Source organism: Arctopsyche grandis, chromosome 9 (assembly GCF_051622035.1).
Source record: "Arctopsyche grandis isolate Sample6627 chromosome 9, ASM5162203v2, whole genome shotgun sequence".
NCBI lineage: Eukaryota > Metazoa > Arthropoda > Insecta > Trichoptera > Hydropsychidae > Arctopsyche > Arctopsyche grandis.
Window position 1 is genome coordinate 6835565 of NC_135363.1, and position 72089 is coordinate 6907653.

Below are 72089 nucleotides of genomic sequence, written 5' to 3' on the forward strand. Positions count from 1 at the left end.
ATAATATTTTCTAAAATCACACTATTCCTTAATTTAGGGGGGCGCGTGCCCCCCTATGCCCCCCCCCCAAATTACGTCCCTGAAAACAATGCATAATATTTTCAATTAATGTTAATCGAAAATCTGGATTTTGGGAAGGGGGCCCCTATCGTATATTTTTTTATACATGGATGTGTCTACATAGATTAGGAATAGATTTTATATTCGGAAACTGTTTAAAATTGTGTATTTAAATCTTACTATATCGTCGAAGTATAATCAAATGTTACTTTGAAAGTATGAAGTAAATTTAAATCGAAGGTTGATGATGAATCGTTCTATCAAAATTGTTTCAAGCAATTCAGTTTATATTATTCGCGGAAATTTGTTTATTCCCATTTTTATTTCAGTAGGTAGTTGTTACATAGGTATTGGTATATACATTCTTACATTTCGAGCCTAATAAAAAAAGTTAGCCGATCCTTGGTCTGTTAAAGCATGTATTAGTTGTTTGTGTATATCGTAAGAAATTTGTTTTGTTGAAATACCCAAACTTTAGGTCCCAAAGTGCAATATCCTATAAATTTTTACATACGTGAAATAGTTAAAAAGTTATTTAATTTTACTGAGGGCCCATATTTTCCAACAGATAGTGGGGCCCACATGCCATTGAGCATGTTCGCTTATATGGCCAGTCCGCCACTGTAAATATACCTTAGTTCGTTAAAAAGAATACAAATCTCTCCAGTCTCATTTTACTCTACCGTTTATGTCTCCTGACAATTGATCCTACAATACTTCAGGTCAAGCGAACGTGGCAATGGATTTTGAAAGTACATAACTTTAGTATGTCCCCTTTCAAATTAAACCATATAAGAAGACATTAGAGCCGACACTATAGATAAGACTTCGGCTGTAGCTTCAGCTAAAATTCCAGCAATTCGAATCCTAGGACCTAAATCCACAATCCCACACATTGCATGCTCCAGATCAATTTAAACCCACCTCTCAGCTAAATTCGATGACTACACGCAAGCCTGCCGAAGATTAATGACAAACGTTACAACTGACCCACGCAGATAAGACACGTGCCTTACGTCGCTTTCCTTACATGTAACACGTAAGTGCATTATCAATAATAATATTACTATTTCTAAACAGGAGAACGTACATATGTACACCAGTGGAATATAGATAATAATCAAAACATTACCACACGTACATATTTGTGATGTAAAATAGCATGTGTAGCACTTAATAACAGTCCTGCATGTGCAAACACCAAAAAAAAAACTCTGACACAGATTTTATCTTATCTTTCTGCTGCTTTTTAGAGCTTCTACTGCTTTTATGAGCTTTTAGATAGTACCGAGACCACCTCTCACTTCCTCGCTCGGAGGATGACCTCCCGTCGAGAATCGTTTATTATCTTTCCCAAGTGCACAATCATCGATAGACAAGCGTAGTGAATTTTGTAATGATTTGATTCTGCCATGATTGCAATTTACGCAACTGGTGTTAATACATATTTAGCTTTCAACTAGCCCGCATGACATGTGCTATGTACTATACATATCATATATATAATATCGCTATTCTGTGTGTCGTGTGTATGTGTATCTGTTTGTCTGTGTAAAATAACGCTCTCCGTATAATAGTCGTTTTGATTCGACATATGAATGTACGTCATAGTTAAAACACTGTCAACAAAACGTACGAATATAATACGAACATAATAACAGATCAACTAAAAACTTCTATATATAATGTTTGCTGCCAATATTTCCACTAGGAAAATTTGTCTCTGAGCATTTAGCGCCATCTATTTAAAATTTATTAAATAAATTTTTCTATTGGTGTTTTATATTGTCTATATTTATGTAGGTAGGTAGGTAGTTTTTACCATTGTTTTCATACTTAACAATTAAATATAAATATGAAATTAAATATATTTAAGAGTTATTTGAAAAAAATTCGACCGCGTGCGGATCGAACAGGACTGACACATTTATTTTATTTATTTTTATTTGATAACTTAATATGCCAACACCCATGCGATGGTATTCTATCGGGCATAACACCAGCGTAATATAAAATGCATAAAAATGAAAATTGCCTGAAAATTTTAAATATGCACAAACTACAAAGTATAATTATAATTATGATATATAGAGATATAAATATATTACATGCGTCGTAGACATCATTTGATGGTTTTACGTGCTGCCCGCACAGTTTTTTATCGGATGGCTCATGTTCCGAGAGCTATCCGACTGAATGCAATTTGCGCCCATGTGTACATAATTATATATTTTTTATTTTCAATAAGTAATCAGAACTAAAATATTATCCTTAATCAATATGTTCATTTAAAATAGAAAAAAAAATATAATGTTTAAGAAAGCCCGGGGGAAGAATATGAGCTCAATGGGCCACTGTTCGAAGAAGAGTATCTTCAAAAGTTGTCATGCACATATGTATATTTATTATAGGTATACATAATAGATTGACATATTTGTGTGTGATGAGTCAGGGTTTCTAAAATTAATCATTACTGATTTACTTGACACATTCACTAAATTCAAGTTTTCTCATCAGAGAGACGTACAAGACTGAATAATTTTTAAATTTGCCAAAGGGTACGGAAATATTGGTTTTCTTACGAGAGGGAGCGCTACATTACTGGATTTCACGAAAGGGAGCGGCATTCCCATTCTTTCCCGTACATTTTAAGCCCTGACTAGCAGTTAATATTCGATGATTTTTTTTTTGGAAGCCCGTTGTTGTGAAAAATTAATGACACTACTGCTCCAATCGAAATTTTTATTTTATTTTATTTCATAGAACGTGAAGACTCGGCTTTACAGATCGCTCCAAAGATATAATGCAATCAATCAATATACAAAAGCATTTTATACAATGCGAATTCATACAAACATCCACAGTGACATATGTATGTATATGAAGAAATTTTTGCAGCATTTTATAATCAAATTGGCGAGCCTCCAGACGCTGAATAACTTTAAATTATCAAGAGAGATAAGAAAGAGATGCCAATTTTACAGGAATCGTTTCAATGAAAATCAGAAAAATTGGCAAACTCTGATAAGAAAGATCAACCTAAAGTCAAAAACCAAGGTCTGGTCAGCAGCGGGACTCTAGTGCAGTGCTACTCAAACTTTTTCAGCTGGCGGACCAGTATATATTTTTCATAAATTCTCACAGACCAGCATCATATTTTAAAATAAAAAGGTTATATATGTACGTACATACATATATGGTTGAAAACTTGTAAACAAATAAAAATAAAATAAAATCTTAGTAGTAAAATTTATTTTATTGAATTCAAAGAAGTACAATATGTATATACTTAGTCAAATATAAAAAATGAAAAAAAACTAATGAGACATATGAGCTTGTTTGTTAGATAACTTATCCAGTCGTGGTTTAATCGAAGACAATGCCACACGCAATGATTCATAAATATCTACACTATTACGATGTTTTGTTTTAATTATACTCATGGTTGAGAAGCCAGTCTCGCAAAGGTAAGTTGATGCAAATGTTAAAGGAGTTTTCACTGCAAGTTCATAAATATATGGAAATTCTACTTTTAATTTGATCGAAAAGCCTGCAAGTGAAGTTGTGGTTTCAAAACATTTTTTTTAATTCTTGATTTGCAGTCAGATCGATTAGTTTATCTTCCAAACTAGATGATATATCATAATTCCATGGCAAAAATGGATTTCGTATCCATCCTTTCGTGGATCGTCATCTGGTGGAAAATATAAATCGAATCGCTCTGATAAATTTGTCAAATGACAGCTGATTATATCGCGCAAAGACGTGATATTAAGAGGGCTGTACACCTGAAACCTTAATTTTGTTACCGTTCCTTTCTTCGATATATATATTGAGTGTATATATATATTGAGTGAATGTGACAATATATATCAATATATATATTGAGTGAATGCGACAGTTGCGCTTCGACCAGATAAAACGTGTTTAAAATTGACAAAATCGAGGTTTCGTATTCTACTATTTTATCCTCCAAAACTTGACCAATTTTTAAAAAAATTTCATCATCGGTATGAGAAATATATTTTCTGTGCATCTATCGGCGTATTTTTTTTTAAATCGACCGTTAAATAAGCACGCTAGACTCTTTTCGTGGGTGTAAAAAAGAGGCGATTTTATAGATGTTTGGCGGCTTCTAGCTCCTATAAAAAATAATTAATCAAAAAAATAAAACGATAGATGCACCCCAATGGTGGATATCCATAGCATATTAAAAAATAATTTCTCTAGTACCATAATTGAGGTAGGGAGAAGTATAGTACGTTTGTATGGACGAGGCGCTGCTGTCCAGCCCTCTTAAGCTCCTCTCCTCCTTCGTAAATAATATCAGCCAAATTGTGAAACTTGTCATAGCAATCTTTTGAAACACGAATCTTCCATGTTTTTAGTTTTCGTTTCAACCCATCCGTATTGTCTGCCATTGTAAAACAAGATGACATTCTTCCTTGCAAGGATAAGTTAAGGTCATTCAAAATGCAAAAAATATCTGTAAAATAAGCTTGCTTGGCTATCCAGTCTATATTTTGAAATTTGAAGAATTTTGAAGAATTGATGCAGATCGACACTGACTGATTAATGAGGGTGTGCTAAAGGTGCGGTGCGGTGCGTGGTGGCGACATTATCACAATTTTTGCGAAGAGTGGGGTTGGATAAGATAATGCAACGTTGTCATAAGCTATGTTTTTATTTTTTTAATTACGTCTTTCTCCGTGGACCGGCAGTAGCCGCTGGTTTATACAAATGTATCTATGTTTATAAAAAATTCGAATAGGAACAAATGACAAGGTGTCATGAAAAGGAAAGACCGAGGCTAATCACCGCTGATCGCGTAATACAATGACAATTTGGTGATTCATAGCATGTCGACTATGACACGCGAATATAAATGCTAATATCTACGTGTGACGTACACGTACAAGGTGCACTTTCGTCTGAACTATGTACGGATGTATCATATTACATCCGGTCTGGATTATGCAATGCACTTTTGGCTGGAGACGTCATTTTCTCGGATCGTCTCGTTTCGTCGCATATATTGTAATATAATATGTATACGATGATAATAATGATGGTGGTCGGAGAAGAACCGACCGTAAAATATGCTACCACTTGACCAGATCGAACTTTTACTTTCACCTGCGTGTATGAAGAGTGGGTTTGTGGTTTTGCGAGTGTATTATGTTCGACATGTTTAGTATTATCATACCTTTCGATCTGAATTGCAAACGTGGTATAATAATGGTCGTCAAAAGTCACAGACTTTTCGGTGTTGCATCATCAGTGCAAAAGCAATAAACGTGATCGGGGGGGACATTTTAGTACCCCACACCTTTGGAAGGCACGTATTAAAACGTTTACGGCGTAATAACTGACTGCTGTTAAAACTGCATTGCAGATGAGTGCACTTATAAACTTGCATTCGCTCATTTTGCGTTTTAATTCCGAGGAAGAATTATGCCTATCTATGGACAAAATTGCCAAAGAAAAGTTGCCATTTCACTTCTCCGTAAAACTCTCAAACATCATTCCTTTCTGCATTTAAATTACTCAACTGTCTACAATTTTACAATCAATTATTTTTATAGACCCGAATTTTGAATTTCAAGTCGTGATGCACTCATAAATAGTCACGAATCCATTTGGATCACTGTTTTATTACACTTGTGTTTCATTCTCTGAGCTTCGAGGAACATGAGTCAGAGCAAAAGTTACGTTTCGTATAATATAATATAGTATATGAATGTGTTCGTTTCTTTTAAATGAAAAGTTCTGGATCATTTAGAAGATTTTCTTGATAGTCTTGAGTATTGTCAATAATCTATATTTAATTCCTGGCAATCACTACACTTTTTTCTAAGAGGACTGCCAGTAAATCGGGATCCAAATTACTGAGGTGAATTAGGAATTGAGATACTAATCTAGAATCGATCTCAAAAGAATCATGAAGAGAGCCCAATGATAACCTATCAATGAGAAATTTGGGGAAATATATCATTGATTCAATTTGTTCTCCAGCTCCTAAGTATTAAATTGTCATACCAGTCGTTGCTGGAATTATTGTACATCATTATTTTATGGTTGTTCCTGTTTCCCGCACAGTTCTTTATTGGATGGCTCCTATTCTAAGAACCATCCGTTGGCTTAATGACATCACTGACACACCAAGATGCGACTTTTTTGCCTCGGTGAATCAGTGATTAATTTTAGTTATTTTCTTATTCATAGTTAATACCGCATACCATAAGGGCGAAAACACACTGAGTGGAACGTGGTAGGTGTTTTTTTTTAGATACTTTTAAACATGTGAAAAACGCAGCACCAGCCTATGTACATGGTACACAGTCCCAAAAATCACCCCCTGGAGTGTTTTCGTGATATTTTATCCTTGTATTTATCCTTGCTTGACAGTGATAGAAATTATCTTGAGAGTGATCGAAATTATTTTGACAGTGATCGACAGTATCTTGTTGCCAATTAGGGCTAGAACAAACGTGCTCATGAAATCCCCCCTCTCGAGAGCTGTTCGACTCCTTAACTTACTGGCACATTCCTTGGATCTATTCAATGCCAGTTATGTTGAGTTGATCGAACACATCCTACTGACATAGCATATATATAATTATCATTATTATTTATTTGTTTTTTACTATACATTTTTCTTACGGGTCTACCTAACGGGACCGAAAGTGAAATGATCGAAAAAGCAAATATCGTAGATCAAAAAAAAAAAAGGGTGCATGGTAAACGGTACTATGTATATATATAATATATATATATATCAGTGGCATGCGGTGAAATTATCTCTCTTTTTTTTTGTCATATAGCCTTGTTTAATGTGCACGCGCAGGATACGGGAGGAAAAGCCTGTTCCTCTTGTTCCTGTTGTATCCTGCTCGCGCAAATGAAGTGAGGATGTACGACGAGGGGAGAGAGACTTTTACCGCACTGATATATGTATTACTATATATAAACTAACCGTTTTTCATATGTATGCATGATAAACGAATATTTTCGACTTTTTCACTTCGAGTTTTTCACGGTCACCCCATACATACATACCATAATCAATATTTCTAACAAAATGAGATAATGACTTTTCCAAAAGAAGTATAATGTATTAGAATAGCAATAGTTTGCTCACGTATTCTTGATATATATGTAAGTAATACCACGATTTTTAATGAAGTTATCGCTAAATTGATTCTGCAATGGAAATTCTATTTTTTTTCAACTATCATCGATTATTGTATGAACTTCTTCAAAAAATCTTTTTACAATGAAATTCCAATTTAAATGTTTTCTTCCTTCAAAAAGCAATTTTGCACCTTGTCATGAAGCTATGCATCCTTTACTTTAGAATAAATAGTCCTTTTTGAAATTTAGCTCAACGTACTATGTATGGACATATGAACATGAATGGCTTCGAGGCATTGAATTTATTCTTCTGTACTTCTTTTTCGAAGTTTTTATATGCAGAAGGTGAGCTTCCAAAAATCAAAAAACACAACCGAAAAGCGTCGATACAGTGACCTCGACGGTCACCGTCAGGGAAAGTTCACCGGTTTTGCATGGCAGCAAAAAGAAGCTCTGCAGAAACAGCTTCAAAAGAAGTATCGCCTTCGGTGAATGTGCACAGGTGAACTCGACAAGAGCAACCTTCACTTTTCACAGTCGAAATTATTATTACGGCCGAGCAATTTTCAACTCACTATCGTGTCCATCGAGGTGTACCATTTGTACAGGACAGGCCACAACCAATGCAGCAGATTGTTTCGTAGATGACTTCTAAACATCTAAACTAGTTACAAAGTTTGCTGAAGAAATAGTTTGCGTCAATCTTAGAAACGATTTATTCTAAATTTGTATGGAACTCGTCCAACACTGTTGAATAGTGCACCCAATACTTTTGGCTCACTCTGTAGGAAGTTGCGTTTGAAGTACGCATTCGAATAAAATTATGCAAATTGCACTTCTAGCTGTTCATTATGTACGAATTCTTCTCAGGAAGCGATACGATCAAAAAGTCTAAAAAGCAACTTGAGATTATCTTTCATGTTGGTCGGTTGTCAATGTGTCTGTTCCATCTTGTCGGTCAACGGTTTCGCCAATGGTGAAAGTTGGTCTATTGACGACGACGGTCGTATCTGTCATCGGAATATTGATGTACTGTGACTCTTCCGACATTGTCCGTGAGTCGAATGGAAAAGAAGTGCTCGCTTCTTTCTTCAAAAGTTGTAGAAGTACGTATACCATGGATTGCGCAACGCGACATGAGCAAATCGACTACTAAATATGTATAATAATCTGCATAGGCGTGCGATGTCATTTATGGACTTTCGCTTCCGTTCGGTTTTAATATGTGATATAATTTCTTCCACTATAACGTGCGCTTTACGTGCCCGATACGATCTGCCAGTGTGCGTGAATATAATTTGGAATATTTATTGTTACATTGCATTGAGAATCGTTCAAATTATCACACCTGGTTCATTCGTAATTGAAAGTAAATATTGTACCGTGTAGATTGGATGAGCAGCACTCGTCGACCAATCAGCGATCAGGACTTAACGGCCTATGAACTAGCGGCGCTCAACAGCCAATGAGGTCTCGCGACTAATCGACCAATAGATCGCACTAAATTGTATATGTTTACTATAAAAGTTACTCCATCGTTTCATTCCAAGATGGCTGTCCGATATGTGAACAACAAACTGATTCTTCATTGCGTCTTTCACTCCGAAAACTTTAAGCGTGCAAATTTTTAAGGTGCGCATATGTTGGTACGCGACGTGGTTTTTTAAAGTTAGTTTTGCACGTGCAGAAAAAACACAAAGGTCAAATCTATACCATCACGTCCTTTCGCAAACCTCAACCCCTGGAGTATTTTCGGTGATATTTTATCCTCGTATTGACATAGGTTTGTCAGTGATCAATGTAAGAGAAACTTGTCGAAATAACAAGACATGAAGATACGCCCAACACAACTGGAAACTACAAGTGCGTCCTGTGCCGCGCTTTTAAGTGTATTCTTGCCATATGATTGTACTAGTGTTAAGTGTTGCTAACATGCAGAATATATCGTCATACAAGTAAGTGTCAAAGTGCATTTTTCGTGAAAATGCACTGAATAACTATGTGACATCTTCTAGGTAAAAAAAGTTCCATAAAGCAGATAGTCATTTTGACTAGGGCTGTGGAGTCAGACCAAAATTTACCGACTCCGACTTTATTTTTTATGATTCGACTCCAACTCCGACTCCAACCTGAACGATTTTAGTAAGATCGTCTTTTCTTGCCAACGTACAAAATTTTCAAAATATAAAATTTTTTAAAATTAACACGATTTATTGAATTATTGATAATGAAATAGTTTCTTAATAAATAAAAATGAAGTACATTAATGTGTGCATATGTATATGAATTTTATACACAAATAATGATACGAAAAATAATTAAAAATAAAAGAATAAGATGGAGGAAACAAATCTGTTTTGGCCAAAAAACATAAAAATACCTGCAATTCAACTATTTTTTAAAATATAATGTAATTTAAAACCATGATTTTATAAATAAATTATTAAATATAAATTTATCAGTGGATTTACTTCAATAAAATTGGAGACTATATTTGAAACATACGGTAATACTCTTAATTAAAGAATATAATAAAAAGGAGTCAGTTGGTTGATTTTTAAAGACTCTTGACTCCTCCTGAAATGCTCCGACTCCACAGCCCTGATTTTGACAAACTCAGGTCAGTACGTTTCCAGACTGAAAATCAACTGGAATTTTTTTTTCAGCAACAGCAACTTCATTAGGATGACAGATTGTTCATTTTTACACGTATGACGACTATAAAACGATAAGATATAAAATTTAGCAAGAATAACAATTCAGAAAATGTTATCTAAAATAATAATGAAAAAGTGACGTTTGAATTAATGTATTGAAAAGTAAATGCCAATTGGACTCGCTTTATAGCAATGGGTTGGGAAGGTGTCTAGAAGAATTGTTACGTCATCTGAGAAGAAACACTACTTCTTTTTGGAGTCAAATCATTGGCAGTCGTTTCACGCGCACTTCAATGCCCATCGGTCCATTGAAACGGACAGTAAAGAAGACAACTTCAGAAAAGCTCTGTGAACCAACTATGGTGTTGCATTTCGTAATACAGGTGTTACATCGCCAACTGTCGAAAACCACAGACGTACAAAAGTAAAGAAAACACACCATTTATTCCTAATTTTCATCATCGTTGTCAACAATGGGAAATGCATTGCGTTACTGATGCGTGAGCGTTTGCTTCTCTTGAGCTCAGAATTGAGTACAGCTCTTGAAAAAGGAGGTATGTAAAAATGGCAAACGTTTGCCTTCCTTCCATAAACTGCATCACAGATTCACATGTAATGTTTTATAATAAGACTTCAGCAACGAATACGAACAAAAAAAATACATATAAATATCCTCAAAACCACTTCACACATGTTTACAAAACATTGCTAGTAATAGTGAATGGTATTTAAAAATGCTACAAAATATTCAGTACATGCTGACTAGAAGTAGATTCAGTACAACTAGTACCCAGAAGATAGTAGAAGAAAGCAAATCAAAAGTTTTGGATCATAATGTATAAATTAGCCTGGTGAGAAATCCTCGATTTATTTTAATGTTTCCAGCCAGCCAACTTAGATACATACATACATGCATTGAGTTAGTAAACCTTTCCAGAGTGCGTTGGTGCCTAAAATTCTTTATGAATCTCTAGTATGTAGCATTCTAGAATTTTCTTCCATTATATGGAGTCCTACCCCATATGACTCATTCATTGAAGATTGAGAGAATCCAAAAACGGTTTCTCAGATATCTTTATATGAAATTGCATGGTTATTATCCTCGGCTATATCCTAATGCATTCCTATTGGGGGAGTAAGGCTTCAACTCATTGGAGTCTCGTTTTGTTATGTTTCTGGGATGGCACTTTTTTAAGCTATTAAATGGAATAATACACAATCCTCAGGTTCATAATGAATTTAGGTGTTATGCACCTAATAGATTCAGGGACCTGAGGAATCGTGCTTTATTTATTCCTCCTGTGGCTCGCACAAATATGTTGGCAACATCTCCTATATCTAGGGCGATATATCTGCTCAACCGGGTTGCTGGTGAAATTGACTTCTTCAATATAAACTATGCTAATCTGGTTGAGCGGTTGTTGAGGAACGCCAGTAGTTGTTCTTACCAATTATAAATGTGATGATGTTATGTTATATAATATATTATTATTATATTGCCATATTTGAACGCGTTGGAGCTCTCTGTAATATCACTGTAGTGTGTAATATGTTAAATAAATAAAAAAAAAGGGCCAAAGTTTGTTCTCTAATAGTGTTGCACGTACCAACATGATGGTATTCATATGTACATATATTAGTTACAATCTAATACATCATCTTCATATACACCCATTCACCATCCACCATAACCATCAACACACCTCCCTGACTAAAGATCCAAAGCAGAATAGACTAGCGGTTAGCATATAATGCTTTGAAAAAAGTGGTCACGGGTTCAAATCCCACTGGTTTCTGCTAGCCAGACCTTGGATTTATGTGAATGTGTCAAATTATCTTAATAATCGAGTTTTCAGCAATTCGCTGAATCGTATAAAATGCTATAAATTTACAAATTTGACCATAAATGTCTCTGTGGATGTTAATTGATAAGCATTTACATTGTACAATACTATTAATACTTGTATCAAACTTACAATGTTTCTGGCCAGGAAGGCGCATTGGGGTTACCTGTTAGGCCTTCCTGGTATAAATTAAAAAAAATAGATCAGGAATATCTATCGTTGATTTCTTTTTCGGTTAATTATACTTCAACCAGTGTTTAAGGAAAACTCTCATCTTCTCATACCACACAGCGAGTAACCGGCTATAATTAAATGAAATTCGAAACAATGCCATTGCCATGGGTTCGGAATGAAGTTGAAAGTAAATTACGGCCATTATTGCATATCAAAAACAGTGTCGGCTTCTGGTTTCAGATGTATCTGCACCGAAACAACAGTTGACAGCGCCATTGTCTTCCGACGAAACGTGAGAAACGACACGAGAGGAAAAGTGGAATTTTGCACAATTAGAACCTGCGAAAAAAAATCGAGAGAAGAAAGAACGAAAAAACATTCACGATCACAGATATAATCATTTGTTATTATCAATTCGATTTATTACCCAAGCGGTGCCGAGTTGCTCTCTTCATTCGAAGATGTTAAAGCGCAATAACCGCGTCCAAATTGGGTATCGATCACGAATCCATTCATCGGATTGATTATAGTATATGTGTATATAAGAAGTCATCGTGTTGCAACCGAGTGCTCCACATCTCTGTCGATCTGTAATGAGACGTTAACAAATTACCCGGCCCAAACACGGCCGAGGCACATCCGTCTACAAAAATACAATTTGCTAATTTTGCAAGACCACGAAACATTTACAAATAATGCACAATTATGTTGTCAGTGCTTGACAAACGAATGCGTGTTTTTTTTTTTTTTATCAATTACGTTTCGTTCGCCCTAAGTTGACAGACACTAATAACATTTCATAATCTAAAAACCGTATATCAATCATTTAGAACTGTTATTTCATAATGAAATTGAAAAGCATTAATATAATTGTACTCCAGTAAGTACTTTCTTATAAAATAACCAATCTCACCATTATTCATAGAAATACATGTTTAATCGACAAAATAAAAGTATATTTTACATATATATAAGGGATAATTTGTAAAGGAAATAATAGATATAAAATAAATACGCAAAAGTTAACCCCAAGTAATGCGTATATTTATTTAAAAGCTTTCACATTCTCGCCTATCGTGAATGTTTAAACAATATATATTATATATATGTACATGTTTGTTATGATGATTATTTATGACAACGAAACCAAGACGCTTATTACAAAAAAAAAAACGAACTTGAATCGTAACTGATAGACAATATATACATAAATAATGACCATTTAAAAATGATTCTCAACCCACAATTTGAACAACACAAAACGAAGCATTTAAAATAATTAATTTAAAAATGATAATGATAATGAGCAATAAATTCAATGTGGGTGCAAGCAATCAAAAGCTACGAATATATAAAAGATATATGCGTAATATACAAATTATCAGAATATTTAAGTAATTCGAAAATGGCATATATGTATGTACGTATAGTATAACATATTCTACAATATGTTATTCAAATGATGGAAAAGTGATGAAAAACTTCCAAGAAATCACTCTTTCAACTGCTACAACTATTTGTGTGAGTTGAGAAATATTAAACTAATTAATAATCGATAGTTTATATTAAAATTGTAACAAAAACTAATGACAACAATATAAAAACGCATGTATTGATAAAACTATCAATAAACAAAAGTGATGATGCTAACAAATTTATTTAAGCTAAAACATAAATATTAATAAAAATTGTATCTAGCTAAATGTAATTGAATTCAATTGAAAAAACAATATCCTACACATTAGCACTTTTCAAAATAAATAGATAGGTATTTAGATGTATGCAAGGATAGAATGTTCACAATTGCAAACTATGAAGTTAAAAATACAAAACAAATGTTTTACATCTAATGTAATTTAAGATAAAATGATGAATATATACTTTATTGTAATATACACGAGTTATATAATAGTAATGATTTATATATGAATATGAATGCATTTTAATTGTACAGCACAAGAATAATGAAAACATAAAGAAAATTATTAAGGACGAAATTTTCTTTTCACATAAAATCATCGTATTCATTGTCAAAGTCGTTTTCAAAGCCGTATTTGGTCATTTGTGACTAAAACAGAAGAAAAAAAATCAAAACATATCCTGAAATTTTGAATGATAAAAATTCAACAAAAATGTATGGAACTCACAATATTGCTTTCTACAGTCAGTTTGGCTTTGCCTTTCCCTTTTCCTGGTTTCTTTGCCTTATCTCCTTTCTCTAGCTTCTGTTTTTCCATATACAAATTTTCAACGTTTCCTTTCAACGTTTTTAGTACATATGAATTTACTGAAAAAATCAATTGTGATATTTTTATAAATAAACTATACATATATTATAAATGTGCTTCAACAAATTTTAAGACCACTAACAATGCAGGCAGATGTTTTTGACTAGACCAGAAACAAAGTCCGGAAATTCTTCTTTATCTCTAAACGCAGAAATTTTTTCGATAAGAGCAATTTGAAAATCATCAAATTCTTGTTTAGTAGATGGATTGAAAGAATCCAAACTAATTGCAGTATCTGTAACGCCTGTGAATAGGAAAAAAAAAGCAATTAGAAACGATAAAATTAATATACGCTAATTTAAACAATATAGTTACATTCAGTAGCACCTAACGTTTCTAAGGCGACTTTCAAATCTGTTTCCTCCTGCAGTTTTCTTCTTCTGAGGATTTCTTCCTTAGTTAATCCTACTCCATCTAAAATATCATGTTCCGATTCAAGCAAAGAAGCTTTCTGAAAAATAAATCAACATGTTAAATGAAAGAAAAAAAAATACTGGACTATTCAGTATTTAAAGTAAATATTAAACTCACTTCTTTTTCAGCCAATTTTTCGGCTAATCTTTTATTTTTAGATTTGGGAGCGTTAGGGGGTGGTGCTACTTTCTCTTCTTTTTTCTCCTCATCCTTCTTTTCTTCCTCTTCATCATCCCAACATTCCTATAAAAGTGAATACGAAATCATTACCAGTTTAAAATTTAGACATATATGAGAATATGGAATCAACATAAGACTGATACTGATCAGCCATCTTGACCTAGTTTTAAAAAGTGAAAGCAAATATAGTATCGACGATAAACCTGAATCGAAAAAAAAAGGATTGAAACTTCATTTCTATTCATAGCGTATAAAAATACAACAAAAAAAAATGCAACATTACATCGCTATAAATACAGTATAGACATTTAATTTGACTTTGACAATGTCAAAGAGCTAGATTTTTGGCAACGAACATTGCTTTATGAAAATTAAACGATGCCAATCCCAGACTGATATTGACTATATAAGAGTCATCTTTAAACTCAACAGACTAATGACTAAAATTGATCGGCAATATAAATTCAACCCCAACACATTGTGCTTCAAACAATGTCGTATATGCAAGGCCAACGTTCATTAAGGGGGAAAACACACTGAGTGGTACGTGTTTTTGTTTAGATACTTTAAAACGTGCGAAAAAAAGGCAGCACCTTGGGGCATATACATGGTACAGTCCCGAAAATCACCCCCTGGAGTGTTTTCGGTGATATTTTATCCTTGCTCGACTGATTAATAATGGTGAATTCCATATTTGAAGAAATACAGGAGAAACACATGCACTCTGCACGTGCAACTACACCCAATTTCGGTTTGAGGATTACCCGCTATCACAGCGTCATACCACTCAGTGTGTTTTCGCCCTTATACATAAATGGGTTTGGTGCAAACGATCGAAAAGCGCCAGACAGATAGAACCACAGATTAACTGGATGGCTGCTTTAAACGCAATTCTCGACTTCACAAATGAAAAATTGCACATCAGATGACGAGTAACCTTTCGATGTGCACAGATGCAATTATTTAAATGGTAATTATTAAAATTGAGTTGGATCTTTCTGGCTAGTTTTTAATAATTTAATAAGGAAAAATTCGGAACTAAAGTATCAGAAGCACAGAACGTATACAGGGTAGGTATGTCGGGACTTTGGGTAGATTTAGCTTAGTGTAAGTGCGAGCAGTGCGCACGCATAAGGTACATGTGTCGTTAATCTGTGCTTCAGTCTGTATGGCGCTTTTCGATCGTTTGCACCGCATCGACATAAATGTATGTACATATGTAGTTTGGGTGCTACTTTAGTATGCGATCTATCTTTGAATCGCAGTCGACTATTTTTTTTTATTTGCATCGTAGTAATGAAATGTTTTGTTTGTTCCTGCCGCCCCATAATGTTGTCGAAGCATTTCTATCAAAATATCGTCAGCCGATACATATCTCTTAACCAAATCTTAAATTAATAGGACCAACCTTAACTTAACCTAACCTATCCTGACCCTTAAATAAATACATCTTTTTTTTTGTGGAAATATTGATGAAATAAAACTTAGCAGCCAACACCTATTTATTTCAGGGTCAGGATAGGTTAGGTCAGGTTAAGTTAAGGTTGGTCCTATTCATTTAAGATTAGGTTGTTAGGGTCAGTATTATTCAGTCTTAGTGTCACACGCGAAAACTGAGACCGCATATTAAAGTAAAATCGTGAAGGTAGATCACATACTAAAGTAGATATGTGAAGGTAGATTGTATACTAAAGTAGCACCGTAGGATGTATATTATTAATATTTATTACAAAATTTTGCAAACATATGCTAGTTGAAAAATTTGAAAAAAATCCAATATGGCTACAAAATGTTATTAGTAGAATTTACAAGACGGAAGGAGTGTTTTGCTGAAAAACATATAATTCCATTATTTTGATAAATACTCCGAAGTGAATTGTTAAGAATACAACGAGTCAATAGTAGAAACAATCTCATATATGTTGAGAAATTTGAAGCCATTTTTCATACGTGTCAACATTTCTAGGTTATGTGCAAAAAACAATCGAATAAAAGTTTCAAAATAAATTAATAAAAAAAATTCAAAACCAATCAGAAGCGAGCTTTAAAGCTTTCGGTCCGCCATTTTGTTAAAAACAAAATACATACTAAAAATTTGAAGTTTCCAAGTATCAGAGACGAGGTCGACACTCATCGCTCAAAATTCCATTAAATGGGCAAAAAAGCGACGAGAGAAGAATGAATGGGTATAAATGGGTACGACGACATTGACCCAATTGAGGGATGAGCGGGGGTGCTACATATATATATATAAATACACGTGATGACGCAGCGCACATAACCTCTCGGCCATATGGTGGGCGTGAAGTGAAGTGAACTCACCTTCACTTCTTCCTCCTCGTCTTCGCCCTCCCACTTGTTGGCGACGGCTGCCAAAACCACTCCGGCGGCTGCTGCGGCGGCCACGGGCTGCGGCTCGAAGTCCTCGTCGTCTGAAAACCGAACGAACAGAGGCTACGTCAGCACCAGCTTCGTCAACCATACGATACGTACGATACGATAGGATAGGATAGGCGGGGACGTGTCTTACCCCACGTGTCCCCCATGGCGAGGCGGACGAGACGTCAATGCGTGGCGATCGAGCTGGCGAGTGCGAGTACGAGGAATGCGACGAGTGATGACGACGACTGGTCCCTTGCGCGTGTGAGTCGGTGTCGGTGTCGATGTCAGTGTCGACGAGTGTGAGGTTTGGCTTCTGAGAGCGCGCTCGAGTCGGCCGCTGGGTCAGACGGCGGGGGCGCGTGAGGGTTGACTCGAGCGGAACCTTTGCGAGAGGACTGCAGTGACTGGAGTGACTGGAGTGGGCCTCAGGAGGGACAGCACACGGACATGTCTGTTAGGGCGGGTCGCGCTCACATTCACCGCCATCGCCGACTATCTAGATACGACTGAAAACCCGCATCGCCAACTTGGCGGCCGCAACCAGCCAACCAACCCGACCCCAGCGCCTCTGCCGGCCGATTCGACAACCACTCGCGACACGGCACTCGCACGTTGGCCACCCTGCGATTCTTTTGTTCAGCATGGCTTTCAATATATCGTACCTATCGAAGACTAATCGATACCTACTTTCTACAATGAAATGCAAATTACAACCAATCATATTTTTTTATTTCATCTTCAAAATGTTGCATTACATTAAAGCGCAGACGCTTTCCAATTATGAGCATAATATAATACACAAATTCAAAGAAAAAGTCGTTTTATTTCCATCATATATATTTATTTCAAATAAATAATTTAAATTTTACATGACGATCGCATTTTTTTTATATGCATTAAAAAGTCACATGGACTTTATCAATCTCGTTCAATCGTACCCCATATTCCGCCGGCACCTTAAACAAAGATGAAATGGTTTTTAGATCTCATAGCATTCGACAAACAATCCTTGTTATTAACGAAAATGTCAGAAATTAAAACAAATCTACAAATACTTTTCAGAACAATTACTGTCGTGAAAGTTGTCATCATTCGAATATCAGTTGAAATAAAGTATATAATATAAATAGGTTTTTACCATTTTAAAAAATCTTCAGAGATGCACTCATGTCCATAGCCACCAATGATAATTATATATCTATAAAAAAAAATTACTTTTAGAATAAAATACCACATTAATTTCAAATATAAAACCAATTTACAAAACTCAGTATTTAACAATCAACAAAGACTTTCTGAACAGGTCTGTGAATTTTTTCATCATTTAAAATTAAATTAAATACAACAAGACTGTTGAAAATTACCATTTTTAAAAATGCTCCATATTACTGAATCGGAATCTCAAATCCTAGCTAGATATGCGAACTAAAACAAAAAAAATCAAAATTAGAAAAAAAATTTAAATACAATTTTTAAAGAATAATATATTAAAGTCTAACATCAGTCCTGTTGAGCTTTGACAAAACCATCACAGTACATATGGAAGAAAATAGGATCATCATAATATAAAAAGAATCCAAACCAATAAATAAAATAAAAAACAATTACCATGTTGAATTGATTTCCAATTTGATCCACTATACAAGTCCGTAGTAGTTTTTTTTTTATATACATAAAAATCGTCACATATGTATGGCCTTTATCAATCTCATCCTATTGTATCCCATATTCCACCAGTACCTTAAACAAAAATAAAATGGTTTTTAAATCTCATCATAGCACTCAACAAACAATTCTTGTTATTAACGAAAATGTCAGAAATTAAAACAAATCTACAAATACTTTTCAGAATAATTACTGTCGTGAAAGTTGTCATCATTCGAATATCAGTTGAAATAAAATATATTTATAATATAAAAAGGTTTTTACCATTTGAAAAACATCTTCTGAGATGCATTCATGTCCATAGCCATCAATGATAATTATATATCTATAAAGAAAAAAAATTTACTTTTAGAATAAAATACCACATTAATTTAAAATATAAAAGCAATTTACAAAACTCAGTATTTAACAATCAACAAAGACTTTCTGAACAGGTCTGTGAATTTTTTCATCATTTAAAATTAAATTAAATAAAACAAGATTGTTGAAAATTACCATTTTTTAAAAATGCTCCATATTACTGAATCGGAAGTCTCAAATCCTAGATATGCGAACTAAAACAAAAAAAAATCAAAATTAAAAAAAGTTTTAAATACAATTTTTAAAGAATAATATATTTAAGTCTAACATCAGTCCTGTTGAGCTTTGACATAACCATCACAGTACATATGGAAGAAAATAGGATCATCATAATATAAAAAGAATCCAAACCAAAAAAAAAAATAAAAAAAAATTACCATTTTTAATTGATTCCCAATTTGATCCACTATACAAGTCCGTAGTAGCTTTTTTTTATATACATTAAAATCGTCACATATGGCCTTCACCAATCTCATCCTATTGTATCCCATATTCCACCGGCACCCTAAACAAAAATAAAATGGTTTTTTAGATCTCATCATAGCATCCAATAAACAATTCTTATTATTAACGAAAATGTCAGAAATTAAAACAAATCTACAAATACTTTTCAGAATAAATACTGTCGTGAAAGTTGTCATCATTCGAATATCAGTTGAAATAAAATATATATACAATATAAAAAGGTTTTTACCATTTGAAAAAAATCTTCTGAGATGCATTCATGTCCATAGCCATCAATGATAATTATATATCTATAAAGAAAAAAAATTGCTTTAAGAATAAAATACCACATTACTTTCGAATATAAAAGCAATTTACAAAACTCAGTATTTAAACAATCAACAAAAACTTTATGAACAGGTCTGTGAATTTTTTCATCATTTAAACAAGCGAAATCAAATGTAAAAATAAAAAATAATTACCTTATTAAATTATATAACTTCATCCATGACGTATGACGTTCTATAAAAGCAACATCTGTAATAAAAATAATAAACTTTAATATAAAACTATAAAATAAAAACGAGATAAATTTATTTAATACAACTCAGATTCTAAATAATCAACAAAGACTTTATGAACAGGTCTGTGAATTTTTTCATCATTTAAAATTAAATTAAATAAAACAAAATGTGGAAAATTACCATATTTAAAAAATGCTCCATATTACTGAATCGGAAGTCTCAACATGCGAACTAAAATAAAAAAAATCAAAATTAAAACAAGGTTTAAAATACAATTTTTAAATAACAGTCTAACATCAGTCCTGTTGAGCTTTGACAGAACCGTCACAGCAAATACAGAAGAAAATAGGATCATCATAATATACAAAAAATAAAATAAAAAACAATTACCATTTTGAATAGATTCCCAATTTGATCCATCCTTATACAGGTCCAGAACTGCCATACTAAAACAAAACAACAAAAAATTAGCAAAAATCAAACTAAAAATCTTAAAAAGTAACTGATTCAACAAAACATCAGTCCTGTTGAGCTTTGACATATCCATCATAGAACCATATGGGATCGAATTTTATCATCATAACAAAACAAAACACAAATTAAAAATAGCATATATAAATAACACACCTCTTGGAACAAAATCAGAAAGCTATCAGGTATCGAAGTTGCCAGCCTAGAACAAAATAAAATCAATGAGAAAAAGTTGAAAAAAAGCGTTAGCTCAATTACCAAAATCAATCTTACCTTTTCCAAAAGTTCACATACAAAATTAATTTTTCCCAAATTAACATTTCTGTTGGGCACAAGTGTTAGGCGGATAGGAGTAGGAAAATTGTGTAGAAGGCAACAATACAAAGTAAACTGACAAAATACATTGCTTCGTTGTGCACGTGTAAACATAGATATATCAAGTACAAAGTAGAGAGAAACATAATATTTAAATTTATTTAAATATATAATAGATTAATGTACAACATAAAATGTACACAACCCCGATCGAAGAATTAATAAATAACATAAATTCAATGTAAAATAATTATATTAAAAAAGTCAAAAATAATCACAATTGATGGATGTAATGTATTAGCCTGTTCATATACATATTGTTGGATGCGCAAGCAATGTAAATCGCCTTACAGTATTCATATAGTAAAAATGCAAATCAATACAATTCACGAGAAAAAAAAAATTAAACAAAAAAAACATTTCATTCTGATTTATATTTTTTAGTATGATGAATAAATATATATTCATATATATTTAGAGTGTGTGTGTACATATGAAGTATATGCACAGATATATCAATGCTTGTAATTTTCTTTTCACCAGGCAATCGAAGGTCACCTCAAATGCTGCGAGTAATGGAATTTATAGATTTTTGTTGGAATTATTTCTAGCTGTTTAATCATGGATTACAATTTATCCAAGTATTGTGATAAATCTGGAAGACCCTCCTTCAATCCCTTCCTTTTTCTTGTGTCCTGCAAACACACAAAACAAACAAAATGAGTACACACGAGACAACTTGCACACCAATCGCGAAAACCAGCAACCGGGGGGCTGAGCTTACCTGAACGACACCAGCGGGTTTGGTTCCAGCTTCGGTCGGGTCACCGGGCAAGACTTGCCAATGGTCGAACACGCACTGTGGGAAAGCTTGACCGCCAGTATTGGAACGGAGATCGGCGGTGAAGCCGAACGACTCATTTACGGGCAAGTATGCCTTAACTACGAACATGGGTGTACCAGCTACTTGCATTTCTTCGAATACGTGACCACGTCTGCGATTCAACACACCGTAAATACCACCAACAGCAACTTCAGGGCACTGCAATCGATACAATAAAAAATTAGATTAAGAAACCTACAAACGAGACGAAAAATTGAAAGAAAAAAATATTAACCTGAATTTCGCACAAGTATACGGGTTCCATCATTCTGGGTTGTGCGGTGATGAGACAAGCGTAGAGACAACGACGAGTTGTTGGAATAATTTGACCGCCTCCACGATGGATGGCGTCAGCGTGTAGGGTGACGTCAAAGATGTTGAACCTGACGCCTCGCAAGTTCTCCTCGCAGAGAACACCTTCTTTAGCAGCCCATTGGAAACCGGCGACCATTGAGTCCTTGATTTCGTTGAGGTATTGCACTCCCTTGGTGCAATCTACGAGTAGATTGGGACCGTTGCCGTCGGGGCCGAAGCACCAGATCTTACGGGCTTCAGTCACATCGTATTCGTATTTCTCACTGAGATAACGGGCACGAGTCTTGAAGTCGTCACGAGGATTGACTTGTCCCTGTGAATTAAATACGAATCATAAATAATCGGCTTTAAAACACAATAAATCGGATAATATCAGACATGTGAACTTACACCATCGATATCTTCTGGAAGACCATCGGGCATGGGTTGAGCCTTCATGTACAGCCTGTTGTGCTTGTTGGGAGATTTTGAGAGGCACATTTGGTCAGACTCCTCGGCTACGGTTTCTCTGTAGGATACGACGGGGTCGGATTTCTTGATTGGAATGCAAGCATGATCTTCCTCCAAATCCTAAATAATAAAAAAAAAAATTCAATGTAACTCATACAATAAAAATAAAAAAAACCAAGATATAAAACAATAAATAAATCAAACCTTCAAGCAAATTTCAAGATGCAACTCTCCGGCACCAGCGATGATATGTTCACCGGATTCTTCAATGATACATTGCACCATAGGATCTGATTTAGCCAAACGTTTCAAACCTTCTACCAATTTGGGCAAATCAGCTGGGTTCTTGGGCTCGACGGCAACTCGCACGACAGGTGATACGGAGAATTTCATAACCTAAAAAGAAAAATCAATCAATTAATACAAATTTATAACACAACAAAAGTTAAAAAATTAATATGATGCATGCCTTCATGTTGTGAGCCTCTTTGAAAGTGGTGATGGTTCCGGTCTTGACGAGGAACTGATCTACTCCGACCAAACCGCAAATGTTTCCGCATGGAACATCCTCGATGGCCTCAACGTAACGTCCCATCATCAAAATGGTACGTTGGATGGTCTTTTCACAGACGTCTTCTTTCTTGCCAGGGGTGTAGTTGGGACCCATGATGCGGGCTTTCTGCCCAGTGGCGACCTGAAAAAAATCAACCGGCGATTAATAAGAGAAAACCAAAATCACGCATCAAATGCAAGACATTATAGTACATCAGAACTTAGAATCCTCAATGCATGACCGTTAATAAAAATAGAGTAGACCGTTAGACACCAACAAGTAGCGTCTATGAATGTAGGTAAACTCGTTAAATAGGTCATGGTATAATTTGTTCAGAACAGGTCTGTGAATTTTTCATCATAAAATACTTCTAAAATTGTATATATCAATATGTATATAAAAGAAATAATTACCTTGCCGGAGAATACACGACCGAAAGCGTAGAATCTACCCTTGTCGGATGTCGGTACCATTTTACTGATGTACATCATGAGTGGTCCTTCGGGATTGCAGTTCTGAAAAATAAATATAAATAATTAAAATCTAAAACATATGTGAATGTTATTTTTGATTAGTTATTATAATATATATATATATATATATATATATATACCTTGATGGCAACAGCGGCTTCATCGTCATGAGGTCCTTCGTACAACATCTCCATACGGTACTTCTGGGCTACTACGGGTGATGGTAAATGGATGGCAATCATCTGAAGCAAAGCTTCACCAGCAGGAAGCCAAGTACGCATAACAACCTACAAACAAAGCATCAATTTGATGAATCAAATAGACAAAAAAATAAAATAAAAGCGCCAAATAAAATCACACCTTCAACAAGGCCTTTCCTTCCTTGTCCTTGTCTTCATGTTTAAGACTAACTCCCAACTTGACCATAAGCTGTTCAGCCTCTTCTTTGCGGTAGTTCATGATGGCATCGAACACCTTGTAGATGGGGTCCAAAACGTACATGCAGAAGGAACGTTTGTTATCAGATTCCTTTTGCTTGGCCCACTTCTTGGTCTTGGCGTTGAAGAAGTTCTCACCCCAAAGCCTAAATAGTAATAAAATCGTAATTATACAGTACATGGCAGAATTAAACTACTAACAACATAAGCAGGAAAAAAACCCTCACTTGTTCATTAGTTTGACAACGTCGATCTTGAACTTCTCGGCGTACATTTCAGAGAACTGTTTCAGAGTGAAAGCCCACCCGTGAAGACCTGAACCGAAGCCTACGGATCCCTTGCTGGGATCGACACGTACCTCACCTAAAATTCAACATACATATAAAAAAAAAACGTTCTATTTATCAAGAAAATTGTAGTGATAGTTTGTAGATATTAACCCATGGGACCGCTGTCGTCGGAGTAAGTGGCGATGATTACGTTAACGTTTTCTACGATACGTTGGAAAGTCTGGTAGAGTTCTTCAGAATCCAACTGCAACTCGAGCAGAGCACGGTCCATCTTGTTCATGAACAAAATAGGCTTGATGCGCTCGGCAATAGCCTGACGCAATACGGTCTCAGTTTGTACACACACACCTGAAACATAGCAACGAATAATAAGTACAATGTTAAGAAATTTGTATATAGAAATAGAAATTTTATATGTAAAAAAATGTAGCATTGATGCCGTAGCGTGTCCTAATCGGGCATAAGGATAGAGGCCCCGGGTCAGCGTTTAAACATCATCGCAGAGTACGATCTGCTTCCATTGCACCGCCCACACCATCATCGACTCTGAACGATGCGGTGTAAAACCACACTGATCGGAATCTACAGAGGGGCACGTTTTGTGCTGGAAGCTATGTATGTATTGAAAATGTTGCGAGGAATTACCAGAGACGCAGTCGACGACGACGAGAGCGCCATCGGTGACGCGAAGGGCGGCTGTTACTTCGGATGAGAAGTCAACGTGTCCGGGTGAGTCGATCAAGTTGATCAAGAAACCCTTCTCGGTCTTCTCACGTTGGTCGGGGTGGCTGATGAAGACGCAATCTTTCTCGTCGAGCTCGAAGTACATGGAAATAGCGCTGGAAAGTAAAATGCGAAAAGGTTGTAGCATCTGTTCAAATAAATAATAATTCTGTGAGAAAAACAATTGCCGTCATCGTGTCAGCAATTGATAATGATACGTAATAGAAATTGGTTTTTAATTAGCGAGCGAGATAACACAATCGTTTTGATAACACGTGTTCAATTCGAGGGCAGACGATTTCAATAATTGTATGGTAGGTGGTGCAATATACTTGTTTGCATTGTTGAATGATTTCTCCATGCTTTATAGTTGGGTATTACTTTATGATTAAGTATGAAATGGGATATTTAATGGTTATTTTATAATCAATACTGCATGTGGTGCAACTCCCCATTTTCATAGAGGACAAAAGGGCATGTGCATAATTGCACCATATTGATTTTAAATACCTTCAAACACTATTTTCAATACCTAGATTATTTATAGGTTTTATTTTTTTGTAATAATATAATAATAAGTTAATATTTTTAATCCAAAAGGTATAAAAATTTAAAATGAAAGTTAAATTTTATTAAAATTTTCTTTTTTTTTTGCTTTCAATTTATTTTTTTATATTTAATAACGAATTAAATATTTTCTTTGAATAAAAGCTTTTAAAATTTGAATCTGTAAATGAATTATTATACTCTCACCATATTGAAGAAAAAATTTTCAATTCCTGTCCTCGTTGATATGATAAAAAAAAATTAACTTTTCCTTGTAAGTATAAAATTAGCGAAGTGAAACATATGTGCAGACTAAATCTTGGACTTGAGACTCCAGGTCGATCGTTTCCTATCAAAAATTTGACAATATATCCGATTTTCATTGAAACGGTCCCAACAAATTGGCAACCTTGCCAATTTTTTCGCAAATCTCAAGTTTTCGACTATCTTAGATTTCGCGCAATCATATAAAATGCTACAAATTTACATATTTGAACATAGATGTTAATTGATATGAATTTACTTTGTATAATATTATCTACGTATCAAATGTATGTTATCTGGTATAAATAAAATACCCTTTGATCAGATAAAATCAATATATTGAACTCTTTCTAGATATGCAAAAAAAAAACTTGAATCTGCCAGGTGGCATTCATACAAGACAGTTCGATGAGGAAATAACAATAATTTTTAAGAATAATCTCAATCAAATAAGACAACCCAGTAGTTCAATACAATAATCCGAATGGTACTTTGAAATATTAAATTTTCCCGAAAATCGATTAAAATTCAACCAGACGGTCAGTAAAATTGCTTCTAGAGAATTCAAAATACTATTAAGAAATCGTCATAACCAAGGATTGTAAGAATTGGCAAGCTGTTCCGAGCAACAAACTGCCACTTTCAAGCTATCAACGAAATGATCTAGATTCAAGACAAAGAGAAAGTGAATACGGCGAATCTTGTTTTTTACATTCTGATACATTATGTAAAAAAAAAAAACTGATGATAAAGCTTGTTTCAGTATTAAATACATTGAAGCGAATATTGATTAAATACGATTACTCATTGAAAAAAAAATTGATTTTTATAACACGCACAATGAAATTCAATACTAATACATGCAAAGTTTGCGTTTTGTATTAAAATTAAAAGGACCTGTAAAAAAAAACATGTTGTTGAATATTTGAGCGATGATTCATGTAGAATTTTTTTAAGCTCGTTCTATTAGTGAGTATTAAATTGTGGTTTTAGACGATTCGTTCGAATCAAAATATACGTATAACAAAGACGAAGTGGCTTTGAGGTTATGTTCAATAGTGATGTTTCGACATATGTTGATGAAATGGTGTAATGATTTTGTTGTGAATGTAGTAGTAGTGAGTAGATACTGACGTAGACTTGATGGTGATGCATCTGTCCTGTTCGTCCTTGCGCGTGTCGGTGAACCTGGTCTCACCAGCCTTGGCTCCGGCGATGATGCCAGCCTTGGAGACGAGCGAATCGGTGAGCGTGGACTTGCCGTGGTCCACGTGGGCGATGACGGACATGTTGCGGATGTTCCGCTTCTTCTCCATCATCCCCCGGATTTCGTCCACGGTAAAGTTCACCTGGAAAAGCACACATCGATCCAATCAATCTCATGTCACCGTGTCTCGGAGAAAGGTTCGCGCGAATGAGTTGGGGTTGGGGTGGGGGAGGGGAACGTGGCAGGTCGGGGTGAGGAAGGGGCGGAGGCTCCGGAGCGGGGCTGCGAGGGTCGGCGCGGGCGCGGGGGCCGGTGAGGGAGGGTGTGCGGGGTGCAGGGGGTTCGAGAGAGACTCACCATGGTGGATGCGTGCGGATGTACGCTAGCAGTATAAATTCAGTGCGCCAGCAATGGCGCTCCGACTGCGAAAGGACCGATCTGGCCGTACGACGTGACACTGCGGCTCGCTGCTGGCAACACTGCTCGCCCGACTGGAGGGGGGAAACACTGTCGACATGGCATTTCACTCGTGATCGATTGCGTTTGCTTTCGAATCATCGAATGATTTCGTTGTTTATTTTGAAACGCTTCCTGTGATTTTGTTTTATTTTGTTTGGAAAATTTACAGTTTTTATATTGATTATTATACAAATGATATCAAAATAAAATTATTAGAAAGTAAATCGTTTTAAAATTTTCGTATATAGGTGAGAGAAAAAAAGAAGAAAATTTGTTCGAGTGATAAATTTGTGTTTGTGTGATCGATGTATTTGCATCATATTATATTTTGGGTAATTGGATTTGTAGGCATATAGTACAACTGAAATGATCTCATCAGATCACTGCGACACATATCCAGGAAAGTCATTAACGCATGGCACACGCTCGCCTCGTCAAAAGGTCGACACGTGTTTCTATACACGTGTCTCGGAAACAAAGGAAGAACACACTGAACCCATAAAAACCACGAACTACGTCCAGGCGTATGAACCCATAAAATCACGCTCGCAGCATAACTAGGGCAGTGCGAGTACCAAGAACAAAATATGTGCACACGACACACTTTAACCCAAAACGTTTATAAAGCAACGCAGCAACCTCCACCGGCAGAGTGAGCCTCTGGAGTTCAAACAGATCACTTCTCCGAAGAAACCTCTTCGTACATACAATAACCATTGTACCAATTGAACGCAAATAAACGATCCTCTTTCAAACTACACAACACGTGTTTCGTTAGACCGGGATACGGTCAACATACCTTCCCTGTCTTACAGATTATTAGTCACATTGCGGTGGTCATAATGGTCAATACGGAAGTCAGTTCCGAAATTGAGATAAGAAGAAGGATCGAAATAGCAAGAAATGCCTTCGGCAGCATGAAAAATGTTGTCGAAGGTTGTCTATGAAATTGCATTTAAGAGTCCTGCACTCCTATGTTTGGTCGGTGTTGCTGTACGGATGTGAAACGTGGACACTGTTAGTGGTATCCATGAACAGGATAGAGTCCTTTGAAATGTGGTGTTACCGGAGGATGCTAAAGATCTCGTGGAAGGAGCATGTAAGAAACAAAACAGTCCTCCAGCTTCTTCATAAAAAGAGAGCTTCTTGACACGGTGAAGCGCCGTAAGATGGAATACTTTAGCCACATTATTTGCGGCCCCAAAAATCGCCTTCTACAAATAATCATAGAAGGGAAAATAGAAGGCAAACGGTGGCTTGGGAGAAAGAAGCTCTCTTTCGCACGGGCCATAAACGATGTCTGCCCATGGTAGTCGCCTACGTCTGAATACGGATTCGGCATTAGAAGAAGAAGAAGAAGGTGGTCAATTTTAATTCAATTAAGTCAAAAGACAATTTTTGCCATTAAAGTCGCGAATACGCAATATTTGGCACTCAAATTATCGTTAGTATGATGGACTTTTCGGCTGCCAAATGTTCCGTTATAGAGATTTTAGTGACTTTGTGACCAGTAATCACCGAATCATATTTTATTAGTTGTTTTTTTTTTGCATTATTTTAAAAAAATCAAAGCGAAAGTTTTAAGATTACAAATATTAATATGATAAAGTATGTTTAAAAACGGTGCTGTATAATTAATATAATATTTTTGCGGTCCGCTGAAAAAATTTATATAAATATAATTTTTATTACAAACGGAGAAATTTGCAACCAGGACGTCATTTTGGCTTCTTCCGGCGGGGGAAGAGGTAAAAGTTGGTTAGTTTGTGTGTGTTATTTTATAAAACTACTGATTGACATATTTAAAGCTATTTCAGTTTGTGCTGGCCCAAATATGGTAATTAAGTGCAGTAGAAACACATTGGAAATGGAGTAGTTGCCAAAGGCGCCGCTTATTTTTTCAAAATTTAAACTTATTAAGATCAACCAACGGCTAAGATCCAACATCAAATTTAATCACATTATGGAGGATGAACGAATGAGACGACTGGCATGTTAATGCACGTGTTTATTATATGACAGCTGAAGACAGAGTGAGTAGCGGCTCTCCGAACCCAGCCGGGTTGGTCCCCACTCGCAGGAAGGCAACCAAACTCGACCATGTCGTATAAGCGAGCCGCCACATCACTCCCCCCCCAGCATCAGCGATACCAAAATTACAAAGAAACAAATTTTACAAAAGAAAAAAATTATTGTTACACAAAGAGAAAAAATTATTACGTGGGGAGAAAAAAAAATTGTTGACGTGGGTCATCCGCTGTGTACATAGGTGTACCGCCCTGAATGGTCGGTAGATTCGAGGGCGGTGACGTCGCGAGCAGGACGGTGGGTGGTCCGATGGTCGCGCCGATGCGATGCGATGCTGCGGCGGCGCCGCTCTTCCGAGGCTGATGTCGGTTGGTGGGGCGGCGGGGGCGGCAGGGGCATCGATGTGGTTGATGATACTCCGAGCTGGACTGTGAGTCGTTGTGGCTCGTGGAGGTGTTGTAGCGCTACCGCCCGTCTCGGCGTGACGACGCTCGTGGGGACGGACGGGGCCTTGATGATGATGATGATGATGGTGCTGAGGTGGTGTATGTCTTGTGGTGCTGGATGACCGTTCTATGTGTAGTGGATCGCGCATGACTCCACATCCAGCTGTCAAGATCGTCGTCTCATTCGCTCCCCCATTTTTTTAAGCACCTGTCATCGACGTTGTGGCTGGACGTCGGTAGGTAGGTAGGTAGGTAGGTAGCCGTGTCTGCTCGTTTATTGTCACCCGCGGGCCGCGACGCGTGTTGTGTTGATGGCGATGGGGGCGCGGCGGGTAGCTTCCCCGCCTGGCTCGGCGAGGCAGGGATGAGCGGCATGTTGAAATTGATCGAGGCTGCGTGGCTCGATGTCGGGGGTCACCAGTATGGGGGATGAACGAATGAGACGACTGGCATGTTAATGCACGTGTTTATTATATGACAGCTGAAGACAGAGTGAGTAGCGGCTCTCCGAACCCAGCCGGGTTGGTCCCCACTCGCAGGAAGGCAACCAAACTCGACCATGTCGTATAAGCGAGCCGCCACAACATTAACAATATAATATGAATTAGAGAATAATATATATATTTTGATAACATAATAGCAGACTTTGATAACAACATTTCGTTTGAAACTTTCAAGTTACAATAATTCTAATAGAATAAGGGAAAAAAATTGTTTTGTTTAAAAATCTTAGATTTAGAAATCTTTCATGTAATTTCAACATCAATTCAACGCTTTCCTTATTTGTTTGTTGTACATAGCTATCACTTTCCGAAACATTTTTTTAATTCTTGACTTTGTTTTAGTTCTCAAAATTCAAAACTAGTAAATTTATTCTATTTATTTGAAAAAAAATTTCGTCTGCGGCACCTTTTGTCCTTACTATATACATATAATAAATACAGAAAATGCACCTTTATATTGTACATATATAATAAGTGTACGATTTTTGTTATTTTCACAAAACATTTCAAAAAATAAAAATATTTTCGATGTTGCGACATAGACAATAGACATAGACATATTATATTAAAAAGCTTTTATTTCTTTGTTCTTGTAGTTTTATTTTAATTTTTTTTAATTTTATATTTAAATTTTTTTAATACAATAAAAAAATTAAAGAGGCACCAAATCAGATATTTGCCAAGGGCGCCAAAAACATTGCTACGGCTCTATGGTAATGCCATTCATGTTACTAGGCTGACCAAATTTAGAGAGGGCAAAAAAGCGGTTCGGTGATTTCTTGTTAAATGCGAATCGCTAACAGGATAACCGTCCGCATGAAAATCGCTCGCGCGGATCTCCCGTTGCACGTAAATCGGTCCTGTTATCCTGTTAGCGGTTCACATTTAACAAATAGCCCGTTAACCAAAAAAAAAACCACATTTCGCGACTCTCGGATGTCCCATTTTATTACTGTTTAGATTCCTACCAACGTTAAGCTTAGAATTTAAAAATGTGTAGAAATGAATTATCAATGAATTGTCGATGACTGAAACAAACTGCAGCGATATTCAACGAAACAATTTGTTTTTTTATAAAATTTATTTGAATCGAAAAAAAATAATATTCGACGATATCGATGTCGTCGTCATATAAACTTTAATTTGTTTTCGATGCTCCCAACAAACCTTTAAACCTTAAATGCATACAAAGTCTCTTTCGAAATTATATATTAGATGTCAATTAAGGTAATTGGATTATTACGCACATTGCGATCGCTCAAAAGACAATTTTTGCCATTAAAATCGCCAATACGAAATATTTGCCACTCGATTTCTTGTTAGTATGATTTTTAGGACTTTTCGGCTGCCAGATGTTCCGTTATAGAGATTTTAGTAACTTTTGGGCGAGCGCTTTGTGGACAATAATCACCGAACCGTCAATTGATATACATACAATACATAAAATTATCCAATCAACATTGTTAACATTTTTTGTAAAAACCGAAATGACGTATTTTGAAAATCTTCCCACCAATAGTTGGATTTAATTATCAAATTTTTATTTTTCAATTCCGTCTAGATACACAAAATTATATAATACATACACAAAATATAATTTTAGTAAATAAATTTTTCTACATTTTGGGTGAATGGTTTATAATTAAGGTGTTTGGTCTACATTTATGGGATATATTGGTTTTAATGTATTTCAATAGATGTCTCTAATAATTTAAGTTCATTGATAAACAAATCACTTATTTGAATCTGTATATAGTATAATAAAAAAAAATGCCTTTTTTATAAAATGCCTACAAATTTTATTTTTTAATTGTTATTCGCTAAATTTAAATACACGTAATTAAAATGAATTTCAACATTTTGTTCATACGTTATGTCGAGAAGTGGCTCCATTGTTTTGAAGCGGTCAATTCGCAAACTCTGTAACAACGTTGTCATTCTTCCAGCTTTCTGTCAACTAAAACCAGTGCGGTACATACAGTGCAATGAAACTTTATTTTTGTTGTTTATTTTAACTATGAAGATATTTTGACAATTCACGGCAATGAATAACATTATAATCATACAAATTAAATTGAATAAATATTTATTTTAATAATATTAAAATTTTTCTTCGGCAAAGAATGTTCGAGTTCTGACTATTTTCAGAAATAAAACGTGTTTTTAAAACAAACATCTTGTTTTATCACATAAGGTGAGATGGAAAACTATGTACACAATATTTTAAATTTATAATAATAAATTAGAATGAAACGTGTGTATGTTTTTTTAGACACAAATGCTATGCGAACGAGCGAGATGCAAACATATCGAAAACTTCGTCTTTTGATCAATTTAACCTTGATTTGCCTTGTGATAAACACAGGCCTTTTGTACAGCACCTCTGCAGAATAGAATACTCTAGCAATTCACCAATAAATTATTTATTTAAATAATATACGCATATTTTACTGACTTACCGACTTTATTATGAGTAAAAACAAATAATGTATTCATATTAAATGTTTTTTTTTTTAATTGATTTATATTTGAAGAAGAACAAGTTCTAAACTTCATTTTATTTATTTTGTTGTAAAAATATTTTATTAATTAATTTTTCTAGTAGAGTCTCTGTTTGTTGGCTGCCAACGGTTTTTCAAGAATTAGTCACCAGAGCGTTCTCTATTGAAGCGTTCGGTATTCCACGAAATTCGTAGAAATTCTTCTAAGAAAACTGTTACTAATACCGCCTACATTTAAATTAAATCAAATAATAATGATTACGTATAATTTAAAATGTTAATAAAACAATATGACACAAGTTGCTTTTGAAAATATTTAACATTTTCATAAAAAAAGTTGATGCATCAGATCAAAAGACCAGGAATTCAAAAGTCAAATCTTTTTCTAGAATCTTCTTTATATAATTTGATGTGGCCGAGATTGTGACACGTTTGACTGAAACGTGGAACTCTTTTGAAGCACATGTATATACATATATAATGCTATACAATTCCTATAAAAAAATTAATCTTCATAATTCATTCCAAAAAAAAAACGAAATAAAAACCCCCCATTGAAATTATCAAAAATTACCTAATACTTAGAAGCCTAATCTTGAACTTGATCTTACTACATTGATGGCAATCGCTCATTAGTCATAATATTCGCCGGTTAGGTCAAAACCCACCCACCCTCCCCCCCCCTAACAAAGTCACAATATTTTATTGGGTCTGCACGCAACGATCGCAAAATATATTACACACGTAAAAATTTTTTTTTGGCAAGAAGTTGTAACTGTTTGAATATCAAATTTTATATGCGTACGGTCAGGAGCACGTAGGCGTAAAGAAAAAAGTTTCAGTTAAAAAAAAATATGGGTCTGGATGAGTCACGTTGTTTATGTACCGGTCAACAGGTAAAACGGTTCGTAAACTCTACCTGGCTCGATGCTGAGGTGAGCAGACGAGTTTCGTATAGAAAAGTTCCGGCTTTGAACAGGATTTCCTCTCTTTGGAAACAGCGATTGGTAACCTTTTCAAGCCACATATGTACATTTCGGCCCGTCTCAACTGTGGATGGTATTTTTAGACACAAAACTTGTATGCTTTTTTTAATTCCAAAGAAACAGGCGTGGCTCGTGCGTTTGGACTGAGGTACCGCAGTACCTCCCCATCAAACCGGGTTTGGATCGGCGAGCGTGTAAAGCGCGCACTCAACTTTACATTATGGGTCTACGTGACGAGACAGAATGTTAAACGACAGAAAACGCAAATATCGGAAGGCAAAGATCGAAAATCGAAAGATCTTAAGTCGAAAGATCAAAAAAAAATGGTGCATGGTAAACGGTACATACTCACTTAATTTACGCGAGCAGGATACAACAGGAACAAGAGGACAACCTTACATTAGATATAACATATAACTTTATTTTAATTCGTGTATCAATTCATTTCCGAAACTACCCACTAAAATCAAAGGGCACAATACTAGCATACTAGAATAATACAAAACAGTATTACTTTAAGTATTATTATGCAAAAGCCCACACGGTCAAAAGTTATCGCATCTATGCACATAGCACTTTGCACGCAAAACTCGGTTTCTAGGTATGGATATTACTTATGTAGCTATTACGCTGTATTGGGCAATGTATTGATTAATCCATGCACTGCGTGAAATTGTCGTTTCATTAAACGAATAGATAGATCTCCATAGATTCAATCGACCACTTTCAGTAATAAAATAACAAACGACCCACATGTTAGAGGCACTTGTATGGTCTGCTTCATATCCGGCACTAATAAAACCCAATCGATGGAATGGGTCGTTATCGATCGATTCTCGGATTGAATCGCAAACATTGGATCTGATAGACCACTTGCGGATACTTTGAATTGCGAATCTGTAAGCATTCATTTCCTGCGATGAGTTGTGTAATTTTCGTTATTTTTCGGTCGCTTCAAAGTGAAAATTAACAAAACAAACGAACAAACGTATTATCTATTTCAAAACATCCTAAAATTATCATAAGAATATATGATAGCTAAAAATAAATTTATATTATATTGTGATCGAAATAGTAACGTTTATTGCCAACATCACTGAAAGAAGTGTGAAACTCTGTATGCTCGGCTTAATGAAGAAATAGAAGTATGATAAGGGTAATTGATATAGTGAAGAGATTTAAATGGCTATGGGTGTGTCACATAGCTAGAAGAATGGAAGAAGTGCTCGAATGGTACCTGAGAGAATGTAAAATGGTGCAAGGGAGACCACAGGGGAGATGGGTGGACAAAATTATAAAAATATGTGGGATGATACGGATGAGAGTTAGTCAAAACAGAAATTAATGGAAGTGTATTGAAAAGACCTTCATCCAGTAATGGATGGTGAATGGCTGCCATTTTAGTTCTATTTTGGCCACTTGCTAGAAGAATTTGTGGCAGATGGATATGTTTTCTTCTGCATACAAAAGGATTATCCAAAGAAATTTTTGGAAGACAGATTAGGAAGAATTGATTACGATTATGTAATGTAATGTAAATAAATTTACTGAATGGTCAGGAAGTGTGCACATTTATTCATTTATAATTTTGCATCACTGTGGTATTACAGGAAGAGCCTAATGCGCCACAATGGCCTACATTTGAAAAAGAGAAGAACACAAAAATAAAATACAATAATATGCAAAAAAAAAGCCAAAGCAAAAAAACATGATAAAAAAACAGTAAACTAAAAAAGACAAAAGAAAAATAATACATAAAATGAAATAAATAAAATATATAAATAAAATCTTCAAATTTCACATTGAATATAAAGTGAGTATAATATTTATTTAAACATTAGTTTGGACCATTGTGTTATTACAGAAAGGACCAAATGCGCCACAATGGCCTCCATAAGAAAATAAGAGAGAAAAATAAAAATCATAATAATAATACATAGTAATAATTCATAGATTAAAAAGAAATAAAAGGTAAAAGCAGAAAAATACTATAAAACAAAAGAAAAATAGTACATTTATGTATTTGCTAATATGAAAATATTATGCTATGAAATAGAAAGTTTCAGAAATTATTTCTATAAGTTTATACATGTTAAGATGCGTATAAACTTCTAGAAAATATTGTCATAATATTGAAGAGAAAAATATGAAGAAGTGGGGAGCTCCAATGACTGCTACAATGATTCTTGCGATCATCGGACTGCAAAAATCACTGGTAATAATTATTAATAATAACCAGTACCAAATACCAGTGCAATAGATTAATCAACAGGTAATTCAACCATGGTATTCTGATTGCGATCAAATTAATATACATATAAAATAAATTAAAATTGTCATAAATGTTGAATTTCGAATTATCGGGGTTTTTTTCTTAAGTCGGCTGCACTGACCGCTGCTTTGAATGACGAATGACGTTTTGACATTTGCGTATTCGTTTCGATTGCATTTCATTGCGTGATGAAATAATAAAATAAAGCATTGTATTTATTAACGAAAATCGTTTAAAGGTCTTTTAACGGCCTAAGTTTGTAAATATAATGGTTTACAAACTTAGCTTAACCTCTTTAATTTATATCTACTATTTTTAATTCTAGAATTTCAAATGGATTCTAGAATACAATTGCACATTTATAAGTTAATGTTTATAAACATATAACAATATAACACATGTTTACGCACAGTGGCGGACTGGCCATACAAGCGAACATGCCCGATGGCATGTGGGCCCCACTGTCTGTTAGAAAATATGGGCCCTCAGTAAAATTAAATAACTTTTTATCTATTTCACGTGTGTAAAAATTTATAGGATATTGCACTTTGGGACCTAAAGTTTGGGTATTTCAACAAAACAAATATCTTACGATATACAAAAACAACTAATACCTGCTTTAACAGCCCAAAGATTGGTTAACTTTTTGTATTAGGCTCGAAATGTAAGTTTCAACATTTCAACGTGGGCCCTTTTGCCGGGCCCATTTCCAACGTCAATATTATGTATATACCAATACCTATGTTACAACTACCTACTGAAATAAAAATGGTAATAAACAAATTTCCGTGAATAATATAAACTGAATTGCTTAAAACAATTTTGATAGGACGATTCATCATCAACCAGCTATTTAAATTTACTTCATACTTTCAAAATAACATTTGATTATACTTCGACGATATAGTAAGATTTAAATATACAATTGTAAACAGTTTCCGAATATAAAATCTAATCCTAATCTAGACACATCCATGTATATAGAAATATAGGATAGGGGCCCCCTTCCCAAAATCCAGATTTTCGCATGATCACAAAACTTTATCTATTGTTATTACGTACATATGTATGTATGTATGTACATAGATAAAGTGAAAAGACAGTCGGTAGAAATTAAGTTAATTGATAGTTTTTTAGTGACTCAGTTCGATGGTCGATTTTTGCTGACCATGTGAAGATTTTTAGAAAAAAATTTTCGCCTGCGGCGCTTTTTTCGATTTTTACATAATATTTTTTTATAATTATTTTTTCAAATATAAGCTTATTTTTTTCATATTTTATAACTCAATAAGGTGTATTCAAAGAATATTTTCCATTTTTATTCCGATATAAAAAGATTTTTTGAAAAAAAATTCAATTTGACCAATCTTTGCCAGCCCAAGAAAAAGCTGAAATGAAGTCCCTGATTCTTTTATGATGCATTCTATTTACCTAGGACAAGGGTTAAAACGAAATATACAATGTAATTTATGGATCTATTTTGCTTTTGCCATTTTTCTTTTACCTAAATTTGTTTATTCCCATTTTTGAAAAAAAAAAATTTTTCCCTTGATTTTTAGCGTGATGGAAAGAAGAAAATTTTGTTATATGAGGGGGGGGGGGGCAAATTTTTTAACCCTGGGGGGCCCCCTTTGACTCCTGGCATGCACTGATTTCAGTCCCAGTCCGCCACTGTTTACGCATATAACACAAGAGATAACAAATGTTTAAATATAATATTAACCAGAAAATACACGTCGCTGTAAAAATGTTTGTCATAACGCCAATTCTCGGACGACGATTTTCGCCGAAAATTCAACCATTTTCGATCACCGCAAAAATCTCAAATATGCATTCGCAATAACATCTTCATTATCAATTTACGCTTCAAAGCTTTTTTTGCACCACACTCGTATATATTTGCATAATCTGATAAGATTCGTAGAAATTTCTCACGATGACTCATGAAAATGTACCACCGAATTGAAAATGAACAAACGCGCATGCGCTCAACCTATTTATTTTCTTTTATGTACTTTTCTTCTCGTTATCTCCGAGCGTGCATAAGTTGAACAATATTTGTCTTGCGGAATTATGAAAAAAAAGCCTCGACAGTCTACTTTCAAAGTGGATGAGTAATTCACTCGTTCATAGAGAAAAATAAATTGTTAAACACCTGCTCTGACGACAGTCCATTCAAGCTTCCAAAATGCGCAATACCTAAGGTAAATATAACACGTAAATTGCACACATGGTTGCTCGTAATCAGGCATTTCCGTTTATTAGTATAAACGCGTAAAATACGCTTTATTTAATTTATTTTTCCATCTTATGAATATTCCAGTATATTATGCACTAGATATATCAGCGATGGTCAACCAATAGTAGACGAAAAATATACAAATGTTATTTATGCTCGCTTATCTAACCAAACTTTGCATGAGACGGTTTCTTATACGTACTTACTCGTTTTATGAAGTAGAAATTTTCCACTATGGCTACTTTTTACTTTATCTATGTACGTAGTAACAATAGATGAAGTTTTGTGATCATGCGAAAATTCGAACTCGTTTTCATTACCGTACCATTTTTTAAATGTTTTAATTATATGCTATATCTAATCTAATATATAATTTAGAAAGCGACTTTGTATGTAAGTTTTGGTTCGTAGAACACGTGACGTCATCGAGCAAATCAAAGTTTCTATGCCGACGATATCGATTCGTTTTTCAGTTCCGGGGTCGGATTCGTCTTTCAGTTCCAGATCCGGATTCGTTTTTCATTTCCGGTTCTCGATTCCTCTTTCAGTTCTGGATCCCGATTTCTTTTACAGTTCCGAATCCGGATTCTTTTTACAGTTCCGAATCAGTATTTCTGTTCCAGTTCCAGAATAAAAAATAATGTTCACTATTAGATTAGCCATCAACCGTCAATCAACCGTTAAATAAGCACGCTGGACTCTTTTCGTGGGTGTAAAAAAGAGGCGATTTTATAGATGTTTGGTGACTCCTAGCTCCTATAAAAAATAATAACTAATCAAAAAAATAAAAAGATAGAAACAAGCGTATGGTGGATATCCATACCATATTAAAAAATAATTTCTCTAGTGCCATAATTGAGGAAGGGAGAAGTGTAATACGTTTGTATGGACATGGCGCTGGTGTCCAGCCCTCGTAACTGTTTTGGAATCATTATTATTTTTTATAATGTTTATCTGTATGTTTTTTTTTAAATAAATAAATTGCAAGTACTTCTTTAATATGAAGAGTATATTTTAGAGAAATCGAATACCGACTGAAAAAAGATTTGAAGTCACTGCATTATACAAATATGTTTGTATTCCAGGAATGATCATACATTTACAAATCTACATATTTTCCATATGTTATTCAAAAAATAAAATGTTAAGCGTGTTCAATTAGTAAAATTATTACATACACGTACGCATTCAAGGTGATGTTAATTAGTAAGCGAAATCATTTTTTTCATTTAGTAATTTTATTTTGTTCAAATTAAATCCGCAAGTGAAAATCGTCGTAAGCATACTAATTAACCTGTGTTTAGGGGTAAGAATTTTGCAAGGTCATTTTTACTGCGATAGTATCTCATTATAAGTTTGTTTTGATAAAACGAATTAGTGACGCATTTATAATTAGTCATCGTCGGTTCTATTATTGTACATTAGCACACATTCAGTTTTGTTTTGCATGCATGTAAGAGTATCATGTTTTTTTTTATTTGGTGTTGTTTTTATCAATTCAACCGCAAAAGCGGCAAGTTCAAAAATGTTTAAAGAAAAAAAAGATGAATGTGAAAAGCCGACTTCCTTTTGAATTTATCAAAGAAGTACATATTTATGTTGGATATTATTTTAAATATTTTGCTACATAATTTTGCTTGAACAAATATGTAGATTTTGTGCCATACATCAGGTTAATCATCTCAAGGATTATGAATATTCATCAGAGATTATTCAAATGTATAAGTTTACTATTTATTAATCTTGATACTTAGTATATTATATCTATGATTTTAGCAATCCAACGGTTGTACGAGATTTTACGAAATAATTTAAGGGTTCTTCCGAGCAAAACTGATTAGGAATCACTGATTTAGATTATGTATGTATGTATTTCATGCGGATCTTTATATTTAGACTTTAAACTGTTTTAAGTGCTAAATTTTATATTCAAATACTTGCAAAATAAGAGACGATCCGCAAAATGGAATTGGGAAATTCCGTTGAAAATTTTTCCACGTATAAAAAAACTCTTTTTACATTCGTTTTTCCTTATCAAATATATTACTCTTAAGAAAGTCATTACCTGTTAAAATTTTACAGTATGTATGCATGTATGTATACCACGTAGATAAGTGTTTTGAGATAGGTAGTTTGTATGTAATAGCTTCTCATTGACTTCTGGAAAATGCAAAATTAAATATGGAAAGAAGCATTGGTTGTTTTTTTTTTTGATAGACTGAATGTTTATTACGATAGTGTTAATTTTGTATGGAACAGTTCCGGATAATCGGAAAATACCAGATATTAAGATGTTTACATACTGATTCAATTTTAGATGGGGAGTTCATAAGAAAAAGTAATTTTTAATCACTGGAGAAAATTAGTACGATTACTGTATAAAAAAAATATTGAGATATAAAACCAATCCTTGTAAACGTAGTGAAATATAAAACTGGCCCAAAAAATGCATAAAAGCTGGGGGAAAGAAACTTTTTGACGTTTAAAATTCGATAGTTAATTAATTATAAGTATTTAAAAGCAATTAAAAATCATAATCAATAGTAATGATTCAAATACTCACTTTTGACACAGCATTACTAGATTTTGAGTTAAAAACGTCAAAAGCCAAAAATTGTGGATCTTTTAAACGATCATGTCTCATTATCCAGCAGCGTGGCTCGGTGGTTACGTTGATATTAAGCACCGAGAGGTTCGATCCGTGAGCTGACCTCGATTGAAAAGGATTTATTTTGAGTGTAATCTCAAATGCTACTGGTCAGCTTGGATATTTGTGAATTGTGACCCAAGTCGATCGTTTCTAATTTATCTGATTTCATTGTTGAAGCAGTTCCTTCATCAAAACCATCCTACCTACTATGTCACCACTATTTGAATATGATTTAAAAAAAAAACATTATCTATAACATGAATGTCTCGCTAATTCTTATATATATGTATATAGTATTTGTATTATGCTTTTATGTCTGGTCGCAGTGACGCGTTAGAGTATTCTGCTATGCCACTGTGGCAAAAATATGTAAATAAATAAATAAACGAGAGAAAACCAACAAAATCATTATCATATTCGAATTTAATGAGCCAAACTTACTAACGATTGATTAATTTCCACTTCGGTAACTGAAAAACGAAGTATCTCAAGATTTGAACCCAGAACTTTTTAGTTTATAGCAAAACCATCTACGAGTATATACTTTCATATTTACATATGTAGGATTCAGTTCGTGAAGGGATACGTGATATATGGCGAAAACACCCAGCGATGAACGTGGCACATGGTTTTTTTTAGATAGTTTTAAAGATGCGAAAAAAATGTGGAACGCCCAGCACACACCGTCCCCCTGGAGTGTATTCGGTAAAATTGTATCCTTGTATTTATCCTTGCTTGACAGTGATCCATAACGGTGTATCCCATATTTGAAGAACGTAGGAGACACCCGCTGTGGGGGATCCAAGCACACGACGTGCCGTTCTTCCCTGTGTGCTTGCGCCCATAGGCAAATGAGCATACCAACATAAACATACACTGCACCCAAGAATGTCAACTTAATATACATGCACTCTTCTGGGTGTGAAAACTAAATCCCATATTTATACTGTAGCTAAATAATTATTTACATTATATTAGTCAATCGTGTAATATTTGAACTTTAAGTTGTCGGTCGAAAAAGTAAATAAAGACAATTTACCGCGAGAGATAAGTTATCAAGTGGTATCTTTTGGTTTGTGGCCGTAGCTTTCTTTCCGCAGGAAATGGCAAAGATGCCGACCTTCCGGAAGTCGCGGCTATAAATCGGTAAATACCCACCGCATCGCACAAGTACCTACCATTTTAAATGTCGACGCCATTTTGCGACATCCTACTTGTAGCTACTGTTTAAATGTACATCGGAAATACGTATAATAACTGAACAGAATATCAGAAAGACGAAAATAATCCATAGAGAGCACAAGCGTGGCATTCAAATCAGCCGTAACACCGTTTATCGGTACCATTCCGACTGCACAAAAAACATATTTACTATAAATATCGTACCGTTTTTGTTTACCTTTCAATATTTTTTCCGCACTGAATCGTTTTACAAAATTTCATCCTATAAGCCATTTTCTAAATTTCATCATATTGACATCTTCCTAAGATTTTTTTAGCTATCCGAAAGAGAAGTGGAGGTATAGTCGATCATGATTCATGAGACGTAAAATGTACATGCTATCGCATTCACCCCCACTCAACCCGCGATGGCCAATTACATTTCGTTTCAGTTTCGCGCTGAATTTTGGTCAAGAAATACAAAATTGTTCGTGCGATTATTTTGACATATATTTTTTGTTAGTTTTGAGGTCGTGTTATGAAATATTTACATTAATAAAATTTTAATTTAAAATAAGTAAATTGTAAATATTATTAATTTATTTATGAAATACGTATATCTAATATATAATTTCGAAAGAGACTTTTAATATACGAGTATATATGTAACCTTGGTCGGTTGGTTCGTATACAACACATTTGATTTTTTTCGATTCAAAGGATTCGAAGTCCCGGGGGCGCAGGCGCCTGATTCTGGTATACATATAATTTCAAAAGAGATTTAGTATACATATATTTGTTTATTTGGGGCGAAGGCACCGGGGGCGCAGGGGTCGAGGGCGAAGGCGCCAGATTCTGTTATACATATAATTTTGAACGAGACTTATGTATGTATATATGTTTGTTTGTTTGTGATAGTCAATTTAGTAAAAAAAAACAAATGAGTATTCAAATAAATTTATATAAAATAAAACTATTCAGATAAATTTAATAAAATGTGTACTATTAGATTAGTCATGTCTAAGCGGTTTATATTACAAATACCGAGCGAAGCCGGGTAAAACCATAAGTATTTTTTATTCATAGAAATTTATATTTTTTAGGCGATAAAAGTAATTGTTAACGTCATGTTATGGACAGTAAAATTTACAGTAATATCATTAAAGACCTTGCATTGAATTATATTGTAATAATATAATATAGTTAAATAAGAAATAATTAAAAAAAAAAATAAAGAAATAATTTTACGTCATCACAATGTTACAACACATTGTACCAGATAAATTGGTAAAATCTGATAAGAAACGATCGACTTGAAGATTCAAATATTTAAATCTGGCCAGCAGCACCGCAGAAATAAGTATATGTACTTCCAAATACATTATTTTCAATTGAGGTCAACCCAGGGCTTGTACCCGGGAGCCTCACAGTGGTTAGCATTAACGCAATCACCGAGCTATTCTTCTGGCTATACATTTATGATCTACATATACTACCAACATTCAAGTTAGTTTTGCCTCGATATCTTCTATACCCTTCCTTTGGCCGATTTCATTTTGCTGCATGCCTCAATCATCACTTCTAATCCCGATGCCTTTTCTTTTAGAAGTTGGCAAATCTAAATTGGCAAATATCGGTCTTGGGAAAAATTACTTTCTACACGCACTGTTAGCGCAGTGACATTTCTGCCAAAATATTGTGATCTGATTTTGAACCTTTTCCTCTCTTTCGATCGCTTTAATATATTATCGACATACGGGGGTTAGCTAGCATTCAAGTAAGCTAAGTAAGCAAGTAAGTCTCTAACATGAAGCTATAGGAGTTTAATCATAAACGAAATTATTAAAATTAACATTGAAATCTTGTGTCAAATTGGAGTGATACGCCTCTTTCTACCACCCCTTTGAAAATCAATTAAACAGTGGTAAAGGCTACTTTTTTCACATTTTGTTTATCTTTAGATTCATTCTTGTTTCCATGACCATCTGCATACAATTTTATACATCAAGGACACAACATTTGATCAAAACAAGAAATCTTCAAACAAAATAGAATATTGCGTGTGTATTAATCACGCTTAATTTAAATTCATTCTTCTTTTTACCATCTCAATAGTCATGTTCACAATCTGACCTATGCAGATATAAATAGCTGTCAACTTCTTCTATTATATATGCAAATTAAATGCAAAATGATTTTATTTCATAAGACTGCTCGTAACTTAATACTGCATCTATGGGTACTGTAAATGAAGGGAAACCACGTCTTCCGGGTTACAATTGAAACAATGTTGGCAACTCTGTCTGAGAACGATTTATTTATTTGTTTTACGTTGTCCGACGATGACCAAGACCTTGAAGAGTGATTTATTTATTTTTTCATCACGACATCACGGTCACGACACGGTTCCATTCATAACCGATGTACCAAGAGTACAATATATGCATTGTACAAATCCAGGTGCAAGCTGAAATAGGTAAATACCAAAAATGGTTACTTCGTCCCACAATAATCGCATTGTCGATCGTGAGATTCTCGATGCAAGTCTTCTGACCTCCATTCTGATGGATCGGACTATTATTGTTATTGCTAAATGGAAGTTCTTTACTTGTGAAATGAAAATAAGTACCCCCGCAAAACCTTGACCGGTTGATTGAAGGCAATTAGTTGATGTTTTCAATGCTCTGTTGAACCGCAAAATTACAGGGTAATACAAGTTCGTTTAATTGAACCTTTTCCTGACTGTGCTGGTGAAATTTCGCGGAACAAGTGCAACCCGAGCTCGTTGTTGACAATCTCATAATTTACCGCAAAATTCAAATTTTGCGGTTTTATTGATTTTAACAATTTCAAGTACTAATAACAAATTGGTCACCATGACCCATTGTGCTATTCATTACGTTCCTACTTTATGGTAAACGGATTATTTCGCACATACACATTGCGATCGCGCATACGATAATAGTGAATGTAAATCGCGAATACAAAACCAGCAGAATAGACTAGTGGTTAGCATATAATCATTGAAGTATAATGCCATTCTACTTCAATGCATAAAATGCTTTGAACAGAGTGGTCATGGGTTCAAATCCCACTGGTTTCTGCTGGCCAGACCTTGGATTTGTGACTCTAGGTCGATCGTTTCCTATCAGAGTTTGCTAATTTATCATAATCGTTGCTCCGGAAATCGCGAATACGAAACCAGCAGAATAGACTAGTGGTTAGCATATAATGCTTTGAACAGAGTGGTCATGGGTTTAAATCCCACTGGTTTCTGCTGGCCAGACTTTGAATTTTTGACTCCAGGTCGATCGTTTCCTACCAGAATTTGTTAATTTATCATTCGTAAGAGCATCAAAGCTGTCAAAACTCAATTGTTATATTAAAACTGGGGCACATTGTTGAAAGTGTAGTTGCGCTTGTATAGATATGATTTACTAGTTGAATTGTGTTCGAATACGAATGAACTAAAACGCCAGTTGGAATATATTACAACTCAAAATACACTTTGACTAACATACATACACTAACATTAAAATAAGATAATACTATTGTTGCGTAGGGGTGAGTTCAGGATCTAAATGAAAAGCCAAAGTCGCTTCACAGCATTTATTGAATGATTCAGGAGGTACACACGTAACCAGCGCTCGCTCCAGAATAATCTGATATGGCTCCCTATAAAGGACAAGTTGCTCACCACAGCTTCCCCTATTCATTTATGTATCTATTGTCTGGGCACGTACAGTTTTCTGGCTCTCACCTCTCGCCCGGGTTCTGAGAATTCTAGCGGGCACTTAGTCCCGTTAGGCCAATTCGGGGGGTCTCCATTGTTCACCCCCGAATTCAACTTAGACAACGGATACTCTCTCTCGCGTTCCCACGTTACAATACTATAAATACTATGTAAAATCGATAGTGATCACTAGACACCGGATAGTCACAGTGCTATCCATCGTTCCATTGTTGTAAATCCTTTGTAAAAAAGGTTCGGCAACCCTTTTACAATGCATTTACAACCTTTGAACAATACGCGGCACCTTCTGGGTCCGGTGACTAGTGATCACTGAATCAGTACCTATTAGAATATACCCAATATGTATTATACACATTATACATATACTATGAGCATATTTCAAAAATATAAAATACAATTTTAAAAATCAAGTCACTAGTATCTATATATACATATATAAAATATAATAAATATGTACAAACATATGTACAAATATCCCCTAAATTTTACAGGTTCCTCTAGATCTCAATAAAATCGGTATAACTTTCTGTCTAAGTCTTGGGTTCAAACTCTTGTGAAATATGAAAGATTTCATTTAATTTTTATGACTAAGCGGTTTAATTTGACTTTGCTACTGATATATGTATTTATCCTACCTATTTCATTTTGAATTCGTCTTATTCGAAAGCCAATGCAAAACTATTGTAAAATAGTACTACGCGATACAATAACAAAAACCATGTGTATTTCATTTCCCCTTTGTAAACAATGTGCCCTTATCTTTTATTGATTAGTGTTGTATTACATTACAAATATATATTTAATATATATAAAGGATATTTACATTATTCTTTATTCAATACGAACTGTAAAAGACCCGGCCTAGTAACCCTCGTTGATCTCGCGATTAAAATGAAAGTAGATTGACCCTCGGGGTCAAGCCGTTGATTATGTGTGTATTATTGTTTTTTCCATCTCCGTCTCTTCAAATGGGGATCGTTTTTGTTTCAAAAATTTAAATTTAAATGCATGTAAATATGTATGTATATGTACCTATATAATTAATTCAAAGCGCACACATTCGAGTGTTTGAGTCTTATCGGGCCGGCCATTGTGAGCGATCTATATATGCTAGGAAATTTATCACCGGTCGAACATATAAAGCAAAACTGGTTAAAATATTTATTTATATTTATTTATCAAAGAGGAAAAGAATGTGGTAGTTCTTGTCGTGTCCAAATCAAGGTTTATTAGAATTGAAACAAAGCGGAAAGCCGTTGTCAACCCACCAGTGAAAGGTTATTGCAATAAAACGTAATAAGTTTGGGTGAGATTTAACTGAGACAATGAAAATTTGGCAAGGTTATAAGCTTGTAATGACATTTAATTGGTTTCTAAGGGTGTTTTGAAATTATTTCAAATATCAAAGCGTTAATTTCTGAGATTCGTTTCAAAACTAACTATGTACATTGCAATAAGTAGTGAGTAGTGTAAGTAATCGGCATTTAAATCGGAGTGTTCTAAAAAAGAGATTATTTGAAAATGGTCCAAATTTAATCATTTTTAAAAGCATTTCAGTATCTTGGGATCACTTAAATTCAATGTGACGGACACCCGTGTATTAACGTGACGACTTATAGGCGTAGACACACAGAGTGGCAAGCGGCACGTGTTAGATAGTTGTGTACGTGTAAAAAATACTAGCATATGTGATCTACGCCAGGTCAAAAATCCCCCCCCCCCTCTGAAGTGTATTCGGCGATATATTTTCCTGGTATTGACATATGTTTGACGGTGGCCAATAACGGTGATTCCCATATTAGAAGAAATGTAGGAGAAATTTGTCGAAATAAAAAGATTGTCCGAATTAACAATGACATAAGACACACTCATTCACAGCTGGAGTCTACTTAAGCATGCCGTGCCGTACGATTGTGTGTATTTGTGCCTTAAGGTTGGTACAATTTAGCTCAAACCGGCAACTGCAGTGTGAAAATATTCTTTAATACATTCTATACGGACACATTCATATGTTCCGAAAAGCCTAGCTAAGATATTATTTAGGGGGGAGCCGCCACATTTTAGTAAGTCAATGGGAATATTATCTTCACCTGGGGTTTTACCGTTCTTTGCAGTTTTTAGCGCGGCCTCTACTTCACTAGGCAATACTGCAGGAACCTTTTGGCCGTGTGTCGATTTCGGAGCGGGAAATTGACCGTTGTTGCTCTCGTATAGTTTTGCATAGAACGTGTAAACTCTGTCTATGATCTCTTCTCTATTCCTAATTATTACTCCGCTCTCTGATCTGATTGCGATCATTTGGTTTTTGCCTAAGAAAAGATCCTGTTTGCACTTTTTCAGGCTACGGTTATTCTTAATGGTATTTTCTATTAGCTTAATGTTAAAATCCCTGACATCCCTGACTATTCTCTTTTTGATTTCCTTATTTACTAGATTGTATTCTTGCTTATTATTATCCCTATCTAAATTCCTTTTATGCTTAATTAGGTTTTTTGTTTCCGCTGAAATTTTGCTTAGCTTAATCTGTTTCCTGAATCCACCTAATTTCTTACCTGTTGAGGTTAGAACCGAGCTAATTACAGTGTTCAATTCCTCGATGTCTGACATATATATATATATATATATATATATATATATATATATATATATATATATATATATATATATATATATATATATATATATATATATATATATCATCATCATCATCATCATTTACAGCCATTCGCCATCCACTGCTGGATGAAGGCCTCTCCAACACGCTTCCACTCGTCTCTGTTTTGCGCAACACTCATCCATCTCATTCCGCACATTTTCCTAATTTCGTTCACCCATCTTCCTTGCGGTCTTCCTTTTACTCTTTTGCCTTCTCTCGGGTACCATTCAAGCACTTCTTTTGTCCACCTTTCGTCCATCCTCCTAGCTACGTGACCCGCCCATTGCCATTTCAATCTCTTCACTCTATCCACTATGTCCACTACCCTTGTCATATTTCTCACCCACGTGTTCCGCTTCCTGTCTTTCCTCGTTATGCCAAGCATACAGCGTTCCATACTTCTTTGAGTGCATTGGATTTTATTTTGCATCTTGGCGTTCAGTGTCCAAGTTTCACATCCATACGTCATCACTGGCAAAACGCATTGATCAAAGATCCTTTTCTTCAGGCAGAGTGGCATTTTTGATTTAAAAACAGCATTCATCCGTCCAAATGCACTCCACCCTAATTTCATACGTCTCTTTATCTCTTCATTTTTACTACCAGACATGTCAATTATTTGACCTAAATATAAATAATTATTTACTACTTCTACTGGTTTATCATCTAAGGGGATGCTATCAGGCATGCAATAACTATTGAACATTAGTTTAGTCTTATCTACGTTAATTTTTAATCCTACTTTTCTACTTTCCCTGTCCAGCTGTGTTAGTCTGATAAGTAGGTCAGCTGAATCACGAGCTACTAAAACTATATCGTCTGCGAACCGAAGGTGACTCAAAAAGCGACCATTGATGCTTACTCCGGCTGTATCCCAATCCAATTTCCTGAAAACTCCCTCAAGCACCGCATTGAATAACTTGGGCGAGATTGTATCTCCTTGTCTTACTCCTTTTCCTATGCTAAATCTATCTGTACCTGAAAAAATTTTAACCGAAGCTGTGGCATTCTTATATATTGCAGCTAACAGTCCCACATAGGGTTCCGGCACTCCCTGTGTTTTTAGAGCGTTAAGTACTGCATTATGACTAACTGTATCGAAGGCTTTCTCATAATCGACGAAACCTAGGCACAATGGCCGTTGATATTCGTTGGCGCGCTCGATTAGTTCGCCAACTACTTGGAGGTGGTCCATTGTGCTGAAATTTGCCCTAAACCCTGCCTGCTCTATAGGTTGGTTCTCGTCGAGGATATTCTTCAGCCTTTCTGTAATAACCTTCGTGAAGAGCTTGTAGACCGCTGAAAGTAGACTAATGGGTCGGTAGTTCTTGATATCGCTTTTGTCGCCTTTTTTGTGTATTAAAATGATAGTTGCGTTATTCCATCCTTCTGGTATAACTTGGTTCTGGATGCATTTGCTGAAAAGCCTAGCTAAGATATTAATTAGGGGGGGGCCGCCACATTTTAGTAAGTCAATGGGAATATTATCTTCCCCTGGGGTTTTACCGTTCTTTGCAGTTTTTAGCGCGGCCTCTACTTCGCTAGGCAATACTGCAGGAACCCTTTGGCCGTGTGTCGATTCCAGAGCGGGGAATTGGCCGTTGTCGTTCTCGTATAGTTTTGCATAGAACGTGTAAACTCTGTCTATGATTTCTTCTCTATTCCTAATTATTACTCCGCTCTCTGATCTGATTGCGATCATTTGGTTTTTGCCTAAGAAAAGATCCTGTTTGCACTTTTTCAGGCTACGGTTATTCTTAATGGTATTTTCTATTAGCTTGCTGTTAAAATCCCTGACATCCCTGACTATTCTCTTTTTAATTTCCTTATTTACTAGATTGTATTCTTGCTTATTATTATCCCTATCTAAATTCCTTTTATGCTTAATTAGGTTTTTTGTTTCCGCTGAAATTTTGCTTAATTTAATCTGTTTCCTGAATCCACCTAATTTCTTACCTGTTGAGGTTAGAACCGAACTAATTACAGTGTTCAATTCCTCGATGTCTGCTTCTGGGTTTAATTTCCCGTATCGATTTCCAAGTTCGAGTTCGAATTCCTTTTTCCTAGACCTTAGTTGAGCGAAATCTGGAGAGTTACTGCATCCTTTTATTAATTTCCTACGTTCGCAATTTATATTAATGGCCATCTTGGCACGGACTAATCTGTGATCGCTACCTATATCTACTTTACTTAAAACACTAACGTCTTTAACGGAGTGCAGGGCATTTGTTAGGATGAAATCGATCTCGTTTCTGTCTCCTTTAGGACTCTCCCAAGTCCACTTATTGTTGGTGTTTTTCCTGAAAAATGAATTAGTGATAAAGAGCCTGTTGTGTTCTGCGAATTCTATGAGGCGATCGCCTCTGTCGTTTCTTTGGCCGGTACCAAAATTGCCTACTGCTCTTTCAGTATTTGCCTTTTGTCCTATTTTTGCGTTAAAGTCGCCCATGATTATTTTAAAGTGGTGACGGCTATTATCGTATGCGTCCTGTATTTTTTCGTAGAAGTCTTCTATTTCCTCGTCTGGGTGGCTAGATGTGGGGGCGTACACTTGGAAGATTTGACAAGTGTACCTGCTCGAGATTCTTAATACTATATAGCATATACGTTCCGATATGTCGCTTATTTCTATAATATTTCTTTCTATTCTCTTATTGATAAGAAACCCTACTCCTCCTATTCTACCATTTGGTAGCCCTCTCCAGTAGAGACAGTTACCACTTTTTAGGATTATTTGGTTTTGCTGTTTTCGTCTTACTTCACTAAGTCCTATTATATCCCATTTGATATTTTCTAATTCATTCTCTAATGCAAGCACACTTCCTTCACTCGATAACGTTCTTACATTGTACGTGGCTAAATACAGGTTTCTATTAGCTAAGCTATCATCCATCGTCACTCTTACCTTGTTGGAGGTTTGGATATTATTTTTCTCGCATTTATCCAAGATGTGTTGAGAAAAAGGCGGTACTTGAGAGAGATTTCCATTCAAGGAGTGAGTTCTTACCGCCATAGACTCTTCTCTGTGGTCAGCTTTGACAGATAGTCATCCTAGGTATCACTTGGATCACTTATGAGTTATTACATGCCATTTAACAGGGTTACTTTGTAAGTGAAAGTAGTTAGTTATGATAATAATAGATTAGCAATTGTTATACTACTTTTTTACAGATCTTTATCGTGAGACGCCTCTTTGGAGACAACGGATTTATATATGTGAGTGCGGTTTGCAATTTAATATTTTAATAATAAATTTAGTAAAGAATATAAAATTACACGAATTACTTTAATATAAATTAAATATGAAAAAGAACTATTAGACAGTTGGGAAACACCGTTTCTGTTTGCTATTATTCTATTAAGTAAAGTTCGTTAAAAATTTTTGTCTGAAAGCAATTATGTGGAAGATTTATTGCTTCTGTGGGACCGAATTTTGACTGGCGAGCAGGGACCCTTATTTTTTTTGTATTCAGGTAGGGAGATGTATCTCGTTCGTATACGCTTTTGTAACTGACACAAAATTAACACAAAATTTTTCGCAATCACTGATATTAAAAACGCTGTTAACGGCCGATCGTCTGTTTATTTTTACACTTAAATTATACTAGGATGCAATTAGTAAAATAAGTGATTAGATGGTTAAATTTTTAGATTAAATTTCGTGCAATAGCCGGGTTTAAGAGAGTAATAGCGGGAAGAACGCAGAAGCACGTCTTCCCCGCATGACACGAAAGACCGAACTCTCATATATATATATATATATATATATATATATATATATATATATATATATATATATATATATATATATATATATATATATATATATATATATATATATATATATATATATATATATATATATATATATATATATATATATATATATATATATGTGTATATATGTGAATAATATAGTATAAAATTGTGTTTTTAACTACAATTTGTAAGGAACATTTTTTTTGTTGGAAATGCAAATTGGATGACACCACAGGCCGATACCCCAAAAGAATCACTAAAAGTTATCTTGTTTGCTCGGGCAGTGTTATTATAAACTATTTGCTATGTAACAAACACACATAGACACACGTTTGTGTACGTTTTCGATACGGAAGGTCATCAAGACCAAGTGACATCAGCTCCCCGATCAACCGATCCGACCAGTGGGTGTGTCTTGAGCGTCTTGAATGACGTGAAAGAACCTTCCACGTTACGTCACACTCAATCGGCAAGTGCTCACTTACATATATAGAATATTTGTGAATCACCGTTTGTTTATATATCGTATCGAATAATTTATTTGTAAATTTTATTTCGTTTTGGTCCGTTTCAACGGACGAACGTTCTCGAGACTCGTGATCCGAACGAACAATACTGCGTTGCGTTTGGCATTCTTTTTTTTAAGCGATGAAATTTTTGATTTACGACGGTGATTCGGTCGCTAAAAATAAACCGGCATACTTATAGATTTTATTCTTTAATTGAATGTATTTATTTATCGCGTTCGTTTTTTGTCCGTTGGAACGTGCGATTGGGCGAGTGATAGAGCGCAATCGTATATAAACGTCAAAATAATTGCAAAATTATTCAATCGGTCTTAGGAAAATAACTTAAATGATAATAATAGCTTTTTGTGAATGGTAGTCATTCATTATAATAACACTTGTTTTCTCACGAGTTTTAAAAGATCTGACGCTAAGTGTATTCTATTCAACAATACCTTGTAATACTACATACAATATACCAGTGGTGTGCCATCATTGGGCCAAGGGGACTAGGCTAAAATCTTTTACCTAAAATTTAAAAATATCAGCAATTCAATTACAATAAATTCAAATCGTTGTCCATATTGATATTATCCACTCGAATTAGCAAAGTTAAGAAATCGGAATCGGCCCTACTTGAGGCAGTTGATGTAGTAGTGGATTGTTATGGTATGGTCCGCCGCGTTGTTCACTTGCACGGACTCGCCGTCTCAATTCAGTTCCCTTCGCGGTACTGGTGAATTTTTATGTACCTATATAGGCGTTCAGTCGAAGACAAAACATTTTTTTTTAATTTACTCGTCTCTTCAAGTATTTATGGAATTTTTACTAAGAATATTCTGATTTTTGCCTATCAAACATCATTCTGAACTTTTTTTTTTGTTAATAACACATACATATTTAGATAGAACTTCTTGAATACAAATATGGCAAGGGACTCGGCTCACGAAACGATTGCCTCAGTATAAATCAGCGCGGAGCTCGCGGAAACAAATAATGAGACAAATCATTCAGAAGATTAAGTTTTGAAGACAAACGATATGTTATTAAGAAAGTTAGGCTACTTAGGATATTTCTAGCAGCAAAAATATGAAAAATTATACTCCTCACTTCAAGACAGATTATTATAATTCAAAAATCAAAAATACGTTTTTTTAGGTATGGACAAAAAATTATGGGAAAATATGGACTAGGTAGTCCCCTATTTTAAAAGCATGGTACACCACTGATATGTATGTTAAAATTTACATATATATGCAGGTTTACGGTTTTTCCTCTTAGTCTTGAAATAATAAATTAAATATAAGCCACGACCGCAAAGTTAATCTTAAGTTTGTATTATCTTCATTTCGAGTGGAATATTGTTTACATGACATGAAAAAATAAAATCATCTCCTTTCAAATGTCATTTGAGCCGTTATCGCAGCCGCAACTCGGCCAATTAAATGGAATCGTTTAAAATACAGAGACGCACTTATAAATATATAATAATCAACATAATATAATCGTTTCTTTGTGCGGTTTGCCGATAAAATGTCGCCAATAGCAATTATTTTATTACAAAGGCATTATTTGCATAATGTAATAAGCATAATTATTTTCCTGCGAGTGGAGAATTTAATAACAAACGCTTGGCTACTACTTACTCGTCGCGAATTTTGTGTAATTTAATTTGCAGATTAACAAACGGATGCGGTGATGGATTTTCGGAGAAAATCATTTACGAAAGAATCGATTGTTTGTTAAAATAATCCGATGGTTCTCAATTCAAATGTTTTATTCAATTTTGTTGGTTGAACAAATTTTGGTCGTTTATTTGTTTGATGAAAAAGATCTTCGATCAATCTTTTCCGCCAGTAATGACGTATGGAATCGAAACTTGGGCATTTATCGTCAGAATGCTGCATAAAGCATTTAAAGAATGCATTTAAAGAATTGTGAAACGCTGTATGCTCGGCATAATGAGGATGGATAGAAAACGGAATACGTCGGTGAGAAATATGACAAGGGTAGTTTATATAATCGAAACAATAAAAATATTGAAATGACAATAGGTGGGTCAAGTAGTTAGAAGAACGGACGATAGATGGACGAAAGAATTGCTCGAATGGTACCCGAAAGATAGGGTGCAAGTTAGGGAGGATGAATTTACAAAGACGTGTGGAATGAGATGCATGAGAGTTATTCAAAACAAAGACGAATGGGAAGCCTTCAAGCAAGCAAGAAAATGGCTATAAATTATTATAATGATTTTTTATTTAACAAACTATGCCACATATTCATATATTACAGGTTGGCCTATCACTATTGACAGAATTAAAAACATAAAACAATATACAAATACGGATATTTAAAGGAATTACAAATAAATGCCAAAGCACACGTAGTACACTAAACCATAATAAATATATGGGAAATTTAATATATACATAGCATACACATATGTATGTTTTTATATATGTATACTATAGTTCCGTCACAGATAATGCTTACGCATTTACATGTGACTTAATTAGTTATATGATAACTATTTTTAATAAATTTATGATAAAATAAAAGAAAACAGGAAGAACAATGATTTGAGTTAAAATCTAAAAATAAATGTACTAACTTACATTTATTATCCTATCCATCTATCTATTATCTATAATCCTATCTATCTATTACATTTATTATCCAATATACAATAATATACATACATATATAGTATATAGGATTTGAGGACAATTTAGAAGGAGTTTTGTTCTGAATCATAATGTTATTAATTGAATATTTAAACATATGCTTTAGTTAAATTATTTTCAGATTTGCCGGCAGTTCGTGTGCATATAAAAATATATATTGTTAAAGTTTATAAACATATTATGTTTTGAATGTAGTTGTAATTTTTTTTAAACAATCACCGAAATAAGTATAAATCACATATCATATCACATGTTTTGATTCTTTGTAATTACATAGATATAGTAAAAAATAATGGTCTTAATTTTGAAAAATATAATGAAACCTAAGAAAAAAGAGTACCAGGAAACATTTTTCAAACAGGAAAAGGGTAGCTGGTTTTGATTGCATTATCATGTAAAATTTTCAGAAAATCGAAAAAAATTTCCGGTTCCATAAATAGCCAAATACTTCCCCGACTATTGTACAAATCTAGTTGTGCTATTATATAATCTATTATATTATAATATAATATAAAAAATACTTTGAATGTACATATGTAATTTACTTTGTCGAGAGCTCGCCTTCATTACGGCAAAGAAGTACAATTGAAATTCTTCAGATAATTGAGCAAATTGTATGCGAGAGCTGGAATTAAACGTCTAGCTAATTACACGAAGGTCTCGAGTACAATTCAAATATGCACATATACATATACATGTATACAATGCAAGGCAAATTTTCATTTTCCTGAAAGCGGGTAAAAAATAATCACGATCCATGAGCAGGAAAAGCGGACGGGTCAATTAAGAAGAAAATGCAAATTTCAACACGGACGTCCTCGCAACCAAGGCGGAATGCATCACGACTTTCCTGCTTAATTTCTCATTTTTCACGTTGAATAATGATGTTTGTCTGTCTGTCCGTTTGTCTGAACATAATTTTCGGTAAATAGGAATCGATCGTGTCAAGGCGATTTAGAGTGGGTGTAAACCATGACCCCTCTCAACTTACCGACGAGAGAATGGTTAACGTCGTAATCGCATAGCTACGTTTTAAATGCCTTTCTGAATTGATGCAGTAGACTTATATTAATTTTTATAATGATAGATTATTTGTATAATGTTGAGGTCGTAACCGGTTCATTTCTCACAGTTAAATTATGAATTCTTTTCAATCCAAAGGACATATGTATGTACATATGTTCATAGACTCTTCTAAAACATTATTAAGTCTTGCACGTCTTCCAACTCTATCCCCCCCCCCCACTTACACATAATGAAAAAAATAGACACCGAACTCAAAGTAACGGAAGTCCAATACACTCAAAGTATTGAACACTGTATGCTCGGCATAATGATAAAAGGTAGAAAACAAGGTATGTATGTATGTACGTGGGTGAGAAGTATGATAAGGGTAATTGATATTGTAATGTATGAATTCCGGAAATTCCTAGTTTGTGGGAAATAACGTTTATGGGGCTATTCGGACTACCGCATGTCCGAACACTCGGCTACTTGTTACTTTAAGGGAGGGACTGGGCTGGTTCCGAGTGGACCTCCTGACTCGTAAAATAAAAGCTGTGAATCGACTTTGGCCTTTTTGCATTTGCAATTTGGCAAATTTGAGATAGAAAATCAATCCTTATAAACGTAGTAAAGTGAAAAATTAGCAAAATGAACTCATTTGACTTTTAAAATTCGCTAGATAATCAATTATAAGTATTTTGATGATATAAAAAACTCACAATCAACATTAAAAACATCTGATTATTGATGTCAATATTGAATTTTGGCATAGCAATTCTAGATTTTAAGTTAAATACTGTAAAAGCCAAAACAACTCTAAGAAATGCGCATTTTTTAAACGCTCATATCTCATAAACAATAAAAATTATTGTCATATTTGAATCCAGTAAAGATTGATTAGTCTCCGATCTGGTGATTTTTTTGTTGCTCAGTATAATCAAATACAACTTTGATAAAATTTATGAATTGCATCTTTAAAGATTTCGGCGTTAATATTTTTAGCGATAGTTGATATTACAAAACGAAGAACAAAAGGGCAATTTTAGAATATAATATAAATACATCTAAAGGACTCAAATAAATAAAGGACTGTCCTCTTAAATAAAGGACGTATGGTCAGCGTAAGTATGACTGTAAATGATAACGATGATGACATACAGTTACAGGAAATGGATTCCGTGCAGTAAGAAAACGTGTTATAGGGTAGGATATTATAGTTTTTAAAAAATATACTACAGGATGTAAAAAAAATGAGATCACGACTTTTTTGTGCAACATAATAGCATGTTTACTTTTAGGGCTAGATTGAAGAGACAAATTTTTGGTTAGTTGTTTGATCCATTTTTTGATTTATTTACAATTTCGTCTGTTTTTTAATTACTATTAATTTTACTTGTAATTGCAGCATCATTTCATATTAAGTTTCACAAAACGAATAGGCATTGCATTGTATATATGTATGTACATACATTCTGTACGATTCCACTATTTCCAAATAAGTCGTAGAATAACTGCATACCTACATATGTATGTATACGAATTGAATAGTAATAAATCGTACGTAGAAGGAGTTTTGCGGTAAAAATGGCGGAAATCGAATAAAGCCTCGATTACAATATTATGCCCCGCATACCGTACACATGTCACACGATAAACAATGTTATAATATTGTTATTATCATTACATGTATACAGTTTAGTCACCGTTCGTGCGCTCGAGACACGTGATTCGACTTTAATAAAAATTTAAATAAACAAAACGAATTCATACACAATTAAAACGGATAAATAATAATGCGATTACTTATCGAAATGTTGAGAGTGACTCGTGACAGCCGTGAGTCATACTGACATATGTATATTGTACAATAAATGTACGTACAAAAGCTCGTCCAGAAACCGCGTGCGTACATTACACAAATAATAATAAACGATGCGGTAAAATTTATTTAAAAAAAAGAGTACACATTGCAGCACACTTTATGCGAAACAATTGTGTCGTTTGGCGAGTGAATCATCCGACACAATCTGCATTATATTATTGCGAACAGAGGTTGACGATCGCTGGTAGCTCTTGCAGCTCATGGAAAATATTTTGAGGTGCATTTATGTATTTCATTATAGTTCGTGCATATAAAAACCTGTTTTGTTGGAGTACTGCAGTACCTCAGTCTTTATTAGGGTTCAACCCTGCGCTGCAAACGATTGCAAACCAAGGGGGCCCGCATGCTCATTTCGCTGCATGCTCATTCCATACTTATGTCTCGGCTTTTGCCATTTTAAACTTGTCAGAAAGATCCAACTCAATTTTAAGAATTGACAATCATCAATGTACATGGAAATGTCATCTGCGCAACCCCATGAACATCTCGTCTTTCGTACATGCTGAAATTCAAACAGTTAAAATGCAAACGAAAGAGCATGCGGGCTGGTGGTTTGCAATCATTTGCAGCAAACCCGGGTTTCAAATATCGGTTCTACCCAAACCAGTACTACCGATAGTACTGTTTCGTAAAGATAGGATGCTGATCAGTGCACGCCGCCAAATTAGCGCGCGGCAAAGAGATCGCGACTTGTCAACCAATCGGAGAGCTCGGCTCACCGACCAATGAGCGAGCTCGACTAAACGATCAAATCCGTGCGGCTTACATACATGTATACATCTGGCGGGTTGGTCTAAGCATTCATTCGGAACCTGGCTACCACTAGAAAAGCATCTATTAAGGATCTGAAACCTACCAGATTGTTTACTTGTACCTCGACTTGACTCCCCTTACCTCGCCTTAACTATTCAGTGCTGAAATATATTCATTTTGATTTTTTAAAATTTTATTTACGATATTCTAGCGTGGACGTTTTTCCAAAGTCGGAGTGACAGACGCGCAGTAGTGGTAGAGGTAGTTTAATGTTCTTGATGCGTCGACTTGCCAGCTCCGAATTAATCACGGACGTGTACTCTCAATACAGAGCTATCATTGGTCGATGGGTTACGATATCTTATTGGCTGTTTTATACAGCGTGTTCATACGTCGAGGTCTTTTTGGCGCGAGCGCATGAGCAGGATCATTGATGTTAAACCAGTGATTGATCAGGCGATAATTGAAGGTAAATCAGTGATCACATGATCTTTACGTATTCCAATATTTATATGTTACTTGAATTATTTTGAATTCAGAAGAAAACTTTGTTTCAGCTAGTTTGTACGGAATGAGTTGACCCTCAACATTCTTTTTGATCTGGGATTCAAAGGATCCGATTAGTGGATCATAAATTTAAAATCAAAGATAGAGTATGCCAAAAATATAATACTTATACCTGAGACTATTTCCGAATACATATGTATATTGATTAAGGTTTGGTGACTATTTCGCACATGGCAACCTCGCACACGTCACTAAAATCTCAATCACCGAATATCTGGCATTCTAAAATTAACTAACTAACTAAAATAACACTAACGAAATTGTCCGTTTATTATTGATTTATAAACCAAAGATCGAAAAGATGGTTCAGTATTCATGTTCTTTTGCTCTCTTGCTTTCTGCAATAATTCTATTCTAATAATTCTACGGAGAGGTCTATTGTTATTTTAAAAGCAGCAAACCAAAGCCGAAGTCGATTTTTTCCGAAACCTATATTTTGCAATTGACAACTACTCTAATACATGTATGTACATATAATAGTTTTTAAAAACTAATAACATCCTTTTCACACAAAAAACTCTTCATTATCTTGTAATTAGGAAAGTAATTAATTGAAAATTAATTATAGTAATTGGTTAAAATAATTAATGAATAACCAAAAATTGGCCTACAGTTAATAAATTAACTTTATTAATTTTATTGCACCAATTGCATAAATAAATCAATACCGGTGGATACCGGTACTATGTATCTGTAGCGAGATTTTTTCTAGGCGAATTTAGTACTATTTTAGTACAGGTAGTGGCAAATTACGGTATTTTTGGAATCCCTAGTGTTGGAAACAATAACATTAAAATAAGATAATATAATAAATACTAACATGAAAAATAATGTTTAAAATATGTACGTAATGATTAGGATCAGCAGTTCTTAAATACTTAAGATGTATTATTAACATAATATTAGAATAATATAAAGCTTTATCTAATTTCAATAATTAAAACCACAAGTTGAAAAATAGATACAGTATATTATCTAATGGAATTAGACAATATTATAAAATGTATTCAAAAAAAAGTTTTGTTTTTTAATAAAATGCATATGAAAATTTTTCATTTGTTTTAGAACGATTTTTCACTTCACGTATTTTAAACTGCAAATTGGCACTCAGAACGAAACAGGTTTCATTTTAATATAAGTTTAATGTTGATAATGCTTATCAAATATGCTGAAAAAGTAATACATTGTTTTCAGAAGTAATCCAGAAGTTTACAACAAGCGTTCACAAGAGCAACTTCATTTTAACAGAGCAATAGTAAGATTCTACCATTTACTTCTAAAACAGTGATATCAGGTTATCAAATCTTTCTGTTGAACTTTTGACCATTTCCTTCTAAATTTAACCACTTTTATCACCACTTTATAACCCCACACTACATACATAATACGTCATATGTCTGAGACATCCCGGCGCTTCTCAACGCAAATGGAGCAACAATCGCGATTGATTACACGTCAGCTTTGTCCAGCCATTGAATTTGTACAATTGTAGTATGCACATTGTATTATTATGCACTTCATTTGCAATTTTACGCCATTTGAAGATAACAAAAGTGACGGACTATATTCTCCGCAATTGTACGTAATCGATTCGAGCCAAGGTCTGCAGGCCGTTCGTCAACTGAGTACAAAAGCTGGGTCACTGGGTTTGTTAAATTTATCCTTATTTGTTAATCTGGATTGTTGGAAAGGTCGTCTCGGTACCTGTTCGTATCTGACACCTTGGGTTTAACTTTCGAGAAGTTTTGGGCTTCTGTGTATTCAAATTCACAGAAGGACTGATGGACTTGTATGCGAGACTAACCGGATCCTGTGCACCGTCATTTGATTAATTTGATGATGTTCATGACTAATATATGCTTAGATATTTAGTCCTTTTTCGATGGTGTTCCATCGAATGTTTTTCTAAAGTGGATATTGATGTGAACTGTCAAGGTGAATTTTATCTTAATTAAGTTTGATCAAAATATTTTTCCTCACCAAAGGTCACCTGAAATCAATATTAGCTAAAATATTTATATTCTGAGCCAACATCTTTTTATTGAAATTTGGTCAATTACAATTTACTAAAAAATTCGTTTATATAAGCGTGTGTTTCTAATGATATACATAATAAATTTTGGACCATTTCTATGAAAATCTGTAAATAAATACATACAATGATAAAGTCGTCGATGTATAAATTTTGCACTGATTTGATTCTGAATTGAATAGCTTATTAAGGTTTTTTTATATGGCAGGAAGTTCTAATGATTTGCATCTATACAATGCTATATCTCTGTTGAATTAATTTAAGTTAATGCAAATTTCAAGTTTGATTTCATTTTTTTTCAAAAGAGATTGCACAGTACTGAAAAAAAATGCTACCATACTACAAAAAATATGTTTAATTTGCAAATTAAAATTTATAGCAAAACTTATAAACTTATAGCAAATTAAAAGTTTCCTTCAAGGAAGACATGGCGTGCAATTAGTTGGGCAATTTGTCGCAGCTCCAATCTTGACTATTTATTGTAACGGAAAACTACACATTGTTTAGAGTAGGTATTTCAAAGATTCAAAATATTATTAAACAATGAATCAAAGGCGCTTTTAATTTATTACGACAAACTATAAACATTTCGTTGCTGCAATCTAATTTATTTTTCAATATGATCTCGAAATTATATTTGACAAAACATAATAAAAGAAAATAAATAAAACAAAACCATTGAAAAGCTTTGTGAAAATTGAACAAATCGCTGGTTACGCTTTAAATAATGTAGGCAACTACCTCTACAACAGATAAATCGGGTAAAAAATATATAGGCATAAATAGAACACGGAATATAAACATGTAATTTCATGCGATTATATTTTAGTAATAATTCCTTATATAAATTATTGGTGTATATACATATGTATGTATATGAGAAATTATGAAAACTGGATTATAATCTTTATATGAAATAGTGTAAAAAAGGTTATGGTGCTGAAAAGTAACAGTTCAACTATGTAACCTGTAAATTTAAGGAAAGGCGACAAACAGGCACTTCTTATAGCCAGCTGTCATCGTTTCGATCTGACAGCCGATTTTAATTTGTATATTTATACTTGAGAAAAGTGGCATAGCCGATGGACCCGATTTTATATTATCCCAAAATGCCGTTTTTGGGTTGTCACTGAGCGATATCTATGGTATTCCCATTCAACATATATAAATTAATAGATTATAAAATTTTAAATCATATTCAAATAGTGGTGACATGGTGGGTAGGACGGTTTTTGCCAATTCGATGAGGAACTGTTTCAACAATGAAATCAGATAAATTTGCAAACTCTGATAGGAAGCGATCAACCCGGAGTCAAAAATATCCAAATCTGACCAGCAGCACTACAGATAATACTCGGAATATATTCGAGGTCAACCCCCCGGATCGATCCCGGGAACCTCTCATAGCATTAACGCCACCACCAAGCTATGAAGCTGGTTTTATGATTGAATTCTTCAAAGTTATGTCAGAGACACTGGCTTAGTTTAATCCAAGCTAACCTCAGTATGTCGGTAAAATATCAAAGCGATCGGAAGACTGGAAGCGGTTCAAATTCAGCTCATAAATATTGCTCACAAATATGCTTGAAAAAAAATATTATTTGAATAGACTTCATCATGACACGCTTTCGCTAAACTGACACTATACTGTATTGGAAAATTATACATATGTACATATATTCGAAGTGAAGCTCTACGTGTAAAAAAAAATATGTTACAATTACGGTTTTTCTTGTTTTTGTTTATACATAAATAGCATGCTTGATGTGTTGTTATTTTGATCACACAAACGTACATGTGTACGTTAAATACATACGATGATTGTCACCTCGAAAGCGTACAAAGAAAGTCATAAATGTGTAGACACATTTTAATTTTCGTTGCAAATTGTTTTTTTTTTGTCGCAATATACATATGTATGTAACATTTAGGTGCATTTCAGTGTTTACAACGAGAATGTTTTCCGACCTCGACTTCAAACGCGAACCTTTTTTTCGTCGAGTGAATTTTTATAAGTCACTTTCCATGTCGACAGTGTTTCGAGTCGTAAATTCAATTAACAACTTCAAAGAAAGTCAACCGTGTCCAATGTGAACGTATTCAATCTTCATAGGAAAATAGCTCAAACGCTGCCAACTGCTTCCGACTCTGTTCTTATTGATGGATGATGTTTGCTCTGGATTGACCCTGGGCCGAAGAATCGTCTTGAATCCGGAATCCCTCTTGACCTTCTGGGACAATTACACATGTACGTATGTGCATAGAGTCGTATCAAAAATACGTAGTGAATCACATTTGAAAATTGCTCTTCCATTGGATATTTCGTTTCAATGCCTTCCACGAACTGTGCGATGTAAAGAATTGATAAATTGATGTAATTTGCCTGATGGAATTTGACCAAAGTATATACATATGTATATGTGTATGTATTTCTATTTGATTGCGCTTTTCATGATTCATACCCATTTCTTATGGTGCGTACGCACCAAGCCAACGAAGGGCACCACAGACCAAATTAGGTGAAACCAGTAAGGTACAAAAAATCGAAATGAAAATTAAATTAAATATCAAAATTAAAACTTAATTATTATTATATTGAAATTAAATTCAAATATCAAAATATAATTATAATTATTATATTAAAATTAAAATTAAATATTGAAAGTTAAAACAGAACATGGATACACAATTTAAATAAATTTTCGAGATTGAGCTAAAATTAGATCATCAACAATCATATACAGGTAGTCCTCGACTAAAGATGTTTTGACTTACGAAGATACGCACTGCGATCGAAAAAAAATCAAAGAATTATTTTTTCACTTCGTCAAAATTACTGTTCACATATGACAGTGTATCATATAATAGTATGCATGATCGTTCGGTGTTCATATAATCCTCTCATCATTCGGTGTTCGTCGTTTTGGAGGGATTTGTATAGACGAGTGTACATATTCGTTTGAAATAAAAATTTCTGTAGTGCTACTGGTCAGACTCGGATTTTTATCTGATTTTATCTGATTTCATTGTTGAAACGGTTCATCATCAAATTGGCAAAACCATCCTACCCACTATGTCACCACTATTTGATTTCAAATTGATAGTATATGAATTTATATACATATGTACAAGTTTACTACCAGGTGTCACTCAGGGGCGGCCCGTAATGGCATGATGTAAAAATATAAAAATGCAAATTTTAGGTTTCCCGCGATGGACATTTTTTTTGGACAGCATTTTTTGTGTTTAAAATAAAGATAGATATCCATGGGAACTCTTAACAACTTTTATATTCGAAATAATGAAGCGAATGTGAAAATAAGGTATAATGTGAAAAATATAAAGTTATAGGCGTTTAAACAATTAAAATCTGACAAAACGAGTGGGTGGCTGAAAGTCAAACATATAAGGCTATTGGCGGAGGCTTAGCTGTCATTGTCTCCAAATTGGCTGTTTTTGTATTCTTAAACGTGTTTATTATGGCTATTTTTCACCATCGAATTTGCGGGAGCGATTTAAATTCTGCCGTTGACCAAATCGCGCAAAATGGCAAAGTTTGAAACCGATCGGAAGAATGTAGGAAATAGTTTCAGACCAATAGGTGAAGTAAAACTAAAATAAGTCGATTTTCTGATAAGACCGTTTCCGTCATACAACTAGCTTTTTGGTTCTTTAATCAGTGAAAACTAATCATAATCGATGCAATTAAACGGGAATAGGTGACTATTAAGCATTTTTTTTATATGTAGATAGTGAAAAATCGAAACGATTAAAAAAAATACTTTTTAGAAATTTTTGTCGAGATAAATCGATTGGCCGGAGGCACATGACATTGTTTAAAATCGATGAAAATTTTTATTTATTTATTTATTGAAAAATCAACAGGCAACAGATGTTGAAATTCATAAAAATAAAGAATACATATTACAAAATAAGATCTGAGCGTAATTATAGTTTTTTACAAAATACATACATACATATATCTAGTACATATAGACAAACAAATGAAAAAGAAAACAAACTAAAATATGACTAAATAGGACAATGAATAATTAAACATAAAGTGATATAATGTAATTGGATAAAGAAATATAAATGGATCAATCAACCAAGAATCTCCTGATGACAGTCCTGAATTGATGTTACAAAATACGGAAACAGATCAACGTCATTCAGCTCCCCATTAAGCATACGATAAACACGCTGTGAATAGGTATTTTTTTTCGGGAATTGGTTTTGAAAGGATTAAGTGAAAAGAGTGCAACGTGTCTAGAACACCTATAACTGGGATCCTGAAACCAAACTTACTCAGTAAATCGGAACAATCAAGGAAACAATTTAGGAGCTTAAAAAAGAATGTAGCATCAGTGAGACGTCGCCTGACAAAAATATTATAGCGTTTCCTTGATGCAATGCAAGTTTTCCACTAGGTCCATTGTGAGAAATCCATGCATTTCGCATTACACGCATTCTTGATCACTTTTCCGTAGCTCCAACACGTGGTGGCATTGTATGTACATAAGTACATAATGTTGTTAAATTTTACTATGACAGTTTCCTGCTTGCATTTGAGCCAGTTTCGCAACGAAGTGCCATTGCCAATTACATTCGAAGGTCGGAGATCTTTGTGCAGTAGTCGAATGGCGCCTGGACAATGAGGTCTTTCAGCAGCAGCAGCAGCAGCAGTCGATTGTAGCGGTTTTATGACACCACCACCACCACCACCAATCAGATCGTGACCAGAATGGCGATACAAAGAGTCGGTGACATTAAAAATGCATGGGTTTATTATGTACAATACATATACCGCGAAACGTGAAGATCCACACCACCGTCTGACGGATCGTGAACGTTGAATTGGCGATTAGTGGTCACGTGAAACTATCGTTCGGTTTAAGTACGTGCCCGTTCGCACGTTCGATCATTTCATTAGTACATATGTATGTAGGTACTAGGCCCTAAGAGTCTCCAATTCGAGTACTCGACACTCGCGAGTATATTCAATGTCCATTTTTATTAAAGCTCGACTATTACTCGAGTAATATTCGCAAATCAAGAATTTTGGAATATTTCAAAAACAAAAATAAATTTAATAACGTTTTGCTTGCTGCTAGAGTCTCCAATCACTTGACATTATCTCCAATCACTCGACACTCGAGTATCGAGTGGTAAAATTTTAAAAGACTTGGTATTTAATTTAAATATGTACATATATTTATTTGACTTTTTTAAATGAAAATTAGGTTACTTCACATCGCCAGAATAATAAAAGTAGATCATCAGACGTTTGCTAAGAAATTTGTGTTAGTTGAAAAATATATTTAAAATTCAATACAGTCAGACACATGTTTTTATGCATGTACACATACATGTATGTATGTACATACATACATACATGTGTGTGTATTAATTTAACTTCAAACACATGCATACTGGTGACTATCATTATTGAGGTTTCTGATTTCCCGGACTTTTTCAATTCCCGGGACATAGGACAGGGCTAAGAATTTTTTTCTGGGATTTCCGTGATCCCAGGACATACATATTTTTATTTTATTTATTTTATTGTCACAAATCAATACACACTCGCCATTACAGATTTGCTCCAATGCGACGGGTGTACGTTAATGAAATACATAAACAATCAGAAATCAGAAATACAGTAATACATACATATACAATCAGAATATATAGAATATAACAATTAATCAGAAATAATAATCATAGTGACATCTATGGATTTCAGATTACTGTGTATAATTAATACAAATTATACACAGGCAGATTTTTGTGACAACAGGATTAGATTTTTTTAATACCAATTTTCAGGAATCGTTTCAGCAATGATCAGATAAAATTGGCAAACTCTGATAGAGAAACGATCGATTTGGAGTCACAAAACCCCCAAATCTAACCAGCAGTGGCGAGGACACGAACCTATGACCTCAGTGATGCTAAATATATACGCTATCACTAAGCCAAACTGCTGGCTTAGTGATAGCGTATATATATGTACATACATATGACGTTTAGAAGAAAAATTGCATTTTAATGTATTTATTTTAAAAAATTAAACAACATATTTATTAACCGGAAAAAGTGTAATAATGAAAATAAATTCATTTGAAATAGCTTCTTAAGAATACTCAAATATTTAAATGAGAATTCAAAGCCTATTTTGGTTTTGGCACAAATATTTCCAGCAATGGAAAAAACTCTTCCAGTTTCGGTCGAAATTGATTTTTATAGTTAAAAGGGGCGAAAGCATTTTTTTTAAAGTGTTTTTCTCCTGTCAGCATGTATGTACATATATTTAAATTTCTTTTTTATACTAACCTCTTCTTAGTTCATTTAAAGTTGAGGCTATTTTTATTCGCGTTATTTTGTTGTTTTGTCTTCAATACTTCCTTATTAAATCTTCATTCATCGCCAAACACACAATTTTTGTCTCATCTTCATCAGAATCTAAGAGTGTTTTCCAGTGTGGAATCGTCAATATGTACAAAAAAAGGATACACTCGCTTCATAACAGTTTCATCGTAGGATATACCATTTAAAGAACGTTTTGAATCATTTAAAGATTTAAAAATTCCGACCCGTTCAGATACCGCAATCAAAATATTTAAGGACACGCATCGGATTGTATTAGTACATTTATTATATAATATATCTATGGGCATTTCCAAATTGGCTGATTCATCCGTGGCCAAAACGCTACTTTTGCAATTGTCTCAATTATTCGTCATATGTTCGTAGTGTGCTCTATATTGAATTTGATTGCGTTAAAGTGGGCCGATAATGTATGTGCCAGTCGAATAAAATAATAACGTGCAGATAATTCTCCACAAAGGACATGAAAGTGTACGCAAAATTTTACACTTGAGAAAGTCTCGTTTCGTATACCACCTTTTCTCTCCGTTCTCTCGCTTCGGGTTGTTGTTGTTGTTGTTGTTGTTGTCGTTGTTACCGTTGTTGTGACAAATGTGCATTTCGACTTTCTCGATTGTTCCACGTTCAATTTCACTCGATGGTCTTTGTTATATTGTATTTATTATTATCATTATATGGCTGTGCACTTTTGTTGCCATGTTTATGGCGAGTCCTTGCGTCGTCGTTGTACAGTTACTTTGCGATTCGATTCATTAAAAATGCGAGGCTGACCGGCTTTATCTCCACATCCGATTTATAATTATTATTTGCGCACACATTAGTGCAACTGCGTGGTGGTTGGTGTACGCGAAAGTGGAACGGGTCTAATGTGATGCTTTGTGGGTTTTATTTCAGATTTTGTGTTTCGTTGGATCGGAGAAGGCGTAGAAGTGGTTGGGTTATATGCATATGTACATATGTAGAAGAAATTATATTGCGCTTCAGGTTCAATGCATTTTGTTGTTTAGAGTTTATCGTGTGGGTTACCACTGTGAATCTTTCTAGGACCATTTCAGGAATGTGTAGCTGTATAGATAGTTGAAGCGATCTACTTGAGATACTTGAGTAAAATGTAACTACTAGCATGATACTTGAGTAAAATGTAAATACACTCGACCCGCGAGGGCCAATTACATTTCGTTTCAATTTCGCATCGCATTTTGGTTAAGAAATACAACATTGTTCGTGCGTATAGCAGTCGGTAGAATTTGACTTTTATTACTTTATACATAGTAACAACAGATGAAGTTTTGTGATCATGCGAAAATTCGAACTCGAGATTTTGACTGATTCGAACTCGGAATCGATCATTGATCACGTTTTCATGATCTAGAAAAAATGTGTGTCTGTGTATTTTGGGAATTTTTTGAACACCGTTAGTCCTATCAAACTGAAACTTAAATTTTTATGGACACGACGTAAATTTTTTTTTAAATTTTTAAGTTGACTGGAAATGGTACCTTCCCTTATAGGTGTCCCCTTTTTTTTTCAAGTTTTTGAATTCAATTATCTCCAAAACCGCTAACTGAATCGAACTGATTTTTTTTAAATGTAATAGAAATTATAAGTTTTATAACGTTTCTTTTATTTATTTTTTTTACGTATTTTTTAAATATTTTAATTTACGTATTTTTTAAATATTTTTATCTGAACCGAAAGTAGTACCTTTAATCTAAAACCTTTTAGTTTATTGAACTAAAATTTCATATCTATCAGTTTAAGCTTAATACCAAGTTATGTGTAAAATTTGGTAAGCATCTGTCAACCGGAAGTGGCAGTTTACTCTTGTTCGATTTTTCCACTAATTTTTTCGATCCCTTAAACATGTGTGATCTTCATGAAAAATTCAAGTGGAATTCTTGTATTAGTGTGATGATAATAATTTATTTAATTCATTATTTTATTTTGACCTTTTAAATTATTTTAATCTTCTTGATATTTATTGTGTATAATACTGATAGTGATATTAAGTAATAATAAAAAATTGAAAAAAATCCGACAACCGGAAGTAGAGATTTTGTCTTGTGCAAATTTCCATACATTTGCGCTCAACTTGTATCAAATATGCTGTTATAGCTATTAGTATTTCATAATGCTGCCGGTACGTGTGAACGTGTCTGTACGGTTCAATATCAAATTTTGTTTTGTGATCTTCTTATATTCCTCAAATTCATAGATAAAGTCATGGGTTGGTCATTGGTTTTGAGTTCGTGTTTCATGTTTTGAAATATGTACAGTAATAAAATTTTAATATATAAAATTAGTTGTTGATATTATTAATTTATTTATGGAATACGTATAGGTTTTATTTATATTAATGGAAATTTATATTTTTTAGACGATAAAAGTAATTGTCAACGTCATGAACAGCAAACATGCAAAGCATTAAGCAACGTCCATAAGGACAGTAAAACGTACAGTAATATTATTAAAGGCCTTGCATTAAATTATATTTATATATTGTAATAATATTATATAGTTAAATAAGAAATAATTTAAAAAAAATAAAGAATTTTTTTTTTTTTATGTTATAACATTGCAAAAATGAGATAGCATGCTCGGTTCTCGTAAGTCTCCACGCTACATATGTAGGATCGACTAGTCTGTTTTCAAGCGGTTCTATTACTTGCTAAATGTCCTTCTCGATCTTTCAATCAGACGTTATGTACATTGTACATTGTGTTGAATTGTTTTTTTTTTCGTGCTCAACACATATGTACATCCAGATCAATTAACTGAGATTTTTATTTTTTTAATTACTCCAGTTTAGTTTAACATTGAAGCATTCAAAAAGAGACAACATGTGTTTCTCTAGCTCACATTTAAAAATCTCAAGCGCCGGTATGTTAAAGGTAAACGCAGTGGTCGACAATATAGTTAGTCGATCTTTGAGCCTTTTTATTCAGTATTTTGTAGAGTAAGATTTGATCTTTCAAAATAACAAAAAAAACTGAAAGTGCTTAAAGAAATGTTGGAACTGGTTTGGACTCGTTATTTATATGCATCAGCTATATTTCCATATTTTTATTAATAAAACTTGATGATTTTAATAATTTCATTGAGGGCCTTCTGCCTTGAAAAAAAAGTTTTATATATGTACATATGTATGTAGTGTGTCACTCTACACTAGGGCTACCAAATGTCCCAGCAGACCAGGACATGTCCCGGTCCATGAGTCAGTTGTCCCAGTTTTCTATCTAGAAGTCAGTTGGTCATAAATTGGGCGGACAAAAACAAGTAAATGTGAGAATGTAAGGACAGCAGGGAGCCAAGGACAAGTGCATATGTAAGTCGTCAGAGCTAATCATATCCTCGTCCCAGCGCTCGTTTTACGGTCATTTCGTCGTGTGATATTTTTACCGTGTGACCAATTCACCGGGTGATCTGCAATTACTTAATTGTATAATGTATACATAGCCGTGCGAAGAGAGCGACGGTCTCGAGCTTCAAATTTTCGGGGCGCCAAAATCGTCATCACACATTTGCGCAACTCTCATCCATCTCACTTTACACGCTTTTATACATTTTTTTCTACCCATCTTCTTTGTGGCCTTCCTTTCACCCTTTTACATTTCCTCGGGAACCATTCCAGCACTCCCCTTTTCTACCTCCTTTTTGTATGATACTAAAATGAACATACAAAACGTGCTCCCATAGTTTAGACTAAGTAACTTGCTAGCTAAGAATATCCAAATAAAACTGCAAGTTTGTTGATTGTAGTTGAAATTTTCCAATTTCCAAACGTCCCGGTCCTACACATATGG

At 34.3% G+C, this 72089-nt stretch overlaps 2 protein-coding genes and 1 long non-coding RNA gene across 4 annotated transcripts; all 3 read right to left on the reverse strand.

Moving 5' to 3' along the window:
- Positions 1–12789: 12789 nt before the first annotated feature.
- eIF3j (eukaryotic translation initiation factor 3 subunit j) lies at positions 12790–17721 on the reverse strand. 2 transcript variants are annotated; one of them, XM_077438574.1, is made up of 7 exons: positions 17282–17721; positions 17074–17183; positions 14689–14814; positions 14485–14608; positions 14240–14401; positions 14017–14156; positions 12790–13937 (listed from the first exon to the last, which is right to left on the reverse strand). In XM_077438574.1, exons 1-7 carry the CDS (start codon positions 17295–17297, stop codon positions 13875–13877), a joined length of 741 nt encoding a protein of 246 aa, XP_077294700.1. In that variant the 5' UTR covers positions 17298–17721; the 3' UTR covers positions 12790–13874. The 2 variants fall into 2 exon arrangements, with proteins under 2 accessions (XP_077294700.1, XP_077294699.1); XM_077438573.1 differs by having other exon boundaries at positions 12873–13937; positions 14473–14608; positions 17282–17715.
- A 239-nt stretch (positions 17722–17960) lies between these two features.
- LOC143917160 (uncharacterized) lies at positions 17961–20799 on the reverse strand. Its single transcript, XR_013261048.1, has 12 exons — positions 20754–20799; positions 20517–20572; positions 20307–20357; positions 20085–20139; positions 19853–19913; positions 19536–19663; positions 19294–19352; positions 19063–19123; positions 18742–18873; positions 18498–18558; positions 18272–18331; positions 17961–18089 (listed from the first exon to the last, which is right to left on the reverse strand). It is a non-coding gene; the product is annotated as an uncharacterized LOC143917160 (long non-coding RNA).
- A 384-nt stretch (positions 20800–21183) lies between these two features.
- On the reverse strand, positions 21184–27604 carry eEF2 (eukaryotic translation elongation factor 2). The gene is made up of 14 exons (XM_077438561.1): positions 27411–27604; positions 26981–27195; positions 24959–25152; positions 24464–24661; positions 24251–24386; positions 23947–24169; positions 23727–23873; positions 23527–23628; positions 23030–23254; positions 22765–22956; positions 22501–22680; positions 22031–22423; positions 21697–21954; positions 21184–21607 (listed from the first exon to the last, which is right to left on the reverse strand). Exons 1-14 carry the CDS (start codon positions 27411–27413, stop codon positions 21539–21541), a joined length of 2535 nt encoding a protein of 844 aa, XP_077294687.1. The 5' UTR covers positions 27414–27604; the 3' UTR covers positions 21184–21538.
- Between the last annotated feature and the right edge of the window lie 44485 nt (positions 27605–72089).

Coding starts and splice junctions, on each gene's coding strand:
- eEF2 (XM_077438561.1), bottom strand. Junction 24,387..24,463: donor CGACGACAGCGGTCCCATGG/GTTAATATCTAC, acceptor GTTGAATTTTAG/GTGAGGTACGTGTCGATCCC. Junction 23,255..23,526: donor GTCGTGTATTCTCCGGCAAG/GTAATTATTTCT, acceptor GATTTTTTTCAG/GTCGCCACTGGGCAGAAAGC.
- eIF3j (XM_077438573.1), bottom strand. Junction 14,815..17,073: donor ACGAGGAGGAAGAAGTGAAG/GTGAGTTCACTT, acceptor TCACTTTTATAG/GAATGTTGGGATGATGAAGA. Junction 13,938..14,016: donor TGACTGTAGAAAGCAATATT/GTGAGTTCCATA, acceptor CTTCTGTTTTAG/TCACAAATGACCAAATACGG.